This window comes from Hemitrygon akajei, chromosome 1 (assembly GCF_048418815.1).
Source record: "Hemitrygon akajei chromosome 1, sHemAka1.3, whole genome shotgun sequence".
Taxonomy (NCBI): Eukaryota; Metazoa; Chordata; class Chondrichthyes; order Myliobatiformes; family Dasyatidae; genus Hemitrygon; species Hemitrygon akajei.
In genome coordinates, this window is record NC_133124.1 from 163862344 (window position 1) to 163915200 (window position 52857).

Sequence of the window (52857 nt, forward strand, 5' to 3'; positions counted from 1 at the left end):
CGCTGTACCTCTGCCAGCTTCTCCTGGAAGCCCTGGCGCAGGGACTCCAGCTTCTCCTGCAGCCGGTTGGCAGTTTCTGTGGCCAGGGGCTCCAGCGCCTGGTGCAACCCATCGGCCACCCGCTGGCCCTGGCTCTCCAGAAGCTCCTGGTACTCCTGGAACTTGCGGTGGATCTCTTCCTGGTCGCGGGTCAGCCGCTTGCGGTACTTGCGCAGGTAGATGCCCAGCATGCGGCGGGTGTCGCTGAGGCCCTGCTCGGCCAGGAGATGACCCTCGTGCTGGTACACCTGGACCTTGCTCTGCAGTGCGCTCAGGTCCCTCTCCAGACGCTCCTGCAGCTGCTCCATGTCCAAGCGGAACTCTTCCGATCTGGGTCCCAGGCGGGAGCGCAAGTCCTCAGCGGTGGCGTTCAGCTGGGTGAGGCACTCAGTGATCAGCTCCCTGCAGTGGCGAAGAGGAGAGCGTGAGGATCGTTGAGAGGTGGGGAAAGGGTGAGGGCCAGGTTGGGGTGGAGAGAGATGGGGAAGGGGATGAAGTACAGAGAGGAAGGGAGGGCGAGGGGGTGGGTGAAGAGAAAAGCACAGCGCTCCCACTTTACCGAGCCGCCCCTCAGGGTTCCCTCATCGCCCCCCTCACTGCCCCCCACAGCACTCCCTCACTGTCTGTCCCACAGCACCCTCCTCACCATCCCTCCCAGAGACCCTCCTCACCATCGCTCCCCCAGTGCCGCATCCTCACCGCCCCTCCCACCGTACTCCCTCCTCACCATCCCTCCCACAGTGACCCTCCTCACCATCCCTCCCACAGTGACCCTCCTCTACATCCCTCCCACAGTGACCCATCCTCACCGCCCCTCCACCATACTCCCTCCTCACTGCCCATCCCACAGTGCCCACTCATCACCGCCCGTCCCACAGTGCCTGCTCATCACCACCCCTCCCACCGTACTCCGTCCTCACCATCCCTCCTCCAGTGCCCCATCCTCACCGCCCCTCCCACCCTACGCCCTCCTCACAACCCCTCCCACAGCGCCCCCTCCTCACCGCCGCTCCCACCGTACTCCCTCCTCACCACCCCTCCTCACCGCCCCTCCTACCATACTCACTCCTCACTGCCCCTCCCACCAGGCTGCACTCTCACCGGAACTGACTCTCGAGCTGAGTGTCGGACAGGATCGCCTCAGTAGAATGGTAGACTTGACTGGCGAGGCTCCACACCTTCTCCACGACCTCCTCCCATTTAGTCTGCAGTTCGGAGGGTGGTTCCTGGGAAGCCCTGGAGGCTGTGAGTTGGGGGAGGTAAGGGAGGGGGATAGATGGAAAGAGACATGGCCTTTCTTAAAAAGGGTACAGTACACTGCGGCATTCTGAACAGGATGTCAGGGCCGGAGTTACCCCAAATCTTACCTGCTGTCCCCCACCATGGGGGGACTGCCCCCCGCAATACACCCCAAGCATCAGAGCCTGTGGGCATAGTGAGGGCGAGAGCTAGAGGCCCCTCCTCGAGAGTCCAGTGCAGTGGATAGTGTGAGGGAACATAGAGTGTTTTCTTGGAGGTGTCAGAGAAAGAAGGGTGAATGGGGTCACAGAGACGGGAATGGGTTTAGGGAGTCATGGGTATAGAGAGGGATGTTGGCATCACAGAGATTGGGAGGAATGTAGGGGTTTAAAGAAATGGAGACGGTGATGGGTGCACGGTACGATTTCTCGGCCGGGGTTCGGCAGAATCCCAGGGTTCCATGTGAGCTCACTAGGAGCTCCACGAGAGATCATTTAAAAAAAAAAATAAACCTCGTCTTTTGAAATTTGCTCAGTGCTGGGCAGGAACTGGACAGCCCCATTAGCAACTTCAGCCCAGTATGGCAGTGTGCAGTAGGAGTCAATTCTCAGTATTTAACACAAGATAGCAGGAGCCATTGATAACAGGTCAGGTGGTGCATTGTACGGGAGGGGAGGACAGAATGCTGTTGAGGAGCGCTCTATTACCCGGAAGGGAGGACGGGAGGCTGTTGTAGAGCGCTCTATTACACTGAAGGGAGGATGGAAGGCTGTTGAGGAGCGCTCTATTACTCGGAAGGGAGGAGGGAAGGCTGTTGAAGAGCGCTCTATTACTCGGAAGGGAGGATGGAAGGCTGTTGAGAAGCGCTCTATTACTCGGAAGGGAGGACGGAAGGCTGTTGAGGAGCGCTCTATTACTCGGAAGGGAGGAGGGAAGGCTGTTGAAGAGCGCTCTATTACTCGGAAGGGGGGATGGAAGGCTGTTGAGGAGCGCTCTGTTACACTGAAGGGAGGACGGAAGGCTGTTGAAGAGCGCTCTATTACACTGAAGGGAGGATGGAAGGCTGTTGAGAAGCGCACTATTACACTGAAGGGAGGACGGAAGGCTGTTGAGGAGCGCTCTATTACACTGAAGGGAGGATGGAAGGCTGTTGAGAAGCGCTCTGTTACACTGAAGGGAGGACGGAAGGCTGTTGAGGAGCGTTCTATTACACTGAAGGGAGGACGGAAGGCTGTTGAGGAGCGCACTATTACTCGGAAGGGAGGACGGAAGACTGTTGAGGAGCGCACTATTACTCAGAAGGGAGGACGGAAGGCTGTTGAGAAGCGCTCTATTACCCTGAAGGGAGGACAGAAGGCTGTTGAGGAGCGCTCTATTACACTGAAGGGAGGACGGAAGGCTGTTGAGGAGCGCTCTATTACTCGGAAGGGAGGATGGAAGGCTGTTGAGAAGCGCACTATTACACTGAAGGGAGGACTGAAGGCTGTTGAGGAGCGTTCTATTACACTGAAGGGAGGATGGAAGGCTGTTGAGAAGCGCTCTATTACACTGAAGGGAGGATGGAAGGCTGTTGAGGAGCGCTCTATTACACTGAAGCGAGGACGGAAGGCTGTTGAAGTGCGCTCTATTACACGGAAGGGAGGATGGAAGGCTGTTGAAGAGCGCTCTATTACTCGGAAGGGAGGACGGAAGGCTGTTGAGGAGCGCTCTATTACTCGGAAGGGCGGATGGAAGGCTGTTGAAGAGCGCTCTATTACTCGGAAGGGAGGACGGAAGGCTGTTGAGGAGCGCTCTATTACTCGGAAGGGAGGATGGAAGGCTGTTGAGGAGCGCTCTATTACATGGAAGGAAGGACAGAAGGCTGATGAAGATCGCTCTATTACACTGAAGGGAGGACGGGGTGAAGGAACTCTCCCTCCTGAGCTTCTAACTCCTCATTCTGAGACCTCTGGTTTTAGAGTCAATGGCCAGTCGGCTACCCCTCTCCCTAGTTGATGGTGTCTCAGGGAAACCCCATTCCTTTCTCCCAAAACTTCATGGAGTTCCACTCCTGTCTGCTCAATCTCTCCACACTGAACAAATGTTCCCTAACCTATCCTATCCCAGGAATTGATCAGGGGACCCTTCAGACACCCCCCCCCCCCAGCCCTCAATCTGTGGTGAGTCTGTCCTTCCTCTGGGAGGGAGACCAGAATGTGCAGGACATACTGAGAACCCTCTCCCCTGGGGAATCAGAGTGAAGGAACGCGTCTCGGTGAGGAAAGATGCACACTGCACGGATGAATCGGGGGGCTGGGGTCCCTGGAGATGGTGCTGGTGTGAGAACAGGAAGTGCAGAAGCACTGGATTGAGGAATTCCTGATTGTGACAACAGAAGCTGCTCTCCCACCCCCAACCTATACCGACAGGTTAACTGACACGGGTGACGGGACAGGGAGGGCTGTGAGCACCCAGCTTCAACAGGTCCAATGTGTCCTGTTTCTGTAGGGGTACTTCTCTGCATTTTCTCCCCACTCCCTCTCTCTTTTTCTTTCTTTCACATTCACACTCTCCCCCTGTATGTCATTTCAGACTTTCTTTCCCTCCTGCCGCCCTTCTCTTTCTTTTAGTCTCCCTCACCTCTTCTGCCTATCTCTCTCTTACCATTCACTCAGTCACTATCTCCTTCCCTGCCCGCCTCTATTCCCAATGGAATACGACTAGGTAGGGATAACCATCACTCCGCACCACTCCCATGTTTGTCCCAAGGTACAGAGATGCCAGCGTCTCCAATGCGAACAGACTTGGAAAGACAATGTGTCAGAGCTGCAGCCTTCTGCATTAACGTAGTGCCCATCTCCATCCACACCTAAATTGCTGTGATCCCAGAACCAGGTTTATTATGTGATGTGAAATTTGTTAACTTAGCAGCTGCAGTTCCATGCAATGCATAATCTAGCAGAGAGAGAAAAAAATAAACAAAATAAAAATAATAAATAAATCAATTACAATATACATATATTGAATAGATTTTTAAAAACATACAAAAACAGGAATACTGCATATTTTAAAAAAGTGAGGTAGTGTGCAAGGGTTCACTGTCCATTTAGGAATCAGATGACAGAGGGGAAGAAGCTGTTCCTTAATCACCGAGTGTGTGCCTTCAGGCTTCTGTACCTCCTACCTGATTGTAACAGTGAGAAAAGGACATGTCCTGGGTGCTGGAGGATGGATGCTGCCTTTCTGAGACACCGTTCCTTGAAGATGCCCTGGGTACTTTGTGGGCTAGTACCCAAGATGGAGCTGACTAGATTTACAACCTTCTGCAGTTACTTTCGGTCATGTACAGTAGCCCCTCCATACCAGTCAGTGATGCAGCCTGTCAGAATGCTCTCCACAGTACATCTATAGAAGTTTTTGAGTGTATTTGTTGACATGCCAAATCTCTTCAAACTCCTAATGTACTGACACTGTCTTCATTAAACTACATCGATCTGTTGGGACCAGGTTAGATCCTCAGAGATCTTGACACACAGGAACCTGAAACTGTTCACTCTCTCCACTTCTGATCCCTCTCTGAGGATTGGTATGTGTTCCATCGTCTTACCTTTCCTGAAGTCCACAATCAGCTCTTTCATCTTGGTGCCTTAAAATTTACACACATAAGATCCCACCGGGAGAAATCCCCCTCTGATCTCAACCGAGTTTGGAGTGATGTTGGGTGAGGTGTTTGAGCCCCAGGCGAAGAGCCACCCTCTCCAATTGTGTCTATGGAAGCTTTGTCTCCAACAGACTGGGTCTCATTTGAAAGTATATGGTATCACCGCCCGGTAAGGTGAGGGAGGGGGCGCGGTGCTGCTACATGGGATTGAAAGAAACTGCAGGAAGTTGTAAACTTAGCTCCATCATGAGCACCAGGACGTCTTCAAGGAATGATGCCTCAAAAAGGCAGCATCCATCATTAAAGACCTCCAATCACCCAGGTCATGCCTTGTTCTCATTGCTACCATCAGGGAGGAGGTGCAGAAGCCCGAAGGCACACAATCGATGATTCAGCGTCTTTCTTCCTCCCACCATGTGATTTCTGAATCTATGAACAGTACCTCATTACATTTTTTATTTATTACTTATTTAATTTAACAAATATAATTTATTTTGAACTTATAGTCCTTTAACATTTTTGGACTATTTTTACTGTGCCCATGGTGTTTTTTTAAATCAGTTATGCTATTGTTTGCACTGTTGTAACTATGTGGTTTTGTGCAGGTCTTGTAGCTTTAGTTTTTGGTCTTGTTTTGTCTGGTGGGATTGGAGCTCCTTTCCGGGGAACGCGCTAAGATGGTAGCGCGATATTAATACGCAGCAGCCTCTCCAGACTCTGGATTGGGGATTGCCAAACGTTAAGTGGATTTTCTGGTGTAGTCTGTTTTGTCATATGCTTTTGTGATATCATTCTGGAGGAACGTTGTCTCATTTTTTAACTGCATTGCATTTGTGGTTTCTAAATGACAATAAACTGACTCTGAATATAAACACATAATCCAGTAAGTATCGCATTTTAGTGCTGCCACAAAGACAACAAATTTCACTACAAATGTCAGTGATATTAAAGCTGACTCTGCCTCCTCATAGACCCCCCACAGTGCTTCGTCTTCAAAAAACCTCCACAGCTTACTCCTCACCACTTCTCCATAGTGCTCCCACTTCACCGCCCCCTCCCAGAGTGGCAACTGCTGAGACGTGAAGTAATTGGGAGGGAAGGGACCAGAGACAACTCGGGGGGAGTGGGGGCAATCCACAGGTTAGACTCAGGCAGGCTCTTCCCCACCTGTGCACCCTCCACCCCCATCCTGCCTACTACCATTCCCCTCCCAGCACACCGAGCCAGTTTTGATACAAAAGGCAAACACAGCAGAGTTGAATGAATATTTATTTGTTAGTCAGTGAGGCAGTTAGTGGGGATAACAAGCACCCCGACCGAGTTCACTCCATCCAAACCGAGGCATCCGGGACAGAGAGGGGAGGAATCGACAGAAGTCATTGTCATTGCAGCAGAGGTTGAAGGGTGTGGGAAACTGAGAAGGGGGCTGGAGAAGTGGGGGGGGGGTGTTGAAAATTAGGGTGAGGCTGAGATGGAGGGGGAAGTGAGACCCCATAGGGAGGGACAGAGGGGATGGGAGGCTCAGGAAGGGCTGTGGCAGAGACCTGGGGAAGGTGGTAACGATGAGGGTGGGCACCAGACCCAGTCTGGCCTTCAGTTGACCTCCTCCTCAGCTGGCTGCTCCCTTAGACCATCAAACAGACCCTGGAAGCGGCTGGTCAGATTTTCAGCCTCGGTCTGGAACCAGCTGCGGAGAGAGGCCATTCCTTCCTCCAGGGCGCTGCGCAGGCTCTGGGCGTCCTGGCCTGCCCGCTCCTGCAGGCTCTGCGCCTGCCGCTGTACCTCTGCCAGCTTCTCCTGGAAGCCCTGGCGCAGGGACTCCAGCTTCTCCTGCAGCCGGTTGGCAGTTTCTGTGGCCACGGGCTCCAGCGCCTGGTGCAACCCATCGGCCACCCGCTGGCCCTGGCTCTCCAGAAGCTCCTGGTACTCCTGGAACTTGCGGTGGATCTCTTCCTGTTCGCGGGTCAGCCGCTTGCGGTACTTGCGCAGGTAGATGCCCAGCATGCGGCGGGTGTCGCTGAGGCCCTGCTCGGCCAGGAGATGACCCTCGTGCTGGTACACCTGGACCTTGCTCTGCAGTGCGCTCAGGTCCCTCTCCAGACGTTCCTGCAGCTGCTCCATGTCCAAGCGGAACTCTTCCGATCTGGGTCCCAGGCGGGAGCGCAGGTCTTCAGCGGTGGCGTTCAGCTGGGTGAGGCACTCAGTGATCAGCTCCCTGCAGTGGCGAAGAGGAGAGCGTGAGGATCGTTGAGAGGTGGGGGAAAGGGTGAGGGCCAGGTTGAGAGATGGGGAAGGGGATGAAGTACAGAGAGGAAGGGAGGGCGAGGGGGTGGGTACAGATGCAGTACATTAGATGAAGAGAAAAGCACAGCGCTCCCACTTTACCGAGCCGCCCCTCAGTGTTCCCTCATCGCCCCCCCCCACTGCCCCCCACAGCACTCCCTCATTGTCTGTCCCACAGCACCCTCCTCACCATCCCTCCCAGAGACCCTCCTCACCATCGCTCCCCCAGTGCCCCATCCTCACCGCCCCTCCCACCGTACTCCCTCCTCACCATCCCTCCCACAGTGACCCTCCTCACCATCCCTCCCACAGTGACCCTCCTCTACATCCCTCCCACAGTGACCCATCCTCACCGCCCCTCCACCATACTCCCTCCTCACCATCCCTCCCACAGTGACCCTCCTCTACATCCCTCCCACAGTGACCCATCCTCACCGCCCCTCCACCATACTCCCTCCTCACTGCCCATCCCACAGTGCCCACTCATCACCGCCCGTCCCACAGTGCCTGCTCATCACCACCCCTCCCACCGTACTCCGTCCTCACCATCCCTCCTCCAGTGCCCCATCCTCACCGCCCCTCCCACCGTACTCCCTCCTCACCACCCCTCCTCACCGCCCCTCCCACCGTACTCCCTCCTCACTGCCCCTCCCACCAGGCTGCACTCTCACCGGAACTGACTCTCGAGCTGAGTGTCGGACAGGATCGCCTCAGTAGAATGGTAGACTTGACTGGCGAGGCTCCACACCTTCTCCACGACCTCCTCCCATTTAGTCTGCAGTTCGGAGGGTGGTTCCTGGGAAGCCCTGGAGGCTGTGAGTTGGGGGAGGTAAGGGAGGGGGATAGATGGAAAGAGACATGGCCTTTCTTAAAAAGGGTACAGTACACTGCGGCATGCTGAACAGGATGTCAGGGCCGGAGTTACCCCAAATCTTACCTGCTGTCCACCACCATGCCCCCCGCAATACACCCCAAGCATCAGAGCCTGTGGGCATAGTGAGGGCGAGAGCTAGAGGCCCCTCCTCGAGAGTCCAGTGCAGTGGATGAGTGCGAGGGAACATAGAGTGTTTTCTTGGAGGTGTCAGAGAAAGAAGGGTGAATGGGGTCACAGAGACGGGAAGGGGTTTAGGGAGTCATGGGCATAGAGAGGGATGTTGGCATCACAGAGATGGGGAGGAATGTAGGGGTATAAAGAAGTGGAGACGGTGATGGGTGCACGGTACGATTTCTCGGCCGGGTTCGGCAGAATCCCAGGGTTCCATGTGAGCTCACTAGGAGCTCCACGAGAGATCATGATAAAAAAAAATAAACCTCGTCTTTTGAAATTTGCTCAGTGCTGGGCGGGAACTGGACAGCCCCATTAGCAACTTCAGCCCAGTATGGCAGTGTGCAGTAGGAGTCAATTCTCAGTATTTAACACAGGATAGCAGGAGCCATTGATAACAGGTCAGGTGGTGCATTGTACGGGAGGGGAGGACAGAATGCTGCTGAGGAGCGCTCTATTACTCGGAAGGGAGGAGGGAAGGCTGTTGAGGAGCGCTCTATTACTCGGAAGGGGGGATGGAAGGCTGTTGAAGTGCGCTCTATTACACTGAAGGGGGGATGGAAGGCTGTTGAGGAGCGCTCTGTTACACTGAAGGGAGGACGGAAGGCTGTTGAAGAGCGCTCTATTACACTGAAGGGAGGACGGAAGGCTGTTGAGGAGCGCTCTATTACACTGAAGGGAGGATGGAAGGCTGTTGAGGAGCGCTCTATTACACTGAAGGGAGGATGGAAGGCTGTTGAGGAGCGCTCTGTTACACTGAAGGGAGGACGGAAGGCTGTTGAAGAGCGTTATATTACACTGAAGGGAGGACGGAAGGCTGTTGAGGAGCGCTCTATTACACTGAAGGGAGGACGGAAGGCTGTTGAGGAGCGCTCTATTACACTGAAGGGAGGACGGAGGTCTGTTGAAGAGCGCTCTATTACTCGGAAGGGAGGATGGAAGGCTGTTGAGGAGCGCTCTATTACTCGGAAGGGAGGATGGAAGGCTGTTGAAGAGCGCTCTATTACACTGAAGGGAGGACGGAAGGCTGTTGAAGAGCGCTCTATTACACGGAAGGGAGGACGGAGGTCTGTTGAGGAGCGCTCTATTACTCGGAAGGGAGGATGGAAGGCTGTTGAGGAGCGCTCTATTACTCCGAAGGGAGGACAGAAGGCTGTTGAAGAGCGCTCTATTACACTGAAGGGAGGACGGAAGGCTGTTGAAGAGCGCTCTATTACTCGGAAGGGAGGAGGGAAGGCTGTTGAAGAGCGCTCTATTACTCGGAAGGGAGGATGGAAGGCTGTTGAGGAGCGCTCTATTACTCCGAAGGGAGGACAGAAGGCTGTTGAAGAGCGCTCTATTACACGGAAGGGAGGACGGAAGGCTGTTGAAGAGCGCTCTATTACTCGGAAGGGAGGAAGGAAGGCTGTTGAAGAGCGCTCTATTACACTGAAGTGAGGACTGAAGGCTGTTGAGGAGCGCTCTATTACACAAGTGAGGACTGAAGGCTGTTGAAGAGCGCTCTATTACACTGAAGGGAGGACTGAAGGCTGTTGAAGAGCGCTCTATTACACGGAAGGGCGTACAGAAGGCTGTTGAAGAGCGCTCTATTACTCGGAAGGGAGAAAGGAAGGCTGTTGAAGAGCGCTCTATTACACTGAAGGGAGGACTGAAGGCTGTTGAGGAGCGCTCTATTACACTGAAGGGAGTACGGAAGGCTGTTGAAGAGCGCTCTATTGCACTGAAGGGAGTACTGAAGGCTGTTGAAGAGCGCTCTATTACTCGGAAGGGAGGACTGAAGGCTGTTGAGGAGCGCTTTGTTACACGGGAGGACACTGAAGGGAGGACGGAGTGAAGGAACTCTCCCTCCTGAGCTTCTAACTCCTCATTCTGAGACCTCTGGTTTCAGAGTCAGTGTCCAGGGGGCTACCCCTCTCCCTAGTTGATGGTGTCTCAGGGAAACCCCATTCCTTTCTCCCAAAACTTCATGGAGTTCCACTCCTGTCTGCTCAATCTCTCCACACGGAACAAGTGTTCCCCTACCTATCCTATCCCAGGGATTGATCCCCCACCCCTCAATCTGTGGTGAGTCTGTCCTTCCTCTGGGAGGGAGACCAGAATGTGCAGGACATACTGAGAACCCTCTCCCCTGGGGAATCAGAGTGAAGGAACGCGTCTCGGTCAGGAAAGATGCAAACTGCACGGATGGATCGGGGGGCTGGGGTCCCTGGAGATGGCGCTGGTGTGGGGACAGGAAGTGCAGAAGCACTGGATTGAGGAATTCCTGATTGTGAGAACAGAAGCTGCTGTCCCACCCCCAACCTATACCGACAGGTTAACTGACACGGGTGACGGGACAGGGAGGGCTGTGAGCACCCAGCTTCAACAGGTCCAATGTGTCCTGTTTCTGTAGGGGTAATTCTCTGCATTTTCTCCCCACTCCCTCTCTTTTTCTTTCTTTCACATTCACACTCTCCCCCTGTATGTAATTTCAGACTTTCTTTCCCTCCTGCCACCCTTCTCTTTCTTTTAGTCTCCCTCACCTCTTCTGCCTATCTCTCTCCTACCATTCACTCAGTCACTATCTCCTTCCCTGCCCGCCTCTATTCCCAATGGAATACGACTAGGTAGGGATAACCATCACTCCGCACCACTCCCATGTTTGTCCCAAGGTAGAGAGATGCCAGCGTCTCCAATGCGAACAGACTTGGAAAGACAATGTGTCAGAGCTACAGCTTTCTGCATTAACGTAGTGCCCATCTCCATCCACACCTAAATTGCTGTGATCCCAGAATCAGCTTTATTATGTGATGTGAAATTTGTTAACTTAGCAGCTGCAGTTCCATGCAATGCATAATCTAGCAGAGAAAAAAATGAACAAAATAAAAATAAATAAATCAATTACAATATACATATATTGAATAGATTTTTAAAAACATACGAAAACAGGAATACTGCATATTTTAAAAAAGTGAGGTAGTGTCCAAGGGTTCACTGTCCATTTAGGAATCAGATGACAGAGGGGAAGAAGCTGTTCCTTAATCACCGAGTGTGTGACTTCAGGCTTCTGTACCTCCTACCTGATTGTAACAGTGAGAAAAGGACATGTCCTGGGTGCTGGAGGGTGGATGCTGCCTTTCTGAGACACTGTTCCTTGAAGATGCCCTGGGTACTTTGTAGGCTAGTACCCAAGATGGAACTGACTAGATTTACAACCTTCTGCAGTTACTTTCGGTCATGTACAGTAGCCCCTCCATACCAGTCAGTGATGCAGCCTGTCAGAATGCTCTCCACAGTACATCTATAGAAGTTTTTGAGTGTATTTGTTGACATGCCAAATCTCTTCAAACTCCTAATGTACTGACACTGTCTTCATTAAACTACATCGATCTGTTGGGACCAGGTTAGATCCTCAGAGATCTTGACACACAGGAACCTGAAACTGTTCACTCTCTCCACTTCTGATCCCTCTCTGAGGATTGGTATGTGTTCCATCGTCTTACCTTTCCTGAAGTCCACAATCAGCTCTTTCATCTTGGTGCCTTAAAATTCACACACATAAGATCCCACTGGGAGAAATCCCCCTCTGATCTCAACCGAGTTTGGAGTGATGTTGGGTGAGGTGTTTGAGCCCCAGGCGAAGAGCCACCCTCTCCAATTGTGTCTATGGAAGCTTTGTCTCCAACAGACTGGGTCTCATTTGAAAGTATATGGTATCACCGCCCGGTAAGGTGAGGGAGGGGGCGCGGTGCTGCTACATGGGATTGAAAGAAACTGCAGGAAGTTGTAAACTTAGCTCCATCATGAGCACCAGGACGTCTTCAAGGAATGATGCCTCAAAAAGGCAGCATCCATCATTAAAGACCTCCAATCACCCAGGTCATGCCTTGTTCTCATTGCTACCATCAGGGAGGAGGTGCAGAAGCCCGAAGGCACACAATCGATGATTCAGCGTCTTTCTTCCTCCCACCATGTGATTTCTGAATCTATGAACAGTACCTCATTACATTTTTTATTTATTACTTATTTAATTTAACAAATATAATTTATTTTGAATTTATAGTCCTTTAACATTTTTGGACTATTTTTACTGTGCCCATGGTGTTTTTTTAAATCAGTTATGCTATTGTTTGCACTGTTGTAACTATGTGGTTTTGTGCAGGTCTTGTAGCTTTAGTTTTTGGTCTTGTTTTGTCTGGTGGGATTGGAGCTCCTTTCCGGGGTACGCGCTAAGATGGTAGCGCGATATTAATACGCAGCAGCCTCTCCAGACTCTGGATTGGGGATTGCCAAATGTTATGTGGATTTTCTGGTGTAGTCTGTTTTGTCATATGCTTTTGTGATATCATTCTGGAGGAACGTTGTCTCATTTTTTAACTACATTGCATTTGTGGTTTCTAAATGACAATAAACTGATTCTGAATATAAACATATAATCCACATACTATTAGTAAGTATCGCATTTTAGTGCTGCCACAAAGACAACAAATTTCACTACAAATGTCAGTGATATTAAAGCTGACTCTGCCTCCTCATAGACCCCCCACAGTGCTTCGTCTTCACAAAACCTCCACAGCTTACTCCTCACCACTTCTCCATAGTGCTCCCACTTCACCGCCCCCTCCCAGAGTGGCAACTGCTGAGACGTGAAGTAATTGGGAGGGAAGGGACCAGAGACAACTCGGGGGGAGTGGGGGCAATCCATAGGTTAGACTCAGGCAGGCTCTTCCCCACCTGTGCACCCTCCACCTAAATCCTGCCTACTACCATTCCCCTCCCAGCACACCGAGCCAGTTTTGATACAAAAGGCAAACACAGCAGAGTTGAATGAATATTTATTTGTTAGTCAGTGAGGCAGTTAGTGGGGATAACAAGCACCCCGACCGAGTTCACTCCATCCAAACCGAGGCATCCGGGTCAGAGAGGGGAGGAATCGACAGAAGTCATTGTCATTGCAGCAGAGGTTGAAGGGTGTGGAAAACTGAGAAGGGGGCTGGAGAAGTGGGGGGGGGGTTGAAAATTAGGGTGAGGCTGAGATGGAGGGGGAAGTGAGACCCCATAGGGAGGGACAGAGGGGATGGGAGGCTCAGGAAGGGCTGTGGCAGAGACCTGGGGAAGGTGGTAACGATGAGGGTGGGCACCAGACGAAGTCTGGCCTTCAGTTGACCTCCTCCTCAGCTGGCTGCTCCCTTAGACCATCAAACAGACCCTGGAAGCGGCTGGTCAGATTTACAGCCTCGGTCTGGAACCAGCTGCGGAGAGAGGCCATTCCTTCCTCCAGGGCGCTGCGCAGGCTCTGGGCGTCCTGGCCTGCCCGCTCCTGCAGGCTCTGCGCCTGCCGCTGTACCTCTGCCAGCTTCTCCTGGAAGCCCTGGCGCAGGGACTCCAGCTTCTCCTGCAGCCGGTTGGCAGTTTCTGTGGCCACGGGCTCCAGCGCCTGGTGCAACCCATCGGCCACCCGCTGGCCCTGGCTCTCCAGAAGCTCCTGGTACTCCTGGAACTTGCGGTGGATCTCTTCCTGTTCGCGGGTCAGCCGCTTGCGGTACTTGCGCAGGTAGATGCCCAGCATGCGGCGGGTGTCGCTGAGGCCCTGCTCGGCCAGGAGATGACCCTCGTGCTGGTACACCTGGACCTTGCTCTGCAGTGCGCTCAGGTCCCTCTCCAGACGTTCCTGCAGCTGCTCCATGTCCAAGCGGAACTCTTCCGATCTGGGTCCCAGGCGGGAGCGCAGGTCCTCAGCGGTGGCGTTCAGCTGGGTGAGGCACTCAGTGATCAGCTCCCTGCAGTGGCGAAGAGGAGAGCGTGAGGATCGTTGAGAGGTGGGGGAAAGGGTGAGGGCCAGGTTGGGGTGGAGAGAGATGGGGAAGGGGATGAAGTACAGAGAGGAAGGGAGGGCGAGGGGGTGGGTACAGATGCAGTACATTAGATGAAGAGAAAAGCACAGCGCTCCCACTTTACCGAGCCGCCCCTCAGTGTTCCCTCATCGCCCCCCCCACTGCCCCCCACAGCACTCCCTCATTGTCTGTCCCACAGCACCCTCCTCACCATCCCTCCCAGAGACCCTCCTCACCATCGCTCACCCAGTGCCCCATCCTCACCGCCCCTCCCACCGTACTCCCTCCTCACCATCCCTCCCACAGTGACCCTCCTCACCATCCCTCCCACAGTGACCCTCCTCTACATCCCTCCCACAGTGACCCATCCTCAACGCCCCTCCACCATACTCCCTCCTCACTGCCCATCCCACAGTGCCCACTCATCACCGCCCGTCCCACAGTGCCTGCTCATCACCACCCCTCCCACCGTACTCCGTCCTCACCATCCCTCCTCCAGTGCCCCATCCTCACCGCCCCTCCCACCCTACGCCCTCCTCACAACCCCTCCCACAGCGCCCCCTCCTCACCGCCGCTCCCACCGTACTCCCTCCTCACCACCCCTCCTCACCGCCCCTCCTACCATACTCACTCCTCACTGCCCCTCCCACCAGGCTGCACTCTCACCGGAACTGACTCTCGAGCTGAGAGTCGGACAGGATCGCCTCAGTAGAATGGTAGACTTGACTGGCGAGGCTCCACACCTTCTCCACGACCTCCTCCCATTTAGTCTGCAGTTCGGAGGGTGGTTCCTGGGAAGCCCTGGAGGCTGTGAGTTGGGGGAGGTAAGGGAGGGGGATAGATGGAAAGAGACATGGCCTTTCTTAAAAAGGGTACAGTACACTGCGGCATTCTGAACAGGATGTCAGGGCCGGAGTTACCCCAAATCTTACCTGCTGTCCCCCACCATGGGGGGACTGCCCCCCGCAATACACCCCAAGCATCAGAGCCTGTGGGCATAGTGAGGGCGAGAGCTAGAGGCCCCTCCTCGAGAGTCCAGTGCAGTGGATAGTGTGAGGGAACATAGAGTGTTTTCTTGGAGGTGTCAGAGAAAGAAGGGTGAATGGGGTCACAGAGACGGGAATGGGTTTAGGGAGTCATGGGCATAGAGAGGGATGTTGGCATCACAGAGATTGGGAGGAATGTAGGGGTTTAAAGAAATGGAGACGGTGATGGGTGCACGGTACGATTTCTCGGCCGGGGTTCGGCAGAATCCCAGGGTTCCATGTGAGCTCACTAGGAGCTCCACGAGAGATCATTTAAAAAAAAAATAAACCTCGTCTTTTGAAATTTGCTCAGTGCTGGGCAGGAACTGGACAGCCCCATTAGCAACTTCAGCCCAGTATGGCAGTGTGCAGTAGGAGTCAATTCTCAGTATTTAACACAAGATAGCAGGAGCCATTGATAACAGGTCAGGTGGTGCATTGTACGGGAGGGGAGGACAGAATGCTGTTGAGGAGCGCTCTATTACCCGGAAGGGAGGACGGGAGGCTGTTGTAGAGCGCTCTATTACACTGAAGGGAGGATGGAAGGCTGTTGAGGAGCGCTCTATTACTCGGAAGGGAGGAGGGAAGGCTGTTGAAGAGCGCTCTATTACTCGGAAGGGAGGAGGGAAGGCTGTTGAAGAGCGCTCTATTACTCGGAAGGGGGGATGGAAGGCTGTTGAGGAGCGCTCTGTTACACTGAAGGGAGGACGGAAGGCTGTTGAAGAGCGCTCTATTACACTGAAGGGAGGATGGAAGGCTGTTGAGAAGCGCACTATTACACTGAAGGGAGGACGGAAGGCTGTTGAGGAGCGCTCTATTACACTGAAGGGAGGATGGAAGGCTGTTGAGAAGCGCTCTGTTACACTGAAGGGAGGACGGAAGGCTGTTGAGGAGCGTTCTATTACACTGAAGGGAGGACGGAAGGCTGTTGAGGAGCGCACTATTACTCGGAAGGGAGGACGGAAGACTGTTGAGGAGCGCACTATTACTCAGAAGGGAGGACGGAAGGCTGTTGAGAAGCGCTGTATTACCCTGAAGGGAGGACAGAAGGCTGTTGAGGAGCGCTCTATTACACTGAAGGGAGGACAGAAGGCTGTTGAGAAGCGCACTATTACACTGAAGGGAGGATGGAAGGCTGTTGAGGAGCGCTCTGTTACACTGAAGGGAGGACGGAAGGCTGTTGAGGAGCGCTCTATTACTCGGAAGGGAGGATGGAAGGCTGTTGAGGAGCGCACTATTACTCGGAAGGGAGGAGGGAAGGCTGTTGAGAAGCGCACTATTACACTGAAGGGAGGACTGAAGGCTGTTGAGGAGCGTTCTATTACACTGAAGGGAGGATGGAAGGCTGTTGAGAAGCGCTCTGTTACACTGAAGGGAGGAAGGAAGGCTGTTGAAGAGCGCTCTATTACACTGAAGGGAGGATGGAAGGCTGTTGAGGAGCGCTCTATTACTCGGAAGGGAGGACGGAAGGATGTTGAGGAGCGCTCTATTACTCGGAAGGGAGGACGGAAGGCTGTTGAGGAGCGCTCTATTACTCGGAAGGGCGGATGGAAGGCTGTTGAAGAGCGCTCTATTACTCGGAAGGGAGGACGGAAGGCTGTTGAGGAGCGCTCTATTACTCGGAAGGGAGGACGGAAGGCTGTTGAGGAGCGCTCTATTACTCGGAAGGGAGGACGGAAGGCTGTTGAGGAGCGCTCTATTACTCGGAAGGGAGGACGGAAGGCTGTTGAAGAGCGCTCTATTACACTGAAGGGAGGATGGAAGGCTGTTGAGGAGCGCTCTGTTACACTGAAGGGAGGACGGAAGGCTGTTGAGGAGCGCTCTATTACTCGGAAGGAAGGACAGAAGGCTGATGAAGAGCGCTCTATTACACTGAAGGGAGGACGGTGTGAAGGAACTCTCCCTCCTGAGCTTCTAACTCCTCATTCTGAGACCTCTGGTTTTAGAGTCAATGGCCAGTCGGCTACCCCTCTCCCTAGTTGATGGTGTCTCAGGGAAACCCCATTCCTTTCTCCCAAAACTTCATGGAGTTCCACTCCTGTCTGCTCAATCTCTCCACACGGAACAAGTGTTCCCTAACCTATCCTATCCCAGGAATTGATCAGGGGACCCTTCAGACACCCCCCCCCCCCAGCCCTCAATCTGTGGTGAGTCTGTCCTTCCTCTGGGAGGGAGACCAGAATGTGCAGGACATACTGAGAACCCTCTCCCCTGGGGAATCAGAGTGAAGGAACGCGTCTCGGTGAGGAAAGATGCACACTGCACGGATGAATCGGGGGGCTGGGGTCCCTGGAGATGGTGCTGGTGTGGGAACAGGAAGTGCAGAAGCACTGGATTGAGGAATTCCTGATTGTGACAACAGAAGCTGCTCTCCCACCCCCAACCTATACCGACAGGTTAACTGACACGGGTGACGGGACAGGGAGGGCTGTGAGCACCCAGCTTCAACAGGTCCAATGTGTCCTGTTTCTGTAGGGGTACTTCTCTGCATTTTCTCCCCACTCCCTCTCTCTTTTTCTTTCTTTCACATTCACACTCTCCCCCTGTATGTCATTTCAGACTTTCTTTCCCTCCTGCCGCCCTTCTCTTTCTTTTAGTCTCCCTCACCTCTTCTGCCTATCTCTCTCTTACCATTCACTCAGTCACTATCTCCTTCCCTGCCCGCCTCTATTCCCAATGGAATACGACTAGGTAGGGATAACCATCACTCCGCACCACTCCCATGTTTGTCCCAAGGTACAGAGATGCCAGCGTCTCCAATGCGAACAGACTTGGAAAGACAATGTGTCAGAGCTGCAGCCTTCTGCATTAACGTAGTGCCCATCTCCATCCACACCTAAATTGCTGTGATCCCAGAACCAGGTTTATTATGTGATGTGAAATTTGTTAACTTAGCAGCTGCAGTTCCATGCAATGCATAATCTAGCAGAGAGAGAAAAAAATAAACAAAATAAAAATAATAAATAAATCAATTACAATATACATATATTGAATAGATTTTTAAAAACATACAAAAACAGGAATACTGCATATTTTAAAAAAGTGAGGTAGTGTCCAAGGGTTCACTGTCCATTTAGGAATCAGATGACAGAGGGGAAGAAGCTGTTCCTTAATCACCGAGTGTGTGCCTTCAGGCTTCTGTACCTCCTACCTGATTGTAACAGTGAGAAAAGGACATGTCCTGGGTGCTGGAGGATGGATGCTGCCTTTCTGAGACACCGTTCCTTGAAGATGCCCTGGGTACTTTGTGGGCTGGTACCCAAGATGGAGCTGACTAGATTTACAACCTTCTGCAGTTACTTTCGGTCATGTACAGTAGCCCCTCCATACCAGTCAGTGATGCAGCCTGTCAGAATGCTCTCCACAGTACATCTATAGAAGTTTTTGAGTGTATTTGTTGACATGCCAAATCTCTTCAAACTCCTAATGTACTGACACTGTCTTCATTAAACTACATCGATCTGTTGGGACCAGGTTAGATCCTCAGAGATCTTGACACACAGGAACCTGAAACTGTTCACTCTCTCCACTTCTGATCCCTCTCTGAGGATTGGTATGTGTTCCATCGTCTTACCTTTCCTGAAGTCCACAATCAGCTCTTTCATCTTGGTGCCTTAAAATTTACACACATAAGATCCCACTGGGAGAAATCCCCCTCTGATCTCAACCGAGTTTGGAGTGATGTTGGGTGAGGTGTTTGAGCCCCAGGCGAAGAGCCACCCTCTCCAATTGTGTCTATGGAAGCTTTGTCTCCAACAGACTGGGTCTCATTTGAAAGTATATGGTATCACCGCCCGGTAAGGTGAGGGAGGGGGGGGGGGCGGTGCTGCTACATGGGATTGAAAGAAACTGCAGGAAGTTGTAAACTTAGCTCCATCATGAGCACCAGGACGTCTTCAAGGAATGATGCCTCAAAAAGGCAGCATCCATCATTAAAGACCTCCAATCACCCAGGTCATGCCTTGTTCTCATTGCTACCATCAGGGAGGAGGTGCAGAAGCCCGAAGGCACACAATCGATGATTCAGCGTCTTTCTTCCTCCCACCATGTGATTTCTGAATCTATGAACAGTACCTCAGTACATTTTTTATTTATTACTTATTTAATTTAACAAATATAATTTATTTTGAACTTATAGTCCTTTAACATTTTTGGACTATTTTTACTGTGCCCATGGTGTTTTTTTAAATCAGTTATGCTATTGTTTGCACTGTTGTAACTATGTGGTTTTGTGCAGGTCTTGTAGCTTTAGTTTTTGGTCTTGTTTTGTCTGGTGGGATTGGAGCTCCTTTCCGGGGAACGCGCTAAGATGGTAGCGCGATATTAAGACGCAGCAGCCTCTCCAGACTCTGGATTGGGGATTGCCAAACGTTAAGTGGATTTTCTGGTGTAGTCTGTTTTGTCATATGCTTTTGTGATATCATTCTGGAGGAACGTTGTCTCATTTTTTAACTGCATTGCATTTGTGGTTTCTAAATGACAATAAACTGACTCTGAATATAAACACATAATCCAGTAAGTATCGCATTTTAGTGCTGCCACAAAGACAACAAATTTCACTACAAATGTCAGTGATATTAAAGCTGACTCTGCCTCCTCATAGACCCCCCACAGTGCTTCGTCTTCAAAAAACCTCCACAGCTTACTCCTCACCACTTCTCCATAGTGCTCCCACTTCACCGCCCCCTCCCAGAGTGGCAACTGCTGAGACGTGAAGTAATTGGGAGGGAAGGGACCAGAGACAACTCGGGGGGAGTGGGGGCAATCCACAGGTTAGACTCAGGCAGGCTCTTCCCCACCTGTGCACCCTCCACCCCCATCCTGCCTACTACCATTCCCCTCCCAGCACACCGAGCCAGTTTTGATACAAAAGGCAAACACAGCAGAGTTGAATGAATATTTATTTGTTAGTCAGTGAGGCAGTTAGTGGGGATAACAAGCACCCCGACCGAGTTCACTCCATCCAAACCGAGGCATCCGGGTCAGAGAGGGGAGGAATCGACAGAAGTCATTGTCATTGCAGCAGAGGTTGAAGGGTGTGGGAAACTGAGAAGGGGGCTGGAGAAGTGGGGGGGGGTGGTTGAAAATTAGGGTGAGGCTGAGATGGCGGGGGAAGTGAGACCCCATAGGGAGGGACAGAGGGGATGGGAGGCTCAGGAAGGGCTGTGGCAGAGACCTGGGGAAGGTGGTAACGATGAGGGTGGGCACCAGACGAAGTCTGGCCTTCAGTTGACCTCCTCCTCAGCTGGCTGCTCCCTTAGACCATCAAACAGACCCTGGAAGCGGCTGGTCAGATTTTCAGCCTCGGTCTGGAACCAGCTGCGGAGAGAGGCCATTCCTTCCTTCAGGGCGCTGCGCAGGCTCTGGGCGTCCTGGCCTGCCCGCTCCTGCAGGCTCTGCGCCTGCCGCTGTACCTCTGCCAGCTTCTCCTGGAAGCCCTGGCGCAGGGACTCCAGCTTCTCCTGCAGCCGGTTGGCAGTTTCTGTGGCCACGGGCTCCAGCGCCTGGTGCAACCCATCGGCCACCCGCTGGCCCTGGCTCTCCAGAAGCTCCTGGTACTCCTGGAACTTGCGGTGGATCTCTTCCTGTTCGCGGGTCAGCCGCTTGCGGTACTTGCGCAGGTAGATGCCCAGCATACGGCGGGTGTCGCTGAGGCCCTGCTCGGCCAGGAGATGACCCTCGTGCTGGTACACCTGGACCTTGCTCTGCAGTGCGCTCAGGTCCCTCTCCAGACGTTCCTGCAGCTGCTCCATGTCCAAGCGGAACTCTTCCGATCTGGGTCCCAGGCGGGAGCGCAGGTCTTCAGCGGTGGCGTTCAGCTGGGTGAGGCACTCAGTGATCAGCTCCCTGCAGTGGCGAAGAGGAGAGCGTGAGGATCGTTGAGAGGTGGGGGAAAGGGTGAGGGCCAGGTTGGGGTGGAGAGAGATGGGGAAGGGGATGAAGTACAGAGAGGAAGGTAGGGCCAGGGGGTGGGTGAAGAGAAAAGCACAGCGCTCCCACTTTACCGAGCCGCCCCTCAGGGTTCCCTCATCGCCCCCCTCACTGCCCCCCACAGCACTCCCTCATTGTCTGTCCCACAGCACCCACCTCACCATCCCTCCCCCAGTGCCCCATCCTCACCGCCCCTCCCACCGTACTCCCTCCTCACCGCCCCTCCCACAGTGCCCGCTCATCACCGCCCCTCCCACGGCGCCCCCTCCTCACTGCCCCTCCCACCGTACTCCCTCCTCACCACCCCTCCCACGGCGCCCCCTCCTCAACGCCCCTCCCACCGTACTCCCTCCTCACCGTCCCTCCCACCGTACTCTCTCCTCACCGCCCATTCCACAGTGCCCCATCCTCACCGCCCCTCCCACCGTACTCCCTCCTCACCGCCCCTGCCCCAGTGCCACATCCTCACCGCCCCTCCCACCAGGCTGCACTCTCACCGCCCCTCCCCACCATCCCTCCCCCAGTGCCCCATCCTCACCGCCCCTCCCACCGTACTCCCTTCTCACCGCCCCTCCCACAGCGCTCCATCCTCACCGCCCCTCCCACCGTACTCCCTCCTCACTGCCCCTCCCACCAGGCTGCACTCTCACCGGAACTGACTCTCGAGCTGAGTGTCGGACAGGATCGCCTCAGTAGAATGGTAGACTTGACTGGCGAGGCTCCACACCTTCTCCACGACCTCCTCCCATTTAGTCTGCAGTTCGGAGGGTGGTTCCTGGGAAGCCCTGGAGGCTGTGAGTTGGGGGAGGTAAGGGAGGGGGATAGATGGAAAGAGACATGGCCTTTCTTAAAAAGGGTACAGTACACTGCGGCATTCTGAACAGGATGTCAGGGCCGGAGTTACCCCAAATCTTACATGCTGTCCCCCACCATGGGGGGACTGCCCCCCGCAATACACCCCAAGCATCAGAGCCTGTGGGCATAGTGAGGGCGAGAGCTAGAGGCCCCTCCTCGAGAGTCCAGTGCAGTGGATGAGTGCGAGGGAACATTGAGTGTTTTCTTGGAGGTGTCAGAGAAAGAAGGGTGTATGGGGTCACAGAGACGGGAAGGGGTTTAGGGAGTCATGGGAATCACAGAGATGGGGAAGAATGTAGGGGTTTAAAGAAGTGGAGACGGTGATGGGTGCACGGTACGATTTCTCGGCCGGGGTTCGGCAGAATCCCAGGGTTCCATGTGAGCTCACTAGGAGCTCCACGAGAGATCATGATAAAAAAAAATAAACCTCGTCTTTTGAAATTTGCTCAGTGCTGGGCAGGAACTGGACAGACCCATTAGCAACTTCAGCCCAGTATGGCAGTGTGCAGTAGGAGTCAATTCTCAGTATTGAACACAAGATAGCAGGAGCCATTGATAACTGGTCAGGTGCTGCATTGAACGGGAGGGGAGGACAGAATTCTGATGAGGAGAGCTCTATTACACTGAAGAGAGGACGGAAGGCTGTTGAGGAGCGCTCTATTACACGGAAGGGAGGACGGAAGGCTGTTGAGGAGCGCTCTATTACACTGAAGGGAGGACGGAAGGCTGTTGAGGAGCGCTCTATTATACGGAAGGGAGGACGGAAGGCTGTTGAGGAGCGCTCTATTACACGGAAGTGAGGACAGAAGGCTGTTCAGGAGCACTCTATTACACTGAAGGGAGGACGGAAGGCTGTTGAGGAGCGCTCTATTACACGGAAGGGAGGACGGAAGGCTGTTGAAGAGCGCTCTATTACACTGACGGGAGGATGGAAGGCTGTTGAGGAGCGCTCTATTACACTGAAGCGAGGAAGGAAGGCTGTTGAAGAGCGCTCTATTACACGGAAGGGAGGACGGAAGGCTGTTGAAGAGCGCTCTATTACACGGAAGGGAGGAGGGAAGGCTGTTGAAGAGCGCTCTATTACACGGAAGGGAGGAGGGAAGGCTGTTGAAGAGCGCTCTATTACTCGGAAGGGAGGATGGAAGGCTGTTGAAGAGCGCTCTATTACTCGGAAGGGAGGACGGAAGGCTGTTGAGGAGCGCTCTATTACTCGGAAGGGAGGATGGAAGGCTGTTGAAGAGCGCTCTATTACTCGGAAGGGAGGACGGAAGGCTGTTGAGGAGCGCTCTATTACTCGGAAGGGAGGAGGGAAGGCTGTTGAGGAGCGCTCTATTACACGGAAGGGAGGAGGGAAGGCTGTTGAAGAGCGCTCTATTACTCGGAAGGGAGGATGGAAGGCTGTTGAAGAGCGCTCTATTACTCGGAAGGGAGGACGGAAGGCTGTTGAGGAGCGCTCTATTACTCGGAAGGGAGGATGGAAGGCTGTTGAAGAGCGCTCTATTACTCGGAAGGGAGGATGGAAGGCTGTTGAAGAGCGCTCTATTACTCGGAAGGGAGGACGGAAGGCTGTTGAGGAGCGCTCTGTTACACTGAAGGGAGGACGGAAGGCTGTTGAGGAGCGCTCTATTACACGGAAGTGAGGACAGAAGGCTGTTGAGGAGGGCTCTATTACACTGAAGGGAGGACGGGGTGAAGGAACTCTCCCTCCTGAGCTTCTAACTCCTCATTCTGAGACCTCTGGTTTTAGTGTCAGTGGCCAGGGGGCTACCCCTCTCCCTAGTTGATGGTGTCTCAGGGAAACCCCATTCCTTTCTCCCAAAACTTCATGGAGTTCCACTCCATTCTGCCCAATCTCTCCACACGGAACAAGTGTTCCCTAACCTATCCTATCCCAGGAATTGATCAGGGGACCCTTCAGACCCCCCCCCCCAGCCCTCAATCTGTGGTGAGTCTGTCCTTCCTCTGGGAGGGAGACCAGAATGTGCAGGACATACTGAGAACCCTCTCCCCTGGGGAATCAGAGTGAAGGAACACGTCTCGGTGAGGAAAGATGCACACTGCACGGATGAATCGGGGGGCTGAGGTCCCTGGAGATGGTGCTGGTGTGGGAACAGGAAGTGCAGGAGCACTGGATTGAGGAATTCCTGATTGTGACAACAGAAGCTGCTCTCCCACCCCCAACCTATACCGACAGGTTAACTGACACGGGTGACGGGACAGGGAGGGCTGTGAGCACCCAGCTTCAACAGGTCCAATGTGTCCTGTTTCTGTAGGGGTACTTCTCTGCATTTTCTCCCCACTCCCTCTCTCTTTTTCTTTCTTTCACATTCACACTCTCCCCCTGTATGTCATTTCAGTCTTTCTTTCCCTGCTGCCACCCTTCTCGTTCTTTTAGTCTCCCTCACCTCTTCTGCCTATCTCTCTCCTACCATTCACTCAGTCACTATCTCCTTCCCTGCCCGCCTCTATTCCCAATGGAATACGACTAGGTAGGGATAACCATCACTCCGCACCACTCCCATGTTTGTCCCAAGGTACAGAGATGCCAGCGTCTCCAATGCGAACAGACTTGGAAAGACAATGTGTCAGAGCTACAGCCTTCTGCATTAACGTAGTGCCCATCTCCATAAATTGCTGTGATCCCAGAATCAGCTTTATTATGTGATGTGAAATTTGTTAACTTAGCAGCTGCAGTTCCATGCAATGCATAATCTAGCAGAGAAAAAAATAAACAAAATAAAAATAATAAATAAATCAATTACAATATACATATATTGAATAGATTTTTAAAAACATACAAAAACAGGAATACTGCATATTTTAAAAAAGTGAGGTAGTGTCCAAGGGTTCACTGTCCATTTAGGAATCAGATGACAGAGGGGAAGAAGCTGTTCCTTAATCACCGAGTGTGTGCCTTCAGGCTTCTGTAGCACCTACCTGATTATAACAGTGAGAAAAGGACATGTCCTGGGTGCTGGAGGATGGATGCTGCCTTTCTGAGACACCGCTCCTTGAAGATGTCCTGGGTACTTTGTGGGCTAGTACCCAAGATGGAGCTGACTAGATTTACAACCTTCTGCAGTTACTTTCGGTCATGTACAGTAGCCCCTCCATACCAGTCAGTGATGCAGCCTGTCAGAATGCTCTCCACAGTACATCTATAGAAGTTTTTGAGTGTATTTGTTGACATGCCAAATCTCTTCAAACTCCTAGTGTACTGACACTGTCTTCATTAAACTACATCGATCTGTTGGGACCAGGTTAGATCCTCAGAGATCTTGACACACAGGAACCTGAAACTGCTCACTCTCTCCACTTCTGATCCCTCTCTGAGGATTGGTATGTGTTCCATCGTCTTACCTTTCCTGAAGTCCACAATCAGCTCTTTCATCTTGGTGCCTTAAAATTTACACACATAAGATCCCACTGGGAGAAATCCCCCTCTGATCTCAACCGAGTTTGGAGTGATGTTGGGTGAGGTGTTTGAGCCCTAGGCGAAGAGCCACCCTCTCCAATTGTGTCTATGGAAGCTTTGTCTCCAACAGACTGGGTCTCATTTGAAAGTATATGGTATCACCGCCCGGTAAGGTGAGGGAGGGGGCGCGGTGCTGCTACATGGGATTGAAAGAAACTGCAGGAAGTTGTAAACTTAGCTCCATCATGAGCACCAGGACGTCTTCAAGGAATGATGCCTCAAAAAGGCAGCATCCATCATTAAAGACCTCCAATCACCCAGGTCATGCCTTGTTCTCATTGCTACCATCAGGGAGGAGGTGCAGAAGCCCGAAGGCACACAATCGATGATTCAGCGTCTTTCTTCCTCCCACCATGTGATTTCTGAATCTATGAACAGTACCTCATTACATTTTTTATTTATTACTCATTTAATTTAACAAATATAATTTATTTTGAACTTATAGTCCTTTAACATTTTTGGACTATTTTTACTGTGCCCATGGCGTTTTTTTAAATCAGTTATGCTATTGTTTGCACCGTTGTAACTATGTGGTTTTGTGCAGGTCTTGTAGCTTTAGTTTTTGGTCTTGTTTTGTCTGGTGGATTTGGAGCTCCTTTCCGGGGAACGCGCTAAGATGGTAGCGCGATATTAATACGCAGCAGCCTCTCCAGACTCTGGATTGGGGATTGCCAAATGTTATGTGGATTTTCTGGTGTAGTCTGTTTTGTCATATGCTTTTGTGATATCATTCTGGAGGAACGTTGTCTCATTTTTTAACTGCATTGCATTTGTGGTTTCTAAATGACAATAAACTGACTCTGAATATAAACATATAATCCACATACTATTAGTAAGTATCGCATTTTAGTGCTGCCACAAAGACAACAAATTTCACTACAAATGTCAGTGATATTAAAGCTGACTCTGCCTCCTCATAGACCCCCCACAGTGCTTCGTCTTCACAAAACCTCCACTGCTTATTCCTCACCACTTCTCCATAGTGCTCCCACTTCACCGCCCCCTCCCAGAGTGGCAACTGCTGAGACGTGAAGTAATTGGGAGTGAAGGGACCAGAGACAACTCGGGGGGAGTGGGGGCAATCCACAGGTTAGACTCAGGCAGGCTCTTCCCCACCTGTGCACCCTCCACCCCCATCCTGCCTACTACCATTCCCCTCCCAGCACACCGAGCCAGTTTTGATACAAAAGGCAAACACAGCAGAGTTGAATGAATATTTATTTGTTAGTCAGTGAGGCAGTTAGTGGGGATAACAAGCACCCCGACCGAGTTCACTCCATCCAAACCGAGGCATCCGGGTCAGAGAGGGGAGGAATCGACAGAAGTCATTGTCATTGCAGCAGAGGTTTAAGGGTGTGGGAAACTGAGAAGGAGGCTGGAGAAGTGGGGGGGGGTTGAAAATTAGGGTGAGGCTGAGATGGCGGGGGAAGTGAGACCCCATAGGGAGGGACAGAGGGGATGGGAGGCTCAGGAAGGGCTGTGGCAGAGACCTGGGGAAGGTGGTAACGATGAGGGTGGGCACCAGACCCAGTCTGGCCTTCAGTTGACCTCCTCCTCAGCTGGCTGCTCCCTTAGACCATCAAACAGACCCTGGAAGCGGCTGGTCAGATTTTCAGCCTCGGTCTGGAACCAGCTGCGGAGAGAGGCCATTCCTTCCTCCAGGGCGCTGCGCAGGCTCTGGGCATCCTGGCCAGCCCGCTCCTGCAGGCTCTGCGCCTGCCGCTGTACCTCTGCCAGCTTCTCCTGGAAGCCCTGGCGCAGGGACTCCAGCTTCTCCTGCAGCCGGTTGGCAGTTTCTGTGGCCAGGGGCTCCAGCGCCTGGTGCAACCCATCGGCCACCCGCTGGCCCTGGCTCTCCAGAAGCTCCTGGTACTCCTGGAACTTGCGGTGGATCTCTTCCTGTTCGCGGGTCAGCCGCTTGCGGTACTTGCGCAGGTAGATGCCCAGCATGCGGCGGGTGTCGCTGAGGCCCTGCTCGGCCAGGAGATGACCCTCGTGCTGGTACACCTGGACCTTGCTCTGCAGTGCGCTCAGGTCCCTCTCCAGACGCTCCTGCAGCTGCTCCATGTCCAAGCGGAACTCTTCCGATCTGGGTCCCAGGCGGGAGCGCAAGTCTTCAGTGGTGGCGTTCAGCTGGGTGAGGCACTCAGTGATCAGCTCCCTGCAGTGGCGAAGAGGAGAGCGTGAGGATCGTTGAGAGGTGGGGGAAAGGGTGAGGACCATGTTGGGGTGGAGAGAGATGGGGAAGGGGATGAAGTACAGAGAGGAAGGGAGGGCGAGTGGGTGGGTGAAGAGAAAAGAAGCACAGCGCTCCCACTTTACCGTGCCGCCCCAGAGGGTTCCCTCATCGCCCCCCTCACTGCCCCCACAGCACTCCCTCATTGTCTGATCCACAGCACACTCCTCACCGTCGCTCCCCCAGTGCCCCATCCTCACCGCCCCTCCCACCATACTCCCTTCTCACTGCCCCTCCCACAAGGCTGCACTCTCACCGGAACTGACTCTCGAGCTGAGTGTCGGACAGGATCGCCTCAGTAGAATGGTAGACTTCACTGGCGAGGCTCCACACCTTCTCCACGACCTCCTCCCATTTAGTCTGCAGTTCGGAGGGTGGTTCCTGGGAAGCCCTGGAGGCTGTGAGTTGGGGGAGGTAAGGGGTTTGGAAGGGAGGGGGATAGATGGAAAGAGACATGGCCTTTCTTAAAAAGTGTACATCAACATTTTCATATGAATTAAATGGTCTGATCCTGAACCTTATTGTTACTATCCTGAATTGTGTGGATGGAGGTTCGGAGTTATCGGCACTACTGTATGTATTTAACATTATGCAATTGCCCATGTTGGTTAGTTTTTTTTTATTAGTTGTTTTTTTTAAATTCTTTTAGTTTTTTTGAGGGGGGGGGTTCTTTTTCTCCTTTTTCTTTTTTTCTTAATTCCTATACATTAATACTATGAGTTTGGGCGACTTTATGTATTGATTAATACATATCTGATTGTTAATTAATCTATTAATTATGTACTCTCAAATGTTTTGTACTTATATTTTACTTATGTTTTTCTTAAAAATTAATAAAAAGATTTGAAAAGAAAAGAAAAAGTGTACAGTACAGTGCGGCATGCTGAACAGGATGTCAGGGCCGGATTCACCACAAATCTTACCTGCTGTCCCCATGGACATAGAGAGGGTGGGCATAGAGAGGACGAGAGCTAGAGGCCCCTCCTCGAGAGTCCAGTGCAGTGGATGAGTGCGAGGGAACATAGAGTGTTTTCTTGGAGGTGTCAGAGAAAGAAGGGTGAATGGGGTCACAGAGACGGGAAGGGGTTTAGGGAGTCATGGGCATAGAGAGGGATGTTGGCATCACAGAGATGGGGAGGAATGTAGGGGTTTAAAGAAGTGGAGACGGTGATGGGTGCACGGTACGATTTCTCGGCCGGGGTTCGGCAGAATCCCAGGGTTCCATGTGAGCTCACTAGGAGCTCCACGAGAGATCATGATAAAAAAAAAATAAACCTCGTCTTTTGAAATTTGCTCAGTGCTGGGCAGGAACCGGACAGACCCATTAGCAACTTCAGCCCAGTATGGCAGTGTGCAGTAGGAGTCGATTCTCAGTATTTAACACAAGATAGCAGGAGCCATTGATAACTGGTCAGGTGCTGCATTGAACGGGAGGGGAGGACGGAAGGCTGTTGAGGAGCGCTCTATTACACTGAAGGGAGGACGGAAGGCTGTTGAAGAGCGCTTTATTACACGGAAGGGAGGACGGAAGGCTGTTGAAGAGCGCTCTATTACACTGAAGGGAGGACGGAAGGCTGTTGAAGAGTGCTCTATTACTCGGAAGTGAGGACGGAAGGATGTTGAGGAGCGCTCTATTACACTGAAGGGAGGACGGAAGGCTGTTGAAGAGCGCTCTATTACACTGAAGGGAGGACGGAAGGCTGTTGAAGAGCGCTCTATTACACTGAAGGGAGGACGGAAGGCTGTTGAAGAGCGCTCTATTACTCGGAAGTGAGGACGGAAGGCTGTTGAAGAGTGCTCTTTTACTCGGAAGTGAGGACGGAAGGCTGTTGAAAAGCGCTCTATTACACTGAAGGGAGGACGGAAGGCTGTTGAAGAGCGCTCTATTACACCGAAGGGAGGACGGAAGGCTGTTGAAGTGGCTCTATTACACTGAAGGGATGACGGAAGGCTGTTGAAGAGCGCTCTATTACACTGAAGGGAGGACAGAAGGCTGTTGAGGAGCGCTCTATTACTCGGAAGTGAGGACGGAAGGCTGTTGAAGAGCGCTCTATTACTCGGAAGGGAGGACGGAAGGCTGTTGAGGAGCGCTCTATTACTCGGAAGGGAGGACGGAAGGCTGTTGAGGAGCGCTCTATTACACTGAAGGGAGGATGGAAGGCTGTTGAGGAGCGCTCTGTTACACTGAAGGGAGGACGGAAGGCTGTTGAGGAGCGTTCTATTACACTGAAGGGAGGATGGAAGGCTGATGAAGATCGCTCTATTACACTGAAGGGAGGACGGTGTGAAGGAACTCTCCCTCCTGAGCTTCTAACTCCTCATTCTGAGACCTCTGGTTTTAGAGTCAGTGGCCAGGGGGCTACCCCTCTCCCTAGTTGATGGTGTCTCAGGGAAACCCCATTCCTTTCTCCCAAAACTTCATGGAGTTCCACTCCTGTCTGCTCAATCTCTCCACACTGAACAAGTGTTCCCTAACCTATCCTATCCCAGGAATTGATCAGGGGACCCTTCAGACACCCCCCCCCCCCCAGCCCTCAATCTGTGGTGAGTCTGTCCTTCCTCTGGGAGGGAGACCAGAATGTGCAGGACATACTGAGAACCCTCTCCCCTGGGGAATCAGAGTGAAGGAACGCGTCTCGGTGAGGAAAGATGCACACTGCACGGATGAATCGGGGGGCTGGGGTCCCTGGAGATGGTGCTGGTGTGGGAACAGGAAGTGCAGAAGCACTGGATTGAGGAATTCCTGATTGTGACAACAGAAGCTGCTCTCCCACCCCCAACCTATACCGACAGGTTAACTGACACGGGTGACGGGACAGGGAGGGCTGTGAGCACCCAGCTTCAACAGGTCCAATGTGTCCTGTTTCTGTAGGGGTACTTCTCTGCATTTTCTCCCCACTCCCTCTCTCTTTTTCTTTCTTTCACATTCACACTCTCCCCCTGTATGTCATTTCAGACTTTCTTTCCCTCCTGCCGCCCTTCTCTTTCTTTTAGTCTCCCTCACCTCTTCTGCCTATCTCTCTCTTACCATTCACTCAGTCACTATCTCCTTCCCTGCCTGCCTCTATTCCCAATGGAATACGACTAGGTAGGGATAACCATCACTCCGCACCACTCCCATGTTTGTCCCAAGGTACAGAGATGCCAGCGTCTCCAATGCGAACAGACTTGGAAAGACAATGTGTCAGAGCTGCAGCCTTCTGCATTAACGTAGTGCCCATCTCCATCCACACCTAAATTGCTGTGATCCCAGAACCAGGTTTATTATGTGATGTGAAATTTGTTAACTTAGCAGCTGCAGTTCCATGCAATGCATAATCTAGCAGAGAGAGAAAAAAATAAACAAAATAAAAATAATAAATAAATCAATTACAATATACATATATTGAATAGATTTTTAAAAACATACAAAAACAGGAATACTGCATATTTTAAAAAAGTGAGGTAGTGTGCAAGGGTTCACTGTCCATTTAGGAATCAGATGACAGAGGGGAAGAAGCTGTTCCTTAATCACCGAGTGTGTGCCTTCAGGCTTCTGTACCTCCTACCTGATTGTAACAGTGAGAAAAGGACATGTCCTGGGTGCTGGAGGATGGATGCTGCCTTTCTGAGACACCGTTCCTTGAAGATGCCCTGGGTACTTTGTGGGCTAGTACCCAAGATGGAGCTGACTAGATTTACAACCTTCTGCAGTTACTTTCGGTCATGTACAGTAGCCCCTCCATACCAGTCAGTGATGCAGCCTGTCAGAATGCTCTCCACAGTACATCTATAGAAGTTTTTGAGTGTATTTGTTGACATGCCAAATCTCTTCAAACTCCTAATGTACTGACACTGTCTTCATTAAACTACATCGATCTGTTGGGACCAGGTTAGATCCTCAGAGATCTTGACACACAGGAACCTGAAACTGTTCACTCTCTCCACTTCTGATCCCTCTCTGAGGATTGGTATGTGTTCCATCGTCTTACCTTTCCTGAAGTCCACAATCAGCTCTTTCATCTTGGTGCCTTAAAATTTACACACATAAGATCCCACTGGGAGAAATCCCCCTCTGATCTCAACCGAGTTTGGAGTGATGTTGGGTGAGGTGTTTGAGCCCCAGGCGAAGAGCCACCCTCTCCAATTGTGTCTATGGAAGCTTTGTCTCCAACAGACTGGGTCTCATTTGAAAGTATATGGTATCACCGCCCGGTAAGGTGAGGGAGGGGGGGGGGGGCGGTGCTGCTACATGGGATTGAAAGAAACTGCAGGAAGTTGTAAACTTAGCTCCATCATGAGCACCAGGACGTCTTCAAGGAATGATGCCTCAAAAAGGCAGCATCCATCATTAAAGACCTCCAATCACCCAGGTCATGCCTTGTTCTCATTGCTACCATCAGGGAGGAGGTGCAGAAGCCCGAAGGCACACAATCGATGATTCAGCGTCTTTCTTCCTCCCACCATGTGATTTCTGAATCTATGAACAGTACCTCATTACATTTTTTATTTATTACTTATTTAATTTAACAAATATAATTTATTTTGAATTTATAGTCCTTTAACATTTTTGGACTATTTTTACTGTGCCCATGGTGTTTTTTTAAATCAGTTATGCTATTGTTTGCACTGTTGTAACTATGTGGTTTTGTGCAGGTCTTGTAGCTTTAGTTTTTGGTCTTGTTTTGTCTGGTGGGATTGGAGCTCCTTTCCGGGGAACGCGATAAGATGGTAGCGCGATATTAAGACGCAGCAGCCTCTCCAGACTCTGGATTGGGGATTGCCAAACGTTAAGTGGATTTTCTGGTGTAGTCTGTTTTGTCATATGCTTTTGTGATATCATTCTGGAGGAACGTTGTCTCATTTTTTAACTGCATTGCATTTGTGGTTTCTAAATGACAATAAACTGACTCTGAATATAAACACATAATCCAGTAAGTATCGCATTTTAGTGCTGCCACAAAGACAACAAATTTCACTACAAATGTCAGTGATATTAAAGCTGACTCTGCCTCCTCATAGACCCCCCACAGTGCTTCGTCTTCAAAAAACCTCCACAGCTTACTCCTCACCACTTCTCCATAGTGCTCCCACTTCACCGCCCCCTCCCAGAGTGGCAACTGCTGAGACGTGAAGTTATTGGGAGGGAAGGGACCAGAGACAACTCGGGGGGAGTGGGGGCAATCCACAGGTTAGACTCAGGCAGGCTCTTCCCCACCTGTGCACCCTCCACCCCCATCCTGCCTACTACCATTCCCCTCCCAGCACACCGAGCCAGTTTTGATACAAAAGGCAAACACAGCAGAGTTGAATGAATATTTATTTGTTAGTCAGTGAGGCAGTTAGTGGGGATAACAAGCACCCCGACCGAGTTCACTCCATCCAAACCGAGGCATCCGGGTCAGAGAGGGGAGGAATCGACAGAAGTCATTGTCATTGCAGCAGAGGTTGAAGGGTGTGGGAAACTGAGAAGGGGGCTGGAGAAGTGGGGGGGGGTGGTTGAAAATTAGGGTGAGGCTGAGATGGAGGGGGAAGTGAGACCCCATAGGGAGGGACAGAGGGGATGGGAGGCTCAGGAAGGGCTGTGGCAGAGACCTGGGGAAGGTGGTAACGATGAGGGTGGGCACCAGACGAAGTCTGGCCTTCAGTTGACCTCCTCCTCAGCTGGCTGCTCCCTTAGACCATCAAACAGACCCTGGAAGCGGCTGGTCAGATTTTCAGCCTCGGTCTGGAACCAGCTGCGGAGAGAGGCCATTCCTTCCTTCAGGGCGCTGCGCAGGCTCTGGGCGTCCTGGCCTGCCCGCTCCTGCAGGCTCTGCGCCTGCCGCTGTACCTCTGCCAGCTTCTCCTGGAAGCCCTGGCGCAGGGACTCCAGCTTCTCCTGCAGCCGGTTGGCAGTTTCTGTGGCCACGGGCTCCAGCGCCTGGTGCAACCCATCGGCCACCCGCTGGCCCTGGCTCTCCAGAAGCTCCTGGTACTCCTGGAACTTGCGGTGGATCTCTTCCTGTTCGCGGGTCAGCCGCTTGCGGTACTTGCGCAGGTAGATGCCCAGCATACGGCGGGTGTCGCTGAGGCCCTGCTCGGCCAGGAGATGACCCTCGTGCTGGTACACCTGGACCTTGCTCTGCAGTGCGCTCAGGTCCCTCTCCAGACGTTCCTGCAGCTGCTCCATGTCCAAGCGGAACTCTTCCGATCTGGGTCCCAGGCGGGAGCGCAGGTCTTCAGCGGTGGCGTTCAGCTGGGTGAGGCACTCAGTGATCAGCTCCCTGCAGTGGCGAAGAGGAGAGCGTGAGGATCGTTGAGAGGTGGGGGAAAGGGTGAGGGCCAGGTTGGGGTGGAGAGAGATGGGGAAGGGGATGAAGTACAGAGAGGAAGGTAGGGCCAGGGGGTGGGTGAAGAGAAAAGCACAGCGCTCCCACTTTACCGAGCCGCCCCTCAGGGTTCCCTCATCGCCCCCCTCACTGCCCCCCACAGCACTCCCTCATTGTCTGTCCCACAGCACCCACCTCACCATCCCTCCCCCAGTGCCCCATCCTCACCGCCCCTCCCACCGTACTCCCTCCTCACCGCCCCTCCCACAGTGCCCGCTCATCACCGCCCCTCCCACGGCGCCCCCTCCTCACTGCCCCTCCCACCGTACTCCCTCCTCACCACCCCTCCCACGGCGCCCCCTCCTCAACGCCCCTCCCACCGTACTCCCTCCTCACCGTCCCTCCCACCGTACTCTCTCCTCACCGCCCATTCCACAGTGCCCCATCCTCACCGCCCCTCCCACCGTACTCCCTCCTCACCGCCCCTGCCCCAGTGCCACATCCTCACCGCCCCTCCCACCAGGCTGCACTCTCACCGCCCCTCCCCACCATCCCTCCCCCAGTGCCCCATCCTCACCGCCCCTCCCACCGTACTCCCTTCTCACCGCCCCTCCCACAGCGCTCCATCCTCACCGCCCCTCCCACCGTACTCCCTCCTCACTGCCCCTCCCACCAGGCTGCACTCTCACCGGAACTGACTCTCGAGCTGAGTGTCGGACAGGATCGCCTCAGTAGAATGGTAGACTTGACTGGCGAGGCTCCACACCTTCTCCACGACCTCCTCCCATTTAGTCTGCAGTTCGGAGGGTGGTTCCTGGGAAGCCCTGGAGGCTGTGAGTTGGGGGAGGTAAGGGAGGGGGATAGATGGAAAGAGACATGGCCTTTCTTAAAAAGGGTACAGTACACTGCGGCATTCTGAACAGGATGTCAGGGCCGGAGTTACCCCAAATCTTACATGCTGTCCCCCACCATGGGGGGACTGCCCCCCGCAATACACCCCAAGCATCAGAGCCTGTGGGCATAGTGAGGGCGAGAGCTAGAGGCCCCTCCTCGAGAGTCCAGTGCAGTGGATGAGTGCGAGGGAACATTGAGTGTTTTCTTGGAGGTGTCAGAGAAAGAAGGGTGTATGGGGTCACAGAGACGGGAAGGGGTTTAGGGAGTCATGGGAATCACAGAGATGGGGAAGAATGTAGGGGTTTAAAGAAGTGGAGACGGTGATGGGTGCACGGTACGATTTCTCGGCCGGGGTTCGGCAGAATCCCAGGGTTCCATGTGAGCTCACTAGGAGCTCCACGAGAGATCATGATAAAAAAAAATAAACCTCGTCTTTTGAAATTTGCTCAGTGCTGGGCAGGAACTGGACAGACCCATTAGCAACTTCAGCCCAGTATGGCAGTGTGCAGTAGGAGTCAATTCTCAGTATTGAACACAAGATAGCAGGAGCCATTGATAACTGGTCAGGTGCTGCATTGAACGGGAGGGGAGGACAGAATTCTGATGAGGAGAGCTCTATTACACTGAAGAGAGGACGGAAGGCTGTTGAGGAGCGCTCTATTACACGGAAGGGAGGACGGAAGGCTGTTGAGGAGCGCTCTATTACACTGAAGGGAGGACGGAAGGCTGTTGAGGAGCGCTCTATTATACGGAAGGGAGGACGGAAGGCTGTTGAGGAGCGCTCTATTACACGGAAGTGAGGACAGAAGGCTGTTCAGGAGCACTCTATTACACTGAAGGGAGGACGGAAGGCTGTTGAGGAGCGCTCTATTACACGGAAGGGAGGACGGAAGGCTGTTGAAGAGCGCTCTATTACACTGACGGGAGGATGGAAGGCTGTTGAGGAGCGCTCTATTACACTGAAGCGAGGAAGGAAGGCTGTTGAAGAGCGCTCTATTACACGGAAGGGAGGACGGAAGGCTGTTGAAGAGCGCTCTATTACACGGAAGGGAGGAGGGAAGGCTGTTGAAGAGCGCTCTATTACACGGAAGTGAGGAGGGAAGGCTGTTGAAGAGCGCTCTATTACTCGGAAGGGAGGATGGAAGGCTGTTGAAGAGCGCTCTATTACTCGGAAGGGAGGACGGAAGGCTGTTGAGGAGCGCTCTATTACTCGGAAGGGAGGATGGAAGGCTGTTGAAGAGCGCTCTATTACTCGGAAGGGAGGACGGAAGGCTGTTGAGGAGCGCTCTATTACTCGGAAGGGAGGAGGGAAGGCTGTTGAGGAGCGCTCTATTACACGGAAGGGAGGAGGGAAGGCTGTTGAAGAGCGCTCTATTACTCGGAAGGGAGGATGGAAGGCTGTTGAAGAGCGCTCTATTACTCGGAAGGGAGGACGGAAGGCTGTTGAGGAGCGCTCTATTACTCGGAAGGGAGGATGGAAGGCTGTTGAAGAGCGCTCTATTACTCGGAAGGGAGGATGGAAGGCTGTTGAAGAGCGCTCTATTACTCGGAAGGGAGGACGGAAGGCTGTTGAGGAGCGCTCTGTTACACTGAAGGGAGGACGGAAGGCTGTTGAGGAGCGCTCTATTACACGGAAGTGAGGACAGAAGGCTGTTGAGGAGGGCTCTATTACACTGAAGGGAGGACGGGGTGAAGGAACTCTCCCTCCTGAGCTTCTAACTCCTCATTCTGAGACCTCTGGTTTTAGTGTCAGTGGCCAGGGGGCTACCCCTCTCCCTAGTTGATGGTGTCTCAGGGAAACCCCATTCCTTTCTCCCAAAACTTCATGGAGTTCCACTCCATTCTGCCCAATCTCTCCACACGGAACAAGTGTTCCCTAACCTATCCTATCCCAGGAATTGATCAGGGGACCCTTCAGACCCCCCCCCCCCCAGCCCTCAATCTGTGGTGAGTCTGTCCTTCCTCTGGGAGGGAGACCAGAATGTGCAGGACATACTGAGAACCCTCTCCCCTGGGGAATCAGAGTGAAGGAACACGTCTCGGTGAGGAAAGATGCACACTGCACGGATGAATCGGGGGGCTGAGGTCCCTGGAGATGGTGCTGGTGTGGGAACAGGAAGTGCAGGAGCACTGGATTGAGGAATTCCTGATTGTGACAACAGAAGCTGCTCTCCCACCCCCAACCTATACCGACAGGTTAACTGACACGGGTGACGGGACAGGGAGGGCTGTGAGCACCCAGCTTCAACAGGTCCAATGTGTCCTGTTTCTGTAGGGGTACTTCTCTGCATTTTCTCCCCACTCCCTCTCTCTTTTTCTTTCTTTCACATTCACACTCTCCCCCTGTATGTCATTTCAGTCTTTCTTTCCCTGCTGCCACCCTTCTCGTTCTTTTAGTCTCCCTCACCTCTTCTGCCTATCTCTCTCCTACCATTCACTCAGTCACTATCTCCTTCCCTGCCCGCCTCTATTCCCAATGGAATACGACTAGGTAGGGATAACCATCACTCCGCACCACTCCCATGTTTGTCCCAAGGTACAGAGATGCCAGCGTCTCCAATGCGAACAGACTTGGAAAGACAATGTGTCAGAGCTACAGCCTTCTGCATTAACGTAGTGCCCATCTCCATAAATTGCTGTGATCCCAGAATCAGCTTTATTATGTGATGTGAAATTTGTTAACTTAGCAGCTGCAGTTCCATGCAATGCATAATCTAGCAGAGAAAAAAATAAACAAAATAAAAATAATAAATAAATCAATTACAATATACATATATTGAATAGATTTTTAAAAACATACAAAAACAGGAATACTGCATATTTTAAAAAAGTGAGGTAGTGTCCAAGGGTTCACTGTCCATTTAGGAATCAGATGACAGAGGGGAAGAAGCTGTTCCTTAATCACCGAGTGTGTGCCTTCAGGCTTCTGTAGCACCTACCTGATTATAACAGTGAGAAAAGGACATGTCCTGGGTGCTGGAGGATGGATGCTGCCTTTCTGAGACACCGCTCCTTGAAGATGTCCTGGGTACTTTGTGGGCTAGTACCCAAGATGGAGCTGACTAGATTTACAACCTTCTGCAGTTACTTTCGGTCATGTACAGTAGCCCCTCCATACCAGTCAGTGATGCAGCCTGTCAGAATGCTCTCCACAGTACATCTATAGAAGTTTTTGAGTGTATTTGTTGACATGCCAAATCTCTTCAAACTCCTAGTGTACTGACACTGTCTTCATTAAACTACATTGATCTGTTGGGACCAGGTTAGATCCTCAGAGATCTTGACACACAGGAACCTGAAACTGCTCACTCTCTCCACTTCTGATCCCTCTCTGAGGATTGGTATGTGTTCCATCGTCTTACCTTTCCTGAAGTCCACAATCAGCTCTTTCATCTTGGTGCCTTAAAATTTACACACATAAGATCCCACTGGGAGAAATCCCCCTCTGATCTCAACCGAGTTTGGAGTGATGTTGGGTGAGGTGTTTGAGCCCCAGGCGAAGAGCCACCCTCTCCAATTGTGTCTATGGAAGCTTTGTCTCCAACAGACTGGGTCTCATTTGAAAGTATATGGTATCACCGCCCGGTAAGGTGAGGGAGGGGGCGCGGTGCTGCTACATGGGATTGAAAGAAACTGCAGGAAGTTGTAAACTTAGCTCCATCATGAGCACCAGGACGTCTTCAAGGAATGATGCCTCAAAAAGGCAGCATCCATCATTAAAGACCTCCAATCACCCAGGTCATGCCTTGTTCTCATTGCTACCATCAGGGAGGAGGTGCAGAAGCCCGAAGGCACACAATCGATGATTCAGCGTCTTTCTTCCTCCCACCATGTGATTTCTGAATCTATGAACAGTACCTCATTACATTTTTTATTTATTACTCATTTAATTTAACAAATATAATTTATTTTGAACTTATAGTCCTTTAACATTTTTGGACTATTTTTACTGTGCCCATGGCGTTTTTTTAAATCAGTTATGCTATTGTTTGCACCGTTGTAACTATGTGGTTTTGTGCAGGTCTTGTAGCTTTAGTTTTTGGTCTTGTTTTGTCTGGTGGGATTGGAGCTCCTTTCCGGGGAACGCGCTAAGATGGTAGCGCGATATTAATACGCAGCAGCCTCTCCAGACTCTGGATTGGGGATTGCCAAATGTTATGTGGATTTTCTGGTGTAGTCTGTTTTGTCATATGCTTTTGTGATATCATTCTGGAGGAACGTTGTCTCATTTTTTAACTGCATTGCATTTGTGGTTTCTAAATGACAATAAACTGACTCTGAATATAAACATATAATCCACATACTATTAGTAAGTATCGCATTTTAGTGCTGCCACAAAGACAACAAATTTCACTACAAATGTCAGTGATATTAAAGCTGACTCTGCCTCCTCATAGACCCCCCACAGTGCTTCGTCTTCACAAAACCTCCACTGCTTACTCCTCACCACTTCTCCATAGTGCTCCCACTTCACCGCCCCCTCCCAGAGTGGCAACTGCTGAGACGTGAAGTAATTGGGAGTGAAGGGACCAGAGACAACTCGGGGGGAGTGGGGGCAATCCACAGGTTAGACTCAGGCAGGCTCTTCCCCACCTGTGCACCCTCCACCCCCATCCTGCCTACTACCATTCCCCTCCCAGCACACCGAGCCAGTTTTGATACAAAAGGCAAACACAGCAGAGTTGAATGAATATTTATTTGTTAGTCAGTGAGGCAGTTAGTGGGGATAACAAGCACCCCGACCGAGTTCACTCCATCCAAACCGAGGCATCCGGGTCAGAGAGGGGAGGAATCGACAGAAGTCATTGTCATTGCAGCAGAGGTTGAAGGGTGTGGGAAACTGAGAAGGGGGCTGGAGAAGTGGGGGGGGGTTGAAAATTAGGGTGAGGCTGAGATGGCGGGGGAAGTGAGACCCCATAGGGAGGGACAGAGGGGATGGGAGGCTCAGGAAGGGCTGTGGCAGAGACCTGGGGAAGGTGGTAACGATGAGGGTGGGCACCAGACCCAGTCTGGCCTTCAGTTGACCTCCTCCTCAGCTGGCTGCTCCCTTAGACCATCAAACAGACCCTGGAAGCGGCTGGTCAGATTTTCAGCCTCGGTCTGGAACCAGCTGCGGAGAGAGGCCATTCCTTCCTCCAGGGCGCTGCGCAGGCTCTGGGCATCCTGGCCAGCCCGCTCCTGCAGGCTCTGCGCCTGCCGCTGTACCTCTGCCAGCTTCTCCTGGAAGCCCTGGCGCAGGGACTCCAGCTTCTCCTGCAGCCGGTTGGCAGTTTCTGTGGCCAGGGGCTCCAGCGCCTGGTGCAACCCATCGGCCACCCGCTGGCCCTGGCTCTCCAGAAGCTCCTGGTACTCCTGGAACTTGCGGTGGATCTCTTCCTGTTCGCGGGTCAGCCGCTTGCGGTACTTGCGCAGGTAGATGCCCAGCATGCGGCGGGTGTCGCTGAGGCCCTGCTCGGCCAGGAGATGACCCTCGTGCTGGTACACCTGGACCTTGCTCTGCAGTGCGCTCAGGTCCCTCTCCAGACGCTCCTGCAGCTGCTCCATGTCCAAGCGGAACTCTTCCGATCTGGGTCCCAGGCGGGAGCGCAAGTCTTCAGTGGTGGCGTTCAGCTGGGTGAGGCACTCAGTGATCAGCTCCCTGCAGTGGCGAAGAGGAGAGCGTGAGGATCGTTGAGAGGTGGGGGAAAGGGTGAGGGCCATGTTGGGGTGGAGAGAGATGGGGAAGGGGATTAAGTACAGAGAGGAAGGGAGGGCGAGTGGGTGGGTGAAGAGAAAAGAAGCACAGCGCTCCCACTTTACCGTGCCGCCCCAGAGGGTTCCCTCATCGCCCCCCTCACTGCCCCCACAGCACTCCCTCATTGTCTGATCCACAGCACACTCCTCACCGTCGCTCCCCCAGTGCCCCATCCTCATCGCCCCTCCCACCATACTCCCTTCTCACTGCCCCTCCCACAAGGCTGCACTCTCACCGGAACTGACTCTCGAGCTGAGTGTCGGACAGGATCGCCTCAGTAGAATGGTAGACTTCACTGGCGAGGCTCCACACCTTCTCCACGACCTCCTCCCATTTAGTCTGCAGTTCGGAGGGTGGTTCCTGGGAAGCCCTGGAGGCTGTGAGTTGGGGGAGGTAAGGGGTTTGGAAGGGAGGGGGATAGATGGAAAGAGACATGGCCTTTCTTAAAAAGTGTACATCAACATTTTCATATGAATTAAATGGTCTGATCCTGAACCTTATTGTTACTATCCTGAATTGTGTGGATGGAGGTTCGGAGTTATCGGCACTACTGTATGTATTTAACATTATGCAATTGCCCATGTTGGTTAGTTTTTTTTTATTAGTTGTTTTTTTTAAATTCTTTTAGTTTTTTTGAGGGGGGGGTTCTTTTTCTCCTTTTTCTTTTTTTCTTAATTCCTATACATTAATACTATGAGTTTGGGCGACTTTATGTATTGATTAATACATATCTGATTGTTAATTAATCTATTAATTATGTACTCTCAAATGTTTTGTACTTATATTTTACTTATGTTTTTCTTAAAAATTAATAAAAAGATTTGAAAAGAAAAGAAAAAGTGTACAGTACAGTGCGGCATGCTGAACAGGATGTCAGGGCCGGATTCACCACAAATCTTACCTGCTGTCCCCATGGACATAGAGAGGGTGGGCATAGAGAGGACGAGAGCTAGAGGCCCCTCCTCGAGAGTCCAGTGCAGTGGATGAGTGCGAGGGAACATAGAGTGTTTTCTTGGAGGTGTCAGAGAAAGAAGGGTGAATGGGGTCACAGAGACGGGAAGGGGTTTAGGGAGTCATGGGCATAGAGAGGGATGTTGGCATCACAGAGATGGGGAGGAATGTAGGGGTTTAAAGAAGTGGAGACGGTGATGGGTGCACGGTACGATTTCTCGGCCGGGGTTCGGCAGAATCCCAGGGTTCCATGTGAGCTCACTAGGAGCTCCACGAGAGATCATGATAAAAAAAAAATAAACCTCGTCTTTTGAAATTTGCTCAGTGCTGGGCAGGAACCGGACAGACCCATTAGCAACTTCAGCCCAGTATGGCAGTGTGCAGTAGGAGTCGATTCTCAGTATTTAACACAAGATAGCAGGAGCCATTGATAACTGGTCAGGTGCTGCATTGAACGGGAGGGGATGACGGAAGGCTGTTGAGGAGCGCTCTATTACACTGAAGGGAGGACGGAAGGCTGTTGAAGAGCGCTTTATTACACGGAAGGGAGGACGGAAGGCTGTTGAAGAGCGCTCTATTACACTGAAGGGAGGACGGAAGGCTGTTGAAGAGTGCTCTATTACTCGGAAGTGAGGACGGAAGGATGTTGAGGAGCGCACTATTACACTGAAGGGAGGACGGAAGGCTGTTGAAGAGCGCTCTATTACACTGAAGGGAGGACGGAAGGCTGTTGAAGAGCGCTCTATTACACTGAAGGGAGGACGGAAGGCTGTTGAAGAGCGCTCTATTACTCGGAAGTGAGGACGGAAGGCTGTTGAAGAGTGCTCTTTTACTCGGAAGTGAGGACGGAAGGCTGTTGAAAAGCGCTCTATTACACTGAAGGGAGGACGGAAGGCTGTTGAAGAGCGCTCTATTACACCGAAGGGAGGACGGAAGGCTGTTGAAGTGGCTCTATTACACTGAAGGGATGACGGAAGGCTGTTGAAGAGCGCTCTATTACACTGAAGGGAGGACAGAAGGCTGTTGAGGAGCGCTCTATTACTCGGAAGTGAGGACGGAAGGCTGTTGAAGAGCGCTCTATTACTCGGAAGTGAGGATGGAAGGCTGTTGAAGAGCGCTCTATTACACGGAAGGGAGGACGAAAGTCTGTTGAAGAACGCTCTATTACTTGGAAGCGAGGATGGAAGGCTGTTGAGGAGCGCTCTATTACTCGGAAGGGACGATGGAAGGCTGTTGAAGAGCGCTCTATTACACTGAAGGGAGGACGGAAGGCTGTTGAAGAGCGCTCTATTACACGGAAGAGAGGACGGAGGTCTGTTGAGGAGCGCTCTATTACTCGGAAGGGAGGATGGAAGGCTGTTGAGGAGCGCTCTATTACTCCGAAGGGAGGACGGAAGGCTGTTGAAGAGCGCTCTATTACACGGAAGGGAGGACGGAAGTCTGTTGAAGAGCGCTCTATTACTCGGAAGGGAGGAAGGAAGGCTGTTGAAGAGCTCTCTATTACACTGAAGTGAGGACTGAAGGCTGTTGAGGAGCGCTCTATTACACTGAAGGGAGGACTGAAGGCTGTTGAAGAGCGCTCTATTACACGGAAGGGAGGACTGAAGGCTGTTGAAGAGCGCTCTATTACTCGGAAGGGAGGAAGGAAGGCTGTTGAAGAGCGCTCTATTACACTGAAGTGAGGACTGAAGGCTGTTGAGGAGCGCTCTATTACACTGAAGGGAGGACTGAAGGCTGTTGAAGAGCGCTCTATTACACGGAAGGGAGGACTGAAGGCTGTTGAGGAGCGCTCTATTACACTGAAGGGAGGACTGAAGGCTGTTGAGGAGCGCTCTATTACACGGAAGGGAGGACTGAAGGCTGTTGAGGAGCGCTCTATTACACTGAAGGGAGGACTGAAGGCTGTTGAGGAGCGCTCTATTACACGGAAGGGAGGATGGAAGGCTGTTGAGGAGCGCTCTATTACTCGGAAGGGAGGACGGAAGGCTGTTGAGGAGCGCTCTATTACACTGAAGGGAGGACGGGGTTAAGGAACTCTCCCTCCTGAGCTTCTAACTCCTCATTCTGAGACCTCTAGTTTTAGAGTCAGTGGCCAGGGGGCTACCCCTCTCCCTAGTTGATGGTGTCTCAGGGAAACCCCATTCCTTTCTCCCAAAACTTCATGGAGTTCCACTCCTGTCTGCTCAATCTCTCCACACGGAACAAGTGTTCCCTAACCTATCCTATCCCAGGAATTGATCAGTGGACCCTTCAGCCCCCCCTCCCCCAGCCCTCAATCTGTGGTGAGTCTGTCCTTCCTCTGGGAGGGCGATCAGAATGTGCAGGACATACTGAGAACCCTCTCCCCTGGGGAATCAGAGTGAAGGAACGCGTCTCGGTCAGGAAAGATGCACACTGCACGGATGAATCGGGGGGCTGGGGTCCCTGGAGATGGTGCTGGTGTGGGGACAGGAAGTGCAGAAGCACTGGATTGAGGAATTCCTGATTGTGACAACAGAAGCTGCTCTCCCACCCCCAACCTATACCGACAGGTTAACTGACACGGGTGACGGGACAGGGAGGGCTGTGAGCACCCAGCTTCAACAGGTCCAATGTGTCCTGTTTCTGTAGGGGTACTTCTCTGCATTTTCTCCCCACTCCCTCTCTCTTTTTCTTTCTTTCACATTCACACTCTCCCCCTGTATGTCATTTCAGTCTTTCTTTCCCTGCTGCCACCCTTCTCGTTCTTTTAGTCTCCCTCACCTCTTCTGCCTATCTCTCTCCTACCATTCACTCAGTCACTATCTCCTTCCCTGCCCGCCTCTATTCCCAATGGAATACGACTAGGTAGGGATAACCATCACTCCGCACCACTCCCATGTTTGTCCCAAGGTAGAGAGATGCCAGCGTCTCCAATGCGAACAGACTTGGAAAGACAATGTGTCAGAGCTGCAGCCTTCTGCATTAACGTAGTGCCCATCTCCATCCACACCTAAATTGCTGTGATCCCAGAATCAGCTTTATTATGTGATGTGAAATTTGTTAACTTAGCAGCTGCAGTTCCATGCAATGCATAATCTAGCAGAGAAAAAAATAAACAAAATAAAAATAATAAATAAATCAATTACAATATACATATATTGAATAGATTTTTAAAAACATACAAAAACAGGAATACTGCATATTTTAAAAAAGTGAGGTAGTGTCCAAGGGTTCACTGTCCATTTAGGAATCAGATGACAGAGGGGAAGAAGCTGTTCCTTAATCACCGAGTGTGTGCCTTCAGGCTTCTGTAGCACCTACCTGATTATAACAGTGAGAAAAGGACATGTCCTGGGTGCTGGAGGATGGATGCTGCCTTTCTGAGACACTGTTCCTTGAAGATGCCCTGGGTACTTTGTAGGCTACTACCCAAGATGGAACTGACTAGATTTACAACCTTCTGCAGTTACTTTCGGTCATGTACAGTAGCCCCTCCATACCAGTCAGTGATGCAGCCTGTCAGAATGCTCTCCACAGTACATCTATAGAAGTTTTTGAGTGTATTTGTTGACATGCCAAATCTCTTCAAACTCCTAATGTACTGACACTGTCTTCATTAAACTACATCGATCTGTTGGGACCAGGTTAGATCCTCAGAGATCTTGACACACAGGAACGTGAAACTGTTCACTCTCTCCACTTCTGATCCCTCTCTGAGGATTGGTATGTGTTCCATCGTCTTACCTTTCCTGAAGTCCACAATCAGCTCTTTCATCTTGGTGCCTTAAAATTCACACACATAAGATCCCACTGGGAGAAATCCCCCTCTGATCTCAACCGAGTTTGGAGTGATGTTGGGTGAGGTGTTTGAGCCCCAGGCGAAGAGCCACCCTCTCCAATTGTGTCTATGGAAGCTTTGTCTCCAACAGACTGGGTCTCATTTGAAAGTATATGGTATCACCGCCCGGTAAGGTGAGGGGAAGGGGGGGGCGCGGTGCTGCTACATGGGATTGAAAGAAACTGCAGGAAGTTGTAAACTTAGCTCCATCATGAGCACCAGGACGTCTTCAAGGAATGATGCCTCAAAAAGGCAGCATCCATCATTAAAGACCTCCAATCACCCAGGTCATGCCTTGTTCTCATTGCTACCATCAGGGAGGAGGTGCAGAAGCCCGAAGGCACACAATCGATGATTCAGCGTCTTTCTTCCTCCCACCATGTGATTTCTGAATCTATGAACAGTACCTCATTACATTTTTTTTTATTACTCATTTAATTTAACAAATATAATTTATTTTGAATTTATAGTCCTTTAACATTTTTGGACTATTTTCACTGTGCCCATGGTGTTTTTTTAAATCAGTTATGCTATTGTTTGCACTGTTGTAACTATGTGGTTTTGTGCAGGTCTTGTAGCTTTAGTTTTTGGTCTTGTTTTGTCTGGTGGGATTGGAGCTCCTTTCCAGGGAACGCGCTAAGATGGTAGCGCGATATTAATACGCAGCAGCCTCTCCGGACTCTGGATTGGGGATTGCCAAACGTTAAGTGGATTTTCTGGTGTAGTCTGTTTTGTCATATGCTTTTGTGATATCATTCTGGAGGAACGTTGTCTCATTTTTTAACTGCATTGCATTTGTGGTTTCTAAATGACAATAAACTGACTCTGAATATAAACATATAATCCACATACTATCGCATTTTAGTGCTGCCACAAAGACAACAAATTTCACTACAAATGTCAGTGATATTAAAGCTGACTCTGCCTCCTCATAGACCCCCCACAGTGCTTCGTCTTCACAAAACCTCCACAGCTTACTCCTCACCACTTCTCCATAGTGCTCCCACTTCACCGCCCCCTCCCAGAGTGGCAACTGCTGAGACGTGAAGTAATTGGGAGGGAAGGGACCAGAGACAACTCAGGGGGAGTGGGGGAAATCCACAGGTTAGACTCAGGCAGGCTCTTGCCCACCTGTGCACCCTCCACCCCCATCCTGCCTACTACCATTCCCCTCCCAGCACACCGAGCCAGTTTTGATACAAAAGGCAAACACAGCAGAGTTGAATGAATATTTATTTGTTAGTCAGTGAGGCAGTTAGTGGGGATAACAAGCACCCCGACCGAGTTCACTCCATCCAAACCGAGGCATCCGGGTCAGAGAGGGGAGGAATCGACAGAAGTCATTGTCATTGCAGCAGAGGTTGAAGGGTGTGGGAAACTGAGAAGGGGGCTGGAGAAGTGGGGGGGGGGGGGTTGAAAGTTAGGGTGAGGCTGAGATGGAGGGGGAGAAACCCAGAGGGGGAAGTGAGACCCCATAGGGAGGGACAGAGGGGATGGGAGGCTCAGGAAGGGCTGTGGTAGAGACCTGGGGAAGGTGGTAACGATGAGGGTGGGCACCAGACCCAGTCTGGCCTTCAGTTGACCTCCTCCTCAGCTGGCTGCTCCCTTAGACCATCAAACAGACCCTGGAAGCGGCTGGTCAGATTTTCAGCCTCGGTCTGGAACCAGCTGCGGAGAGAGGCCATTCCTTCCTCCAGGGTGCTGCGCAGGCTCTGGGCGTCCTGGCCTGCCCGCTCCTGCAGGCTCTGCGCCTGCTGCTGTACCTCTGCCAGCTTCTCCTGGAAGCCCTGGCGCAGGGACTCCAGCTTCTCCTGCAGCCGGTTGGCAGTTTCTGTGGCCACGGGCTCCAGCGCCTGGTGCAACCCATCGGCCACCCGCTGGCCCTGGCTCTCCAGAAGCTCCTGGTACTCCTGGAACTTGCGGTGGATCTCTTCCTGTTCGCGGGTCAGCCGCTTGCGGTACTTGCGCAGGTAGATGCCCAGCATGCGGCGGGTGTCGCTGAGGCCCTGCTCGGCCAGGAGATGACCCTCGTGCTGGTACACCTGGACCTTGCTCTGCAGTGCGCTCAGGTCCCTCTCCAGACGTTCCTGCAGCTGCTCCATGTCCAAGCGGAACTCTTCCGATCTGGGTCCCAGGCGGGAGCGCAGGTCCTCAGCGGTGGCGTTCAGCTGGGTGAGGCACTCAGTGATCAGCTCCCTGCAGTGGCGAAGAGGAGAGCGTGAGGATCGTTGAGAGGTGGGGGAAAGGGTGAGGGCCAGGTTGGGGTGGAGAGAGATGGGGAAGGGGATGAAGTACAGAGAGGAAGGGAGGGCGAGTGGGTGGGTGAAGAGAAAAGAAGCACAGCGCTCCCACTTTACCGTGCCGCCCCACAGGGTTCCCTCATCGCCCCCCTCACTGCCCCCCACAGCACTCCCTCATTGTCTGATCCACAGCACACTCCTCACCATCGCTCCCCCAGTGCCCCATCCTCACCGCCCCTCCCACCATACTCCCTTCTCACTGCCCCTCCCACAAGGCTGCACTCTCACCGGAACTGACTCTCGAGCTGAGTGTCGGACAGGATCGCCTCAGTAGAATGGTAGACCTGACTGGCGAGGCTCCACACCTTCTCCACGACCTCCTCCCATTTAGTCTGCAGTTCGGAGGGTGGTTCCTGGGAAGCCCTGGAGGCTGTGAGTTGGCGGAGGTAAGGGTTTTGGAAGGGAGGGGGATAGATGGAAAGAGACATGGCCTTTCTTAAAAAGTGTACATCAACATTTTCATATGAATTAAATGGTCTGATCCTGAACCTTATTGTTACTATCCTGAATTGTGTGGATGGAGGTTCGGAGTTATCGGCACTACTGTATGTATTTAACATTATGCAATTGCCCATGTTGGTTAGTTTTTTTTTATTAGTTGTTTTTTTTTTAAATTCTTTTAGTTTTTTTGAGGGGGGGGGGTTCTTTTTCTCCTTTTTCTTTTTTTCTTAATTCCTATACATTAATACTATGAGTTTGGGCGACTTTATGTATTGATTAATACATATCTGATTGTTAATTAATCTATTAATTATGTACTCTCAAATGTTTTGTACTTATATTTTACTTATGTTTTTCTTAAAAATTAATAAAAAGATTTGAAAAGAAAAGAAAAAGTGTACAGAACAGTGCGGCATGCTGAACAGGATGTCAGGGCCGGATTCACCACAAATCTTACCTGCTGTCCCCCGCCATGGGGGGACTGCCCCCCGCAATACACCCCAAGCATCAGAGCCTGTGGGCATAGAGAGGGCGAGAGCTAGAGGCCCCTCCTCGAGAGTCCAGTGCAGTGGATGAGTGCGAGGGAACATAGAGTGTTTTCTTGGAGGTGTCAGAGAAAGAAGGGTGAATGGGGTCAAAGAGACGGGAAGGGGTTTAGGGAGTCATGGGCATAGAGAGGGATGTTGGCATCACAGAGATGGGGAGGAATGTAGGGGTTTAAAGAAGTGGAGACGGTGATGGGTGCACGGTACGATTTCTCGGCCGGGGTTCGGCAGAATCCCAGGGTTCCATGTGAGCTCACTAGGAGCTCCACGAGAGATCATGATAAAAAAAAATAAACCTCGTCTTTTGAAATTTGCTCAGTGCTGGGCAGGAACCGGACAGACCCATTAGCAACTTCAGCCCAGTATGGCAGTGTGCAGTAGGAGTCGATTCTCAGTATTTAACACAAGATAGCAGGAGCCATTGATAACTGGTCAGGTGCTGCATTGAACGGGAGGGGAGGACGGAAGGCTGTTGAGGAGCGCTCTATTACACTGAAGGGAGGACGGAAGGCTGTTGAAGAGCGCTCTATTACACGGAAGGGAGGACGGAAGGCTGTTGAAGAGCGCTCTATTACACTGAAGGGAGGACGGAAGGCTGTTGAAGAGTGCTCTATTACTCGGAAGTGAGGACGGAAGGATGTTGAGGAGCGCTCTATTACACTGAAGGGAGGACGGAAGGCTGTTGAGGAGCGCTCTATTACTCTGAAGGGAGGACGCAAGGCTGTTGAAGAACGCTCTATTACACTGAAGGGAGGACGGAAGGCTGTTGAAGAGCGCTCTATTACTCGGAAGTGAGGACGGAAGGCTGTTGAAGAGTGCTCTTTTATTCGGAAGTGAGGACGGAAGGCTGTTGAAAAGCGCTCTATTACACCGAAGGGAGGACGGAAGGCTGTTGAAGTGCGCTCTATTACACTGAAGGGATGACGGAAGGCTGTTGAAGAGCGCTCTATTACACTGAAGGGAGGACAGAAGGCTGTTGAGGAGCGCTCTATTACTCGGAAGTGAGGACGGAAGGCTGTTGAAGAGCGCTCTATTACTCGGAAGTGCGGATGGAAGGCTGTTGAAGAGCGCTCTATTACTCGGAAGGGACGATGGAAGGCTGTTGAAGAGCGCTCTATTACACTGAAGGGAGGACGGAAGGCTGTTGAAGAGCGCTCTATTACACGGAAGGGAGGACGGAGGTCTGTTGAGGAGCGCTCTATTACTCGGAAGGGAGGATGGAAGGCTGTTGAGGAGCGCTCTATTACTCCGAAGGGAGGACGGAAGGCTGTTGAAGAGCGCTCTATTACACGGAAGGGAGGACGGAAGTCTGTTGAAGAGCGCTCTATTACTCGGAAGGGAGGAAGGAAGGCTGTTGAAGAGCGCTCTATTACACTGAAGTGAGGACTGAAGGCTGTTGAAGAGCACTCTATTACACTGAAGGGAGGACAGAAGGCTGTTGAAGAGCGCTCTATTACTCGGAAGTTAGGAAGGAAGGCTGTTGAAGAGCGCTCTATTACTCGGAAGGGACGATGGAAGGCTGTTGAGGAGCGCTCTATTACACTGAAGGGAGGACTGAAGGCTGTTGAAGAGCGCTCTATTACACGGAAGGGAGGACGGAAGGCTGTTGAGGAGCACTCTATTACACTGAAGGGAGGACTGAAGGCTGTTGAGGAGCGCTCTATTACACTGAAGGGAGGACAGAAGGCTGTTGAGGAGCGCTTTGTTACACGGGAGGACGGAAGGCTGATGAAGTGCGTTCTGTTACACTGAAGGGAGGATGGAAGGCTGTTGAAGAGCGCTCTATTACTCGGAAGGGAGGATGGAAGGCTGTTGAGGAGCGCTCTATTACTCGGAAGGAAGGACAGAAGGCTGATGAAGAGCGCTCTATTACACTGAAGGGAGGACGGGGTGAAGGAACTCTCCCTCCTGAGCTTCTAACTCCTCATTCTGAGACCTCTAGTTTTAGAGTCAGTGGCCAGGGGGCTACCCCTCTCCCTAGTTGATGGTGTCTCAGGGAAACCCCATTCCTTTCTCCCAAAACTTCATGGAGTTCCACTCCTGTCTGCTCAATCTCTCCACACGGAACAAGTGTTCCCTAACCTATCCTATCCCAGGAATTCATCAGGGGACCCTTCAGCCCCCCTCCCCCAGCCCTCAATCTGTGGTGAGTCTGTCCTTCCTCTGGGAGGGAGACCAGAATGTGCAGGACATACTGAGAACCCTCTCCCCTGGGGAATCAGAGTGAAGGAACGCGTCTCGGTGAGGAAAGATGCACACTGCACGGATGAATCGGGGGGCTGGGGTCCCTGGAGATGGTGCTGGTGTGGGGACAGGAAGTGCAGAAGCACTGGATTGAGGAATTCCTGATTGTGACAACAGAAGCTGCTCTCCCACCCCCAACCTATACCGACAGGTTAACTGACACGGGTGACAGGACAGGGAGGGCTGTGAGCACCCAGCTTCAACAGGTCCAATGTGTCCTGTTTCTGTAGGGGTACTTCTCTGCTTTTTCTCCAACTCCCTCTTTCTTTTTCTTTTTTCACATTCACACTCTCCCCCTGTATGTCATTTCAGACTTTCTTTTCCTCCTGCCACCCTTCTCTTTCTTTTAGTCTCCCTCACCTCTTCTGCCCATCTCTCTCCTACCATTCACTCAGTCACTATCTCCTTCCCTGCCTGCCTCTATTCCCAATGGAATACGACTAGGTAGGGATAATCATCACTCCGCACCACTCCCATGTTTGTCCCAAGGTAGAGAGATGCCAGCGTCTCCAATGCGAACAGACTTGGAAAGACAACGTGTCAGAGCTACAGCCTTCTGCATTAACGTAGTGCCCATCTCCATCAACACCTAAGTTGCTGTGATCCCAGAATCAGCTTTATTATGTGATGTGAAATTTGTTAACTTAGCAGCTGCAGTTCCATGCAATGCATAATCTAGCAGAGAAAATAAACAAAATAAAAATAATAAATAAATCAATTACAATATACATATATTGAATAGATTTTTAAAAACATACAAAAACAGGAATACTGCATATTTTAAAAAAGTGAGGTAGTGTCCAAGGGTTCACTGTCCATTTAGGAATCAGATGACAGAGGGGAAGAAGCTGTTCCTTAATCACCGAGTGTGTGCCTTCAGGCTTCTGTAGCACCTACCTGATTATAACAGTGAGAAAAGGACATGTCCTGGGTGCTGGAGGATGGATGCTGCCTTTCTGAGACACCGCTCCTTGAAGATGTCCTGGGTACTTTGTGGGCTAGTACCCAAGATGGAACTGACTAGATTTACAACCTTCTGCAGTTACTTTCGGTCATGTACAGTAGCCCCTCCATACCAGTGAGTGATGCAGCCTGTCAGAATGCTCTCCACAGTACATCTATAGAAGTTTTTGAGTGTATTTGTTGACATGCCAAATCTCTTCAAACTCCTAATGTACTGACACTGTCTTCATTAAACTACATTGATCTGTTGGGACCAGGTTAGATCCTCAGAGATCTTGACACACAGGAACCTGAAACTGTTCACTCTCTCCACTTCTGATCCCTCTGTGAGGATTGGTATGTGTTCCATCGTCTTACCCTTCCTGAAGTCCACAATCAGCTCTTTCATCTTGGTGCCTTAAAATTTACACACATAAGATCCCACTGGGAGAAATCCCCCTCTGATCTCAACCGAGTTTGGAGTGATGTTGGGTGAGGTGTTTGAGCCCCAGGCGAAGAGCCACCCTCTCCAATTGTGTCTATGGAAGCTTTGTCTCCAACAGACTGGGTCTCATTTGAAAGTATATGGTATCACCGCCCGGTAAGGTGAGGGGAAGGGGGGGCGCGGTGCTGCTACATGGGATTGAAAGAAACTGCAGGAAGTTGTAAACTTAGCTCCATCATGAGCACCAGGACGTCTTCAAGGAATGATGCCTCAAAAAGGCAGCATCCATCATTAAAGACCTCCAATCACCCAGGTCATGCCTTGTTCTCATTGCTACCATCAGGGAGGAGGTGCAGAAGCCCGAAGGCACACAATCGATGATTCAGCGTCTTTCTTCCTCCCACCATGTGATTTCTGAATCTATGAACAGTACCTCATTACATTTTTTTTTATTACTCATTTAATTTAACAAATATAATTTATTTTGAATTTATAGTCCTTTAACATTTTTGGACTATTTTTACTGTGCCCATGGTGTTTTTTTAAATCAGTTATGCTATTGTTTGCACTGTTGTAACTATGTGGTTTTGTGCAGGTCTTGTAGCTTTAGTTTTTGGTCTTGTTTGTCTGGTGGGATTGGAGCTCCTTTCCGGGGAATGCGCTAAGATGGTAGCGCGATATTAAGACGCAG

General features: G+C 51.8%; 4 protein-coding genes across 4 annotated transcripts; all 4 read right to left on the reverse strand.

The window, feature by feature from the left end:
* Positions 1 to 6169: 6169 nt before the first annotated feature.
* LOC140725534 (uncharacterized) lies at positions 6170 to 8155 on the reverse strand. The gene is made up of 3 exons (XM_073041162.1): positions 8139 to 8155; positions 7873 to 8064; positions 6170 to 7133 (listed from the first exon to the last, which is right to left on the reverse strand). The coding sequence occupies exons 1-3, from the start codon at positions 8153 to 8155 to the stop codon at positions 6512 to 6514; spliced, it is 831 nt and encodes a 276-aa protein (XP_072897263.1). The 3' UTR covers positions 6170 to 6511.
* An 18390-nt stretch (positions 8156 to 26545) lies between these two features.
* On the reverse strand, positions 26546 to 28052 carry LOC140734941 (uncharacterized). Its single transcript, XM_073059708.1, has 2 exons — positions 27838 to 28052; positions 26546 to 27506 (listed from the first exon to the last, which is right to left on the reverse strand). The coding sequence occupies exons 1-2, from the start codon at positions 28035 to 28037 to the stop codon at positions 26885 to 26887; spliced, it is 822 nt and encodes a 273-aa protein (XP_072915809.1). The 5' UTR covers positions 28038 to 28052; the 3' UTR covers positions 26546 to 26884.
* A 4810-nt stretch (positions 28053 to 32862) lies between these two features.
* LOC140725643 (uncharacterized) lies at positions 32863 to 37863 on the reverse strand. Its single transcript, XM_073041412.1, has 3 exons — positions 37854 to 37863; positions 34561 to 34702; positions 32863 to 33826 (listed from the first exon to the last, which is right to left on the reverse strand). The coding sequence occupies exons 1-3, from the start codon at positions 37861 to 37863 to the stop codon at positions 33205 to 33207; spliced, it is 774 nt and encodes a 257-aa protein (XP_072897513.1). The 3' UTR covers positions 32863 to 33204.
* A 1579-nt stretch (positions 37864 to 39442) lies between these two features.
* On the reverse strand, positions 39443 to 40949 carry LOC140734999 (uncharacterized). Its single transcript, XM_073059841.1, has 2 exons — positions 40735 to 40949; positions 39443 to 40403 (listed from the first exon to the last, which is right to left on the reverse strand). The coding sequence occupies exons 1-2, from the start codon at positions 40932 to 40934 to the stop codon at positions 39782 to 39784; spliced, it is 822 nt and encodes a 273-aa protein (XP_072915942.1). The 5' UTR covers positions 40935 to 40949; the 3' UTR covers positions 39443 to 39781.
* Between the last annotated feature and the right edge of the window lie 11908 nt (positions 40950 to 52857).

Excerpts from the sequence above, each read along its gene's own strand:
- LOC140734941 (XM_073059708.1), bottom strand. The coding sequence starts at position 28,037 with ATGTCTCTTTCCATCTATCCCCCTCCCTTCCAAACCCCTTACCTCCCC. Across the intron at positions 27,507-27,837 it reads CAGCTCGAGAGTCAGTTCCG|GGAGCTGATCACTGAGTGCC; the intron begins GTGAGAGTGCAG and ends TCGCCACTGCAG.
- LOC140734999 (XM_073059841.1), bottom strand. The coding sequence starts at position 40,934 with ATGTCTCTTTCCATCTATCCCCCTCCCTTCCAAACCCCTTACCTCCCC. Across the intron at positions 40,404-40,734 it reads CAGCTCGAGAGTCAGTTCCG|GGAGCTGATCACTGAGTGCC; the intron begins GTGAGAGTGCAG and ends TCGCCACTGCAG.
- LOC140725534 (XM_073041162.1), bottom strand. Across the intron at positions 7,134-7,872 it reads CAGCTCGAGAGTCAGTTCCG|GGAGCTGATCACTGAGTGCC; the intron begins GTGAGAGTGCAG and ends TCGCCACTGCAG.
- LOC140725643 (XM_073041412.1), bottom strand. Across the intron at positions 33,827-34,560 it reads CAGCTCGAGAGTCAGTTCCG|GGAGCTGATCACTGAGTGCC; the intron begins GTGAGAGTGCAG and ends TCGCCACTGCAG.